Source organism: Medicago sativa, chromosome 8 (assembly GCF_051527215.1).
Source record: "Medicago sativa cultivar Bolivia chromosome 8, Bolivia_mono, whole genome shotgun sequence".
In the NCBI taxonomy this organism is placed as follows: Eukaryota; Viridiplantae; Streptophyta; class Magnoliopsida; order Fabales; family Fabaceae; genus Medicago; species Medicago sativa.
Window position 1 is genome coordinate 25,503,053 of NC_140756.1, and position 57,965 is coordinate 25,561,017.

Below are 57,965 nucleotides of genomic sequence, written 5' to 3' on the forward strand. Positions count from 1 at the left end.
TTGACTTAGTTCGGCATGGTCATGCAGTTTTACAGTCGTATTTCATCAAGAGGCCTAAAGATATATCTCCCGTTTATGAGGAGGGACAAATCCCATCTAGGACACTCATGTCCCTCAGCATGCTTCATCAAGTACCCATCAACCAACGTTATGGTTATCCTTTTACAGACAACGTTAGAATGGCAACAAAGCACTTGAGTTCACATCTAGGGATCATAGTGGTTTCAGGTCTAAGAGCGATATACACTATTATCATTGTGAGTATATCTTATGACAATTGCATAACTTACTATGTAGTATTCTCACGGTGGGTCAATCCAATATAAATATTACTCCTAATATTTATATCTATGTGAAGACTTGATAACTCTTTTATCCATGATATGTGAGATGTGATCATCAGTCTACCCACATAATAGTCTCTATGCTTTAATGATATCCCACTTCTCAATAAAGTTCGACTACGGATACTTTAAGAATAGTTTCCTTATGTTTAACGGGGTCTCACAACTAAGTTATACTTAATCTTCCATCAAACGGACTAACTATTCTAGGGACTTTATTATTTTGAAACAAAACAAAATCAATAAAGAAATGCCTTATTATTATATATTCACAATATATACTTATATCAATATCATGATACAAAGCCAAACCCAATCAACATAGATTGGCTATTAGGGCTTACTCCAACAATCTCCCACTAGCACTAAAAGCCAATCAAATATTAACTCAATATCTATTGGTCAAGTGTTAGCATCAAGCACACTATGGGCAAGATACTCTACTAGCAGATAAGGAACTCTTTCGTATGTTGGTAGTTCATACTTCTTTCAATTTTCACTTTCGATCTTCTATCGAAAAGAAATCGAAGTGTCAAAGTATACATTTGGATCATTGGTGAGATCAAGTTTTCATTGCTCGCAAGATTTAAACCATTTTTACCTCAGACGAGATCAATGGAATCCGCAATGCATGAAACACATGCTTTCACTCAATTATGAGCTAAACAATCCAAATCATATATATTTGACTTCTATAATAGAAACAACAGCTATCTGAAGCTTGTACTTTTACAAATTTCATAGGTTATATCCTAGCATATACTGTACACTGATATGAAAGTCAACAACATTGTAACTCATTTACAACGTTTCTTTCATCCGTGTTCAAGAAACAATCCAATATCCTTTAAGACATCCAAGGATATTCTTGAAGGTATTCTAGTGTCGAACACTATAATCAATTTTGGTACATATTAGAAATAATTTTCTAACCATGTTTTACATGTGTAGATGAATTGTTTTGGTGACTAGTATGTCATCTACATACTCCACCAAACTAATATAAATGCTCCCACTAATTTACTTGTGTGCGCAAGATTTCTTTATTAATCATAGTTTTCATAAAACTTCATTAATAAAATAAACAATTCAACTTCGAGAAGTTTTCTCTAATTCATAAATGAATTTGATAATACATCTACCTTTCTAGTATCCTTTGGATTAACGAAATCCTACATATGTCAAATACATATATAAGGTTATTCCAATTAAGGAATACAACCTCGTTATCCATCTTCTAGAACATGTATTATACAACAACGGGAATTTGGGATCGATAGATTTAAGCATTACAATGATGTAATAGTTTCGTCATGATTTGCATCACGAGTTGCAAGAAACCTTCTACAATCAATCACATCTTAAAGGTATTCATAATACCATCCATGTCAGTTTTCTAAAAGAAAACTCACATTCCAATATCCATATATGGTCTGTGTACATAGATTCTTTATAAGATCCCATGGCATATAGCCACTTCTCAAAGTTCAAGCCATTTAGATCTTGTGCTACTCAAACTGGTGATTTAACAACAACCCTTTGTTGAATCAACTCGTGTTCCATTCTTAGAGATATGTGTATTTTGTGTTACTTGACTTAATTCAAGTTCTACATCACTCCCACTGGCTCTTGCAAAGCTATATTCCTTGAAAAAGAAAACTTCAGTTCTAGCGACAAACAACTTTTGTCAAGGGAGAAGATGTAGAAATAGTATCCTCTAGTTTCCTAAGAGAACCTCCACAAGTATACATTCATTTAATTTTAAGTTTAGTTTATCTAGTAAACCATATAACCTCAAATTATCATAAAGTCAAGAATAGGTACTCTTACCTCCATATCTAATATGGTGCCTTTATGATTACTCAATTAGAACTAGTTGTGGGTGAAGAATAACTATAATTTAATTAATTTCAAGAGTCTTTGAGCTATAATCTAACTATTTTAGATCAAGTCATGTCAAACATGAAACGATATAAATAATTATACTCATTAATCAAGCATTTACCATCACGACTTACTCGTATAGTCTTTATACTTTTCAAACTTATTTCTTTTACTTCATTGTTAAAATCTTTGAACAATTTCAAAGTCTTCTTGAATCGTGTCAAATACACTTTTCTTCTCTACACTTTTAACAATATTTAGTTTATATCGTGTTGTCATAGATATTGCGTGAATTATTAATCTCTTCAAATACTGCTGTTAAATATATATGACCCGTGCGGTAGCACGGGTGGAAGATCTAGTTATAAAATAGTCTATGACTTTATTAATATTAGTTTATAGAAAAGAAATTAATTAAGTGTTTGTCATATGATAAAAACATAAAAATAATTATCTAATTGAATTTTTTTTGATTAAGATTGAAATTAGTTTGAAATATTGATAAAGATATGAATTAATTTGAAAATGACTTATAAAGACAAAGACTGACCAATTTGATACTCCTAATTTTTTATTTGTCTAGTGGCTAGAGCTCACACAATTAAATGTAGAGAAGTAGGGTATTCGGGGTTCGAACCCCAGCTCTGCATAAATTATCCAATATCCGTACCAACTAAGCTAAGCTCACGGGGACAACTTACCACTAATTTAAATTATTTTAATTTCACTTAACATTTTTTTTATATCTCAAAATAAATATCACTTTTAAATATTAATACAATATTTATTATTTGAAAATTCCTTTAAAAATCAAGCTTCTTTTCTCCATGTCACTGGAGAGAATACCCCCTAAGCAATTGATTTAGTCACTTATAGACATTAATGTTACATTTGAAAATTGAAATTAAGATTTATTTTAGAACAATTTTCTCTCCAATTGTGTCCTTATTGTGAGATGGATGAATTATTAAGTTGGGGTAAACAAACACTTTGATTCATAAATGTGTGAGACGTCGTCGCAATAATTCTGAAACATATCAAAATCACAAAAAATATATTTAAATATGCCTGTTATTAGTTATTTTGGTCATTAAACGTGTCTTTAATTGATTAATTTACTCCTAAGGTGTTTTTTTTTGTTACAAAGCAAAATAGACAACAAAAAGAAACAAAAAGAGACTAAGGCCTAGAGAAAAAGGTTCCTGACACGTCGATCTTAAGCTGTGAGAGGAGGTCGACTGGAGGAGAAGAGTGAATGATTAAATCAGCATCTGAAGTAGCTACTAACTTTACCAAGAAATCAACACACTGGTTACCTTCTCTAATAGTATGGTAGAGAGAAAAATTGTGGTTTGCCACAAGGTCCTTTATATCCTGAATAAGGACAACATATATGTGGAATTGCGGGGTGTCTCCCGAGATGAAATTGATGGAGAGGAGAGAGTCTGAATAGCATACCAGGTCAGCAATACCCTTGTCAATAGCCAATTGCAAACCCTGGCGAATTGTTGTGAGCTCGGCCAGAAGGATGTCATCTATGTTAGGGATGTAGTCTGCAAATTCTGAGAGATAAAAACATGTGTTGTTGAGAAGGACACCACCAAAACTGGCACGGATAGGAGTTCCATGCAGCTCCCATCAACGTTCAGAAAAGAACATGAATGTTTGTGTTGTTCCATTTAACAAAAAGGTGTTTTTTTTTGTCAATTTAGTCTATAAATTAGTAGCAAAAAAGATATATGTAAATGTGTTTGCAATTTTGAATGAGTAGAAGTTAATGAAAGAATGTTATGACGCTGAGATTAACGAATGAATGTTAAGACACTTGGATTTGCTGTGTACACTAGTAGTTTGTTATGTGCAATTTTTTGTCAAGTAATATTGTAAGATATTCGGAGTTCGAACCCCGTCTTTTGCATATATTATGCAAAGTCCCAACGAGCTAAGCTCACAGTGTAATTTTATTTTATGCTCTCTGTAGTTGTTTGATCTTTGTCTTTTTACTAAAGTGTGCTTAAACTAAGTAATAATCAATATTATATTATATTATATCAGAAAATGAAGTTAGTGATAAGTGAAGGTTTTACGTTTTTTGAACCATCGCTTCCGCTAACAACACAAATATTGCAACTGAAAATTTCATCCAAACTACGCTAACAAGATCAATGTAGAAAGAAATTGGTTGTTCACATGAATAAATAATAATTCTTAAAAAGGTGACTTAAAAATTATTAATATTTTTCGAATGTTTAGTTAGAACACTAAATAGGGCCGAGAAACAAGCAGAAATGATTAAACTAAAGAACTCACATGATGTACTTGAGTCTTGAATGGTACCAATATCTGAAAATCGAAAAATAAAAGTATTTCAATGCTAAGGAGGAGATACCGACTAGTAGTGCATTGGATTAACAATTTTCCAAAAAATAGTATTTTGTTACAATTTAAGACTCTTGTATCATTGATTAGTTTCTATCAAATCCTTCACCATCAATTACAATAACATTATCACATATAACTTGAAGCTCAGTACATATTGAAAACTCGAATCAAGTGTTGTAAATGATAATCCATGTAAGGCTTAAATAATAGGCCTAATACAATTACTTGAAAAAATCTAGCAAGTCTAATTCTAGGTGGCATCTCAACCCAGATGCAAGAGAAAAAGACACAAATGTGAAACAAGTAGAATAAGTGTTGCAGTTTATCTAGTCTAAAACCGTGTTCTCTCATAGGCTCTCGTTCACTTTTGACTTGTTGGATAGTGTTCGGGATAGAAGTAATAATCCTATTTGAATTCACATGATTAATCAAGGAAATTACACAGTCGGAAACAACAAGACGATATTATCCTTACAAAGACAATCTTGTCACCATTTACGCAAAAGGCCAACAAAGTGACTATGATTGAAGCTGAACTAATGATGGCTGATGGCTTTAGTAACAACTGGAATTGGTGCTGAAAGGGACAGCGGATCGGTGCATATTGAAGTGAGTTTGATGGGTTTGCTGTTGAGGGATTGTGTGTGAAAATCCATGAGATGTGATATTGATCCGGTTGACTTTAAGTCCCCACATGGTAGCAACAACGATAGTTGGACTTCCGATGATGTTAAGTATACATAAATTTTTAAACTCACAAGATTAATCAGAGAAATCACACTCGATAGAATGAAAAGAATATCATCACTGGCGAATGGCGAAACAATGCACATCATAGAAGATGGTGAAGAAATATAAACCATCTTCAACTAGACCGCATCTAAGGTGTTCCCTGGTGGTGGAGATAGATTGAACAAAGATTAGAAATATATAAAAAAATGAAATTAAATGTAATCAGGTCTAATATTGAAGAACGAAAGATGAATACATACCTGTGATTAAACAAAACCACTCATGGCAGCGGCGGTGGCTAGGGTTTTAGCAGGAACATTTCATCTTCTCACAAGCATCTCATGAAAAAAAAAAAACATAATTTATAACGAAACGTAATTTATTATATTATTACTATTATTAAAAAAATTACGTTTTTTATACATAAAATAATGAAACATAATCTAAAAATTTAATTGAGTTTATCTAGAACTAAACTAAATTGAAATGTGGGGTTAGGTCCGGTGAGTGAATGTTACTTTTTATGTTTAATAATAATTATAATCAACTTTTTTTTTAAAAAAAAAATTATTATTATTTTTTTATCAATAAATAAAATCTCCCTTTGCTTACATACCCTATCCGTATTCTTTTTAATTAGTATTGTTTGTTTTTCCCTGCTTCTTCTTATTCACCTTCTTACTCTCTCATTATGGTAATCATCTTCTTCTCTTCAGCTCTATTGACGAAAAAATTTGAAAAAGGTCAAAATTTTGTGGAAGAAAAGAAGTATTTGAAACAGAGAACAAATCAAAAAAAAATATTATCTACTATATACGTTTTAATTTTGCTTGAAATATCTTTTATATTTCTCATGTGTTTCCTTTTTCATGTTTTTGAAGAGAGAAAGAAAGACCGACCATGTTATTATTTTCTTTAATATGTGATTTTCATCATAATGTTTCCATGAATTCCCGTCAAAAAATGAAAAGAACTTAGTAACTAAATAAAAAGTAGAACACGAAATACATATATCATTTCTTATCATATGTCTTTCTTCATACTGTCATATTTCATTCTACAACAATCACAAAATTGAGGTTAACGGTACAAGCATATTTTCAAGTAATCCAAACTGAAATTAAAACATCATTTCAAACAATGTCGAAAGAACTTACAAAATCAGTCATCTTATAAGTCAAATAACGCGAAACATAAAGCTTCGTTCAAGTCATTAGCAAAAGACTTGAGCTGATGCCTGATTGCATCATTAACCAAATATATCTATCTGCTCTAAGAAAATAATTCCGCTAATATACATTGCAGAATTTTACACTTATGTTTCCAGTAATTTTTTCCCTACATCCGTGCAATCTTAATCCCACTCACACAGCATTGAACATTCATCTTCAGGAACAGTTTCTAACATCACATAGACCAGCAAAAACATCCTTAAAAGCTTCATCCCTAATATGTTCTCCCTATAAATAAAAAAAAACATGCTAATAAATAATTAGTTGATATCACTACAAGTTAAAAAAAAATAATAATAATAATAAACCAAATTATGAATGTATTTAAGCTTCTTTTTTCTTTCAATATCATACATACAAATTTTTGTCTTAGCAGATATGAAAATAGAGAGATAACTCAGGATCCTATCATGACACTAATACTTAGTTTTCTTTATTAAAAATGAACAATTATAGGGAAATTTTGCCATCATATAAAGAACTGTGGTTTTTAGCAATGAAACTGCAGCTACCTAATTTACCCTACATTCTAATAAGTATATTTCATAATCATCAAAAAAACCTAAATGAACCGTTGATGCAATAGAGATGGTTAATTTTCAATTTTATTTGAAAAAGGTCAATCGGGAATTTCATTTGAAATGGCATCCTCAACTTTTGTGAGTGATTATTGTGTTGGATTAGTATAGAAATAAGAAGAGTGTTGCACGTGGAGGTTGGAAGAGATATATAGGTTGATTTCGTGCAAAACCAGCTGCTATGTGTGAAACCAATTAATCTTTAATTTTTATGTAAGTCCATTTGGACTTCGAAGACATATCATTCAGGTGTTGTTGAAAATGATGGTACACACATAAAGGATCAGAGGTGATATGCAATATAGATTCAGAGTATGATGAACTTGCACTTGAACTCTTTCTGCTTATTACTCAGTTGACATAAAGTAAATACTGTATTGACACATTTTACACTCAAAGGGGATCCATTCAAATGTATGTGAGTTATCATTACCTGTTCAGCGCGATGAGATGAAGATTGGGAGGTGCAGCATAGGCCAACACAACACAGAAGCAGGCGCATCAGAGGTGGATGCAGGCGCAGAGAGTTGCAAACTATAGCTAGTGTTATTACTGCCCTTTTTAGATTCTTCAACCTATTTAGTATGCTTGGCTGACAAAGGTAAAAAAAAAGCAAACACTTCCCTAAGTTTGAAAGATTGCAAAATAGAAACAGTAAATTACAATTGGTGTCTAAAATCCCTAAGCATATTCCACGCTTCAGATTGCAGGTTTAGTTTGTGATCCACAATTTTTTGTTGTTTTAAATTTTTAAGCATATTGGCATATTTTAGCCCTTCTCTTTTCAAACCGTCGAAGAATTCGACATCTATCTTGAAGTTTTACTGCAACATCAGCAATATCATCTTGGATTTCTGCATTCTGTTTTGTAAGACTGCAAAGTTTCTTTATTTCACCCTCTATTTCTTCATCGAGAACCATCTCCTCTTCGGAGACGTTTCTCATGCATCTATTTCTGAATAATTTGTTTCCCAGGAACATCTATAGATTGATCTAGAGAACACAACTTTTCGGGTTGAATTTCCAATGTAGTCTCAAGCTATTACATTCTCTCGGGCATAAGATGCTTGTTCAGTTAAAGCAAGCATATCGTCTTTACCTTCTTCTATTGCAGCCAAAGTAAATTCAAAGAGAGGTTGATCAGAAATCACAAGACTATGGAACATTTCAGCCATTTGGAAGAAAGTTGTTAGATGTGTAGATTGGTCAGAAAGTTGTTTAAGTCATGAATTAAAGTGTGGAAGTGATCAAAACAAACAAAATCAACATATTTTTCCAGCAATTGTTTCATGGATTCTAATGGTGAAAGAGTTTCAGAATCAGAAGAACAGTGAGAAGCACAACCGGCCATGAGAATAATGTATGAAAGAATACAAAGAAAGAAGTTTTTTGACGTAAACAATAGAAAGCGAAATTATCTTGAAGTATAAAAATAGACGCCAGAGATCAGATATAGGATAGGGAACATATTTTTTTTTTCCACTAACCGCTTGGTTTATTCCCATTCACCTAGTAACCAGTAATAATAATTTACCACTAACTTACCTAGTAACTAGTAATAGTAACTTTACTAGTCACTAGATATGTTAGTGGAAAGTTATTATTACTAGTTACTAGGTTAATGAGAATAAACCAAGCGGTTAGTGAAAGGTTATATATGTTCCCTTTCATATATCTGTTCTCCGGCGTCTATTTAAGTACTTCAAGATCATTTGGCTTTCTATTGTTTACGTCAAAAATCTTCTTTCTTTGTATTCTTTCATACATTATTCTCATGCCCGGTTGTGCTTCTCCCTGTTCTTCTGATTCTGAAACTCTTTCACCATTAGAATCCATGAAACAATTGCTGAAAAAGATGTTGATTTTGTTTGTTTTGATCACTTCCACACTTTAATTCATGAACTTAAACAACTTTATGACCAATCTACACATCTAACAATCTTCCTACAAATTGCTGAAATGTTCCATAGTCTTGTGGTTTCTGATCAACCTCTCTTTGAATCTACTTCGGCTGCAATAGAAGAGGGTAAAGACGATATGCTTGCTTTAACTGAACAAGCATCTTATGCCTGAGAGAATGTAATAGCTGTTGAGACTATATTGGAAATTCAATCTGAATAGTTGCGTTCTCTAAATCAATCTATAGATGGATGTTCTTGGAAAACAAATTATTCAGAAAAGGAAGAGAGACATCTCCGAAAAGGAGATGGTTCTCGATGAAGAAAAGGAGGGTGAAATGAAGAAACTTTGGAGTCTTAAGAAACAGAAGACAAAAATCCAAGATGATATTGCTGATGTTGTAGTAAAACTTCAAGATAGGTGTCGAATTCTTCGACGGTTTCAAAAGGGCTGAGTTGAATGCCAAAATGCTTAAAAATTTAAAACAACAAAAAACTATGGATCACAAACTAAACCTGCAATCTGAAGCGTGGAATAAGCTTAGGGCTTTTAGACACCGATCGTAAGTTGATGAGCTCTGTTCCCTGCCACTCTTCTACAACCAACATATATCATGTATCATTCACGTGATGGTAAATAATATAGCATTTCAATACCAATATTAAATATTGAATTTAAAACTGTGAGCAAATATATTCAATAAATTCCTTCACCTTAGTGAGTGCAAATTACCATAGACAATCCAACATTTGAACATTATCATAAATGTGCTCATGCAAAAGGACTTCAAGGTGCTTATTGTCATAGTTGCGCTTAAATGTCTCTTCAAGTCTTCTTTTACTAGAAGTGAAAATAAGGACTGTTTAGAGCAAAAAAGTGTTAAAATAAAAGAGGGACCAAAGGAAAAACAAGGTTAACAATAACAATGAAAAATAATCCACACTACCATGACACTCACATTGTATCAAATACAATTGGTTGGCATAAAATAACCAACTTCCAATAAAACATTAGACAAGTGACTATGAAGCATTGCATTGAAACCAAAGAACTTCACCTCAAGCATACCATCAACAAATCCAGTGTAATTTCACACATGACCATTTGAGCCTGCATATATAAAGAACAATTATACCATAACTCAAGCTTATATATAGAATGATTTTGTGGAAAAAGACAAAAAATTGCTCATAAACAGGAATTCGATCTCCATTCATGCGCGAAAAGACAAAGTGGATATTATACAATGTTTTCATGCTTATATATATATACAATGTCTTCATGTTTTTTGAGCATGTACCATGAAGTCATGGCAACATTTATTTGTTTACTTTGTTCATTTGGTATGAATTCTAGATTGGAGCTGCTATCGGGAAGAAATCCCAGAGGGGGTTTTGAATGATCTGGCATAGAACTTTGTAATAGAATTCTGATATTATCGTCATTACTGGATCCCTTAGACAGCTCATTCTGATTGAGCATTGTCCTCTTATATAGTGAGGACACATCCAAGTTCACAATTATTTATGTTTTTGTTGAAAGAACGGAGTTAGAGAGTAGAAAAAAATTGGGATATGACATACAAAAGGGTCACATTTCCCTATTAACTGAAGGGTTAACACAAAAAGGTTAAACAAGGGGAAGAATCATGTATGCTACTAGCTTAAAATTGTTCATCCATTATACATAGATGTCACACCTCACTCAAATATAATTAATCAGTCAAATTAAATAATTTAGTACTCTCACATTATACTCACAAAATAACGTTTTCCTATACATTGCTAAAATAAAATAAAAGAAGTCATCAATTAAATAATTAAAAAATGAAAATTCACTATAACGAAAAAGACACTAATATAATACCCATCACTCAATAAATGAAGATTTTTAACATGAAGAAACTGGGTGCTCAAACCAATGGGCACGGCGTTTGTAACCACATTTACGTGCTGATATTCCGGGAATTCCTCGTCAAGTGCTGATATTCCGGGAATTCCTGTTGAACACATTTACGTGAATTTCATGACTTTAAAATAAACAAAATACATAATATTAAAAATAAAAATATTAGGTAAAACAAAACAAGAAAGATATTTGAAAAACTACCTTTTTCTTCTAACGAATTCCCTAGCTAGAAGATTAATCAAGGAAATTACGGTCGGTGAAGAAATAAAAATAATCATCAAAGATAGCATCATCGTATCTTCAATGAAACGAGAGAAGAGGAAAGTGTGATCAGATCTAATGAAGAAGAAGTGATGTATCATCAAATTCATCTTAGGGTTGAGTTGAAGCAGCGGCTGATGATAGTGAGATGCAGTCAGCTGAAGTAGGTTTTTACAACTTATAAGAGAGGGTTCATGTGTTGGATATTTTTGATTATATAATTTATTTTAAAGTTGCAATATTATTTTAAATACTTTTTAAAAGAATTAATCGCATTATTAGTATTAAGAGTCTGTTGCACGGTTTCTTGCTTGGTCAATTAGAACGTTGCCATTTAATTAGTTATTGCTAATTAATAGGAATTTCGGTTTCTATCTCCATTAACTGATGGCAGTTTCTTTGGCAAAAGTTATGGTGCATAAGGAAATCCTTATGCACCATGCATAAGGACTTCTCAACCATTAGATTTAATTTACACTTGTTATAATCCTACGGTCCTCAGCTCACACCCCACAATCTGATCCTACGGTTCTCAACTCACACACCAGAATCTGATCCTACGGTTCTAATCACACCCAACAACCCCAACCCATTTCTTTCACCAACCAAGTTTCACTCACTCTCCGTTTCTTTCACCGCTGATCACCGTCAAGTTCCAGATCCACCGCCGATCACCATCAAGTTCACCGGTACGAACGCTTCACAACTCCAATTGCATTCTCATTCTGTTAATTAAACCGATTCTCCAACTTTAGGTTCTCCAATTGCATTCTCGTATGAGAGTTTGCCCGAATTTCGTTGTTCTGATTATTGAATGTTTGAATTTGTAGATTCAAATCTTCAGAAATTTCCTCCATCGCAAGCTTAGGGGAAGATTACCGGTGGTTCTAGGGCACCTCGAGATGTAGATGGATTTTACCACTCTTTCAATCATATTAATAACTAATCCAATTTTGATATTTGATCTGTACTATGTGTTTGTAAGAATGTGCTTTCACTTCTCCATCATTGCTAGTCATCGTGAAATTAATTTTCTCAATGGGGGTAATAGTTGTTATGCCTGAGGTTTTTAGTTGAATGGATTGTTAGAGATAACAACATGTGTCATGTTTGCCAAATTGTTTTCATATAAGCCATAAACCGTTTTCATAAGCTATCTTGGAGAGCTTATGAAAAATAAGCTAAAAAACAACTCGTGGACATGTCATAAGTTGTTCCCATAATCTCTCCCAAATAAGCTATTTTTTAATGAACAATTACTCTATCAATGATTATTGTTTGGCTGTCCCTTTAGGAGTATTTATCAAGTTTCAATGTCAGACAGACCGGATGTAAACGACAATGTAAACTGATAAAGGTTATAGAAGGGGAGGCATGGTGCTGCTAGTAGAAAGTGACTATAGTATACTGGAATTAGATCCTCGATGAAAACTCACAATAATGTGAATGCAAATAGGTTTAATTTGTTATGTAACTAGAGGACATTTTTACTCCATTCATCCATAATTTTGTTATGTATTGATGCAATTTTTTTTAGAACACCTACTTAGTTATATAGTTAGTTGATACAGTATTTTTGCGAGCTTTCAGAAATATACATACAATTTGTAGTAAGTAGTAAACTATTATGTGAGAAATGTTGTTGTGGCTTGGAATAATTCTGTGAGAATTTTTGCTGAAAGTGAGGGTAGTAGTCCTGGTGTTAGTGCGAGTGCCTACCATAGTGAAACCAAAACCATATAAATACTTCTACAGATGGTGATCAATGTGTCCCATGACATCACTCAATTTCTAGAGAAGATAAATGTCTTGATTTATACCGTACTGTGCGTAAAAATGAAACTCTATGGTGAGCTGTTAGTGAAAGCTAATGTCATTTCGTTGTTAATTGTGTTTATGGTACTAAATGATCACCATCATTTCTTTGTTAATTGTGTTTATGGTACTAAGTGATCACCACACTTGTGAAGTTCTTGGTAATACTCAATTCAATTACCCCAAGTTGTTGGCTTGTCAAATCAGAGCATTGATAGCATCATTTCATTTTTAACTGTTTTATGGGACTATAGGGTGATCCCCTTACTTGTTAAGTTCTTTGTAATTGTCTTTCTCCAACATCACTACAAGTAATGTACTGCTGAATGTTTGTTTCTTTATCATGGTTTAGGGTGATTATTATGCAAGATCAGTTACATTCATGACCGGGGCCATCGCTGGAAGCACTGAAGTTTGCAGATACCAAGAAGAATCAAATCAACAGTTCAAAAGAAAAAGAGAAGAGGGTGAGTTATCTCGAAATGGAAACTTTAAAGCGGATAGTTTTTCAGTTTATGGAAATGCTGGTTTGGATCCATAAAGAAAAGGATGGTGATGTGAATCGGCAATATCAAAATAAACCTGGGGAAGACGTTTGCGGTGAAGCCAGAGGAGAAAACTTTATGGATGCTGATGATGAAGAGGAAGAAAGTCCTCAGAGGTCATTGGAGGACAGCAAAAATACTTGTGATAATGCTGATGTTTCTGGAAGCGAATCTATTGATGACGCGAGGATGTAGAGCATGATAATAAGGCTGAAAGTGAAGGTGAAGCTGATGGAAATGGATGATGCGCATGAAGTTGAAGGAGATGGAACGTCATTGCCATTTTCTAAACGTGAAGCCCAATTCGGCAAAGCATGTACCCCTTTTATGTTCTTGCTAGACATTCACTCCCTTCTGGTGTTCAAAACCTTAAATGGTTTTCTCTTTGTGTAAATAGCACAGTTACATTTTATTTAGCTTGATTGTACTCTGTTAAAATTATAATGTCTAAACTGCCCTTATATAAACTTTGGGCAAACTTATAAACTTGTTAAACAGGTTAAATTGATAAAGCCATAAATTCCTCTTTCTATGACTTTGGTACCATTCATTCTTTCTGACACTTTATGTATGTACTTCTACTTCAGCTTCAAGATGCTGTGACTGATGAGATGGATAATAAGCTTCTTCAACTATATGCATACTAATATGAAGAAATCATTAACCATAATATGAAGAAGCAGTACGCTTCAATTCTTCTGTCTTTCCTGGCTTGCTTTTCCAGAACTCCTGAATAATTTTCCAGAGCTTCAAAAGCTAGCACAATAATATGAAGAAATCATTAACCATTACTATGAAGAAATGCTTCAAAAGTTAGCACGTCCAACATGATATGTAACCTCCGATTAAGGACTGGATTAGTTTTAATGTTTTTTTTTTATTGATTTTTATGTTTGAAACCTATGATAAAAATAATATTCACATTGATTTGTATGTTATTATATTTGAAACAATGAGTACCCTGAACAAAATTTTGTTAAACCAGTCACATTAAAATTTAATTAATTCTTTTTTGAATCGGACTTTTTGCATCTAAGAAGTTTTGGAATTTGAAGAACAAATTTCCGTTTGTTGATGGTTCGATTCGAAAGATCAACAACTTCAATTCACACGATGGCGAGAGATTCATACAGCTTCAATTCATTTCTTGAATTATTCAATTGCTGTGAATTGATGAAAAAGAAAATTCAAAACCATTAAGTACATCTAATGGTTTTGGAGTACAACTCACAGAAACCATTTCTACAGCAAAATGGTTTTGGAGTACAACTCGCAGAAACCATTTCCACACAGCAAAATGGTTTTGGAGTACAACTCGCAGAAACCATTTCCACACAGCAAAATGGTTTTGGAGTACAACTCACAGAAACCATACCCATAGCAAAACCATTAGACAATTATTTTGGTTTCTCATAGAAGACTATCAAAACCATTAAACCATAATTATGGTTTCAATAATAATTTCAGTGTATAACATCTTAATCATTATTCAAAATCATCTAACAATAATAATTTCATTAAAAACCATTACACACTTATTTTGGTTTCACATACATGACTATCAAAACCATTAAACCATACTTATGGTTTCCTAGAATCGAGCCACTGGTGATAACTAAAACCATTAGACAATTAGTTTGGTTTCGCAATTAAACTGATTCATATCAAGTCTTAGATTCTAAACCAAACAAAGAAATTGTTAAAAACAGTTCCAAAGCAAATCAACGCTCTGAAACCATTTCCACAGCAAAATGGTTTCAGAGTAAAACTTGCTAAAACCATTTACACAGCATATTGGTTTTCAGAGTAAAATGGTTTTCTATATGATTTTTAAACAAAACATACTATAATAAGAAACAAATCAACCTTATGAAACCATTTCCTGAGACAACTAAGATTAAGTCTATTTCACATACAAGTCTATCAAAACCATTAGCCAATTAGTTTGGTTTCGCAATTAAACTGATTCATATCAAGTCTTATCATCTGATGGATTACATGTAAACCATTTCAAATTCAGAGCAAAATAACACATTTTACAACTTAGATTCTAAACCAAATAAAGAAATTCATTCACTCTTTTCTTCAAACTTACACAGCATCTAAAATGAACCAAATATAAAATCCCAAATCTCACAAAAACCCCTCTTTCTCTTTCTCCACCCCCAACAATGGCGCTTCTTCTCCGTCTCAAATCCACAAAACCCACACCCTACTCTCCGCCACTCCACCACCTCTTCTCCACCTCCAACTCCGACGACAATGATGGCGGCGACGGTGACAAAAAACCCTCCTTCTCTGAATCCTTACGACAAGTCAGAAGCTCATTCAAACAACAACCAACCTCAAACTCAACACCTTCTCCTCTCTCTCCACCGCAACAAAGCGAATCCGCTGATGATATCGTGAATAAAATCCAAAGCTTCCGTTACAAAACCACCGTACCTGATTCCGATGATCTGTTAACTCAGAAGAAGCCAATCTCGTTTCAGGATAAGCTCAGATGAAAGCAATTTTGTTTTTTCTGCATAATCTCATATTTCGTTTCAGGATATTCTCAGATGAAAGCAATTTTGTTTTTTTTCTGGGGTGTAGAAAACAATTTTGTTGGGCTAGGTCTTAATGGGCTGGACTTATGCATGGTGCATAAGTTATGGCTTATGCACCATAACCACACCCAGTTTCTTTTACTGACCTATATAATTTGGAGTACGTGGGTTGGTGAATGAACATAGAATACATAAACTTCTCTCAAAAAAAAAATAGAATACATAAACTCAAAGCTTCTTCCTTCTCTTATTTTCACTATCTATATATAACGTGTCTTTTAGCAAAACATATATATATATATATATATATATATATATATATATATATATATATATATATATAGGGCATATCAAGTGAGAGCACTTTTATTGTGAGAGATGAGAGGGTTAAATCTTGACCCTTAGATTAATCTTTATGGTACTACTTAATTTTGGTAAGCGCATCCTATTTTGTCATTCACCTCTCGTCTCCTTTGCATCTTTCATGCTAGTTGATTGTGAAGTTTTGTTTTTTTGTTTTTTACCAAATGGTGAAATTGAAACTGTGAAAATAAGAAGAGACACCGAATAAAACCCAGGAGAGATTACCCAAAGAGAGAGAACGATGAAGTGGAGAAGAAGGGTATAGGTTGCAGTATTTGATCCTTTTTGAAGAGCATTTTAATCTTAGCCATTGATTTAGATCCAACAGTCCAAATTAATTCCTCTCATCTCTCATTTTAGTTACTCCTCTCACTTGATATGCCCTCTGTATATATGAAGGTGTCTTTTAGAAAAGTTATAACTAAAAAGTGGATATCACACCTTGAGGTGTGGCTTGCTAAAAGACACCTCTAAAGGGTGTCTTCTAGCAAAACCCTATATATGGGTTTTGCTAGAAGACACATTTTATGAAAGTGTCTTTTAGCAAGTTATCCTATTGACATTTGTTAAAAGACACCAACTAATTTTTATGAAAGTGTCTTTTAGCAAAGTTATAACTAAAAAGTGGATATCACACCTTGAGGTGTGGCTTGCTAAAAGACACCTCTAAAGGGTGTCTTCTAGCAAAACCCTATATATGGGTTTTGCTAGAAGACACCTTTTATGAAGGTGTCTTTTAGCAAGTTATCCTATTGACATTTGTTAAAAGACACCAACTAATTTTTATGAAGGTGTCTTCTAGCAAGTTATCCTATATATATAGACACACACATGTATTCTAAACTACACTTTGCTTATGTGTCAACTCACTAATGCTCCCTTTTTAAGTTAACTTTATTTTCATGCATTCTCCTACTTTGCTTATGTGTCGTTCCCTCAAACTATTGCCTCATTTTTTTTTAATCCTAACTTTTAAATCACTATATTTCTACTGATTGAATGTAAATCACTCTTTTATAACTCTTTTAATTGCAGTGGCTGGTTTCATTACCTAGACTCTATGAATTCTAACGCACATAACATAATTCATGCAATCAATTGTTTTTCTTCTATTTACTGTTGAATTGTAACGCACGTAATAATTCATGCAATCAAAAAGTTTTTATATTTCCTATGACATAAATCATTGCTTATGGACTTCATAATATATATTGTACCTTCTCCAAGAGTATTTTGGTGGTTCTTAATTCTGGGTTTTGCTTGGTGTGTTTGGCAATTATCATTATATTGTTTGAGTTTACTCTACAATATAACCATACGATTAAAAAGATAAATTTTAAAAGTTGTTCTTTTAATATTTTTCTTTTGCTGCCCATACATAGACTAAGAATATTGAATTCTTCTTGGAGATTTCTCATGCAAAGACTAGAATAAGGAAAAGCTAGCAACTTCATCATGCATGCATCTCAAACAACAATGTAAGACGGCCACATAATTTCTTTTTTCATCTCCCATTTATTTAATACCTCATGGATAATTTCAATAATAATAACTTTTGAGCTTTGGATCTCATTCTTGAATCGGCAAAATTGGATTTGGGACTGTGAAAATCTCTTAGTCATGAGATTACCAACCCTTGATCACCGCACAATCATCCTATCTTATATGCAGATTTTTGATTTTATATAGTACCACATTTTACTATATTAATTTTATCTGTGATAATTTTATGAAACTTATGTTTAACTTGAATTTTTTATTGTTAAAGATGTTGGATTAATTATTTAATTAATAAATTATGGATTGACAATAATCAATTATTATAAGTTGATGTCATAATATAAATTATGGTCTATTGTGTTAAGCACTAATTATATGATGAATTTGAGTGATTGGGCTTTTGTTACTAAATGGACCGTGATGGGTTGGACCATTTAGATAAGCCCAATGAGAGGTCCCTGCCCTCAGCCGTTTAGCTATTTAAACGTCATCCCATTAGACGGTTAATTATTCTGAAGATTGGTGAGAAAACCTAGAGCTAGATGGAATGAGGGTAGTTACCCCTCTCATAGTTGTCGGCGTTCTTTACAGTTGTCCTTCATCAACCTAATTCAAAGGTACACAATTTCTTGTTCTTTCTTTGTTATTGATGATATGCTATAATTTGTATCTATTGATCTATGGCTAAACACTAAAACTTTCATCAATTGGTATCAGAGCCAGAATAGATGCAATTTATGGCTATTATTTGTTTGAATGGCATGAACCCTAAATATGATATTTTTCTTTCATTCGTATGACATCAGAATTGATGTATTGGGTTTCATTGTTTTATTATATTTAATCCAAATATTGTTAATCATGAATTCTGGAAACTGCTTTTCCCTAACACGTATTTGGGTTATCACGTTTGCCATTCTTGAAATTGTTTTGGGTTTACACTTAGATATTGCATCGTGATCTCATACCCATTTTTATTTTATTTTTCTTTAATTGTTGCGATGAAAAAACCCTTAATATTTCCGTTCTTTCGGGTTCGGTTAACAACCCATTTTCGATCTTTGATCTCCCTTAATGGATCAATTCCGAACCGAACCTGTATCAAATTGAAATTGAAATCAGTCTAGTTTCAAATTTTGGGATGAACCCTAATTTCTTAGATATGTCAATTGAGTCGATAATCCTCAATTAATATATGGGTTCTTTTCTTCTCTCAAAATCGATGAGATCCGTACCGAAATTGCCGCTTTTCAATGCGAAAATCGCCAGAAACAGCTGGGTTGCACCCACGGGTCAATATCGACCTGCTTAACCTATCCGGGCAAAGAAGATGCAACGCGCGTGAATTCCACGCGCTAAATTAATAAAATAAAATAAAAACACTCGCAGCTGTAGCGCGTGGGGGCGCGTGTTCAATATTTAAAATTCCAATTTTTTTTTATTTTCTTTTGCCAAATAATAATATTCTGAATATTTTGGCAAAATTTTTGGAATTTGTTTTGACACTCGGAGATATGTTATGTTATTATTTTATATGGGGAAAATTAAACTATATTTTAAGATAATTTATTCTCACATTTATTGTGAAAATTTTATGGACATTCCTTACCCTTATATGACACTTGAGAAATAATCCCACTCTCTTATTTGAGATTAATGTGTCATTGACAAATTTTACATCCCCAATTAATTAGTAAATATTATATTATTTTGGGATAAAAATATATTCTTTTCTTGCACCCAAAATATTCTTAAGAAGATTTGATTTATTTTGTACCCATAAAAATTGGGATCTAAATTAGTTTATGAGATCTCTAAATATTTGATGTGTACTAATATGAGAATAATATGTTCTTTTTTAAATCATGCATTCTTTAGATTTGAGTCTAAAATATAACACTTATGTAAATTATTCTTTTAAAGTGTTAGTATTGTGAAGAATCTTTAGACTCAGTCTTATATTCTTGTCTCAAATATCTTGTATAAACTAATATATTTTGAGAATTGTTGATATTGTATTTTGATGCGTGGATTTCAAAATTTTGTCAAATCTTGAAAAGATCATATATCAATTAAATTGAGAATAATTTATTTCAAATCATGTATTCTCAATATTTGAGCCTAAACTGTTTTGAAAATTCTCTCTTATATTTACTATTGTGAATTTATAGAAGGCTCAATTTTGTTAATTTTAATGCCAAGTATAATTAATTTATATTTTTCGATTTTAAATATTCTTGGCATTATAAATATTCTAATGTAAGATATTCTTGAATTCATATTGTCTTAGCATAAAGATCCAAAGTTCACTAATTGATCATTCTTTTGGCAACATATTTAAACTAAGACACTTGTCTTTGATTCTTGTCACAAATTGTTTTGAAGGGTCCTCATAATATTTTGTTTTCAAAATGAGTATAGTGAGTTGTATATATATGTCATTTATATTAATTGAATCTAAAATTGGCATTTTTCTCTTTAATATACATTATGCTTTCTGCTATACTCTCTAATCTAGACCCGTAATTTATTACTCTAAATTTTGTGATAAATACTATTAGTGTGTCTTGTCGCAATTAAGTATTTGGATCACAATTATGTTAAACTATGTATTTTTGTATATAGTAAATAATGCATTATTGCATTTTTTATGCTAAAATTATAATGATGAATTAAAATTTGTAAGCCTCTTTGTTGTTTATCTGTTAACTATTATCAAAACAACTTATGAAGAATGGAGGCAATTTTTGAAATATGTATCATCCTTACATCTGAATTCTTATATAAATCATATTGGTTTATAATTAGAGTCTCACATATGCTTATTTATAATTGCTTATTCTCTATTGATGAATATTTTTGAGATGACTATATTATAGGATATTCTCGTTAAGTCATCAAAATTCAGTGGCTCCAAGTATAAGGATGAATGTCACACTCTGCGAGGTAAGTTGTTATTTAATTATTTTATCCTCTTGTGACTTATTGCTTATTATTGCACATATGAAGAAATTTAGTTCTTCTTCTCTTTTGTTGTGCAATTATGATATCCTATATAGAAGTGAAATTCTTTTTCAGAATATTCTAAACAGAACTCTGTTGTTATATACTATTTTCTTACTATAATGCTCCATTTTGTATTTGTGTTTTTTTTTCTAATTTATAGTGGGAGTATTGAAAAATTTTATTCTAAGAGTTCTTTTCTGGATAAATTAGAAAACTATTTGACACACTTCTATTCCAAATAACAACTTTTGTTATTATACTACTTCATATAAAAGAAATTCTAAAGTCATATTTATGATGTGCTAATTTAAAATATTGTTAAGCACATTTTTCTATCATTTGAATATGACCGAAGTTGAGTAAATTTAAGTATAATTGTTTATGCATGATATTATTGTATCATATTCTCTCAAGCATAAACATTATTTATTTGTATAATTGTAATCTCACCTATCGTGGGTACAATTATGCAAATTTTGTTAAATAGATTAGCATTATATTGGTAACAGTCATACCCTATCGGTGTGTTGTTATTAATATAATTGTTATTATTCAATGTACCTAAAATGTTTATACTTATGTCAATTATAATTAGAATACTCTATCAATGTTTAAATTTTGTAAGACATAAGAATGGTACATTGTGATGATATAGTTCTTACTTATTATCGTTAAGATCCTTGAATGAGATTAATATAAGTAAGTTACTTTGTTAAAAGACATGTAGAAAATTGTATAAACTTTGCAATCCAATATTATTACATTTTGAATTAAATTTCTACCTAAATGTGATTTTTTATATATATAAATATTTTGGATTGCTACTATCCCTTTGTTATGTGAGTGACGGACATACCCTATCGGTGTGACGTTACTTAACATATCATTTTGTGATAGAGAAATAGTTGAATATTTTAAATAAAATATCTTTCAAACCTTTTTAATTCAACTATCATTGTCTATTCTCTATCAAGTGGGAGAATCATTGCTATGTATTGTGTAACGTGATGGACATACCCTATCGGTATGACATTACTTAACATAATCATCCTTTTGTGGGTAAGATAGTTTAACTATCATTCTTCAACAAGTGAGAAAAATTCTACATGTCAACTAACTATATCTCATAAACAAATATATTTATTTGTTTTCATATTTTAGATATGAAATAGAGACTTATATTGAGGATATTAATTATGTTATTGCTATTCTTTAATACTTTTGGAAGCTTATGACTATTTTCTCTTATATCCTCAATAATAATAAAATATAAGTCTTGTGTATTTCCGCTGCTTGTAACCTAATTGTTTCTCAAATTTGTGTAAGTATAATTGTAGCGTTTGAGTTTTGAGTGAGTTATTAAAATTGTGAACAGAGTCTTATATCCTATTTTTAGAGACTCATCTCACTCATATGATGATAAATTTTTTATATAATCATCATACTCTGTCATATAACGGTTACTACGTTTATAAAATTCTGTGGAATTTTAATTGTGAAAAGGAGATCTTGTGTTATAAAATTCTTAAATGAAAATTTACGTTCTCCTTAATTGTAAATGCAGAATATGTGGTTAACTACGAAACTCAATTCTTGATAATATCTGTCATTGATAAAATATGTATTTATGGGGTTTCATATTATCTTTGAGTTACCACTTGTGTTAATAATTCTGCTATGCTCATGTGCAAAATATGTGGTTGAGTTCATGAAACTCTATTGGCTAAAATTATATAACCACTTATGTTGATGATCTTGCACTAGTAATTGAGTATCCCACTGTTGAATATTACATTATTATAATATTTTGTATCAGTGATCACTTACTCTTGTTTATATATATGTGGGATCAGTGGGAGTGTGTACACAATATTATATATTATGAGCTCAAATGAGAAATCTCACTCTTGTTTATATATATATATATATATGTGAGATAAAGAGAAATGTATACACAATATTATTGTATGTGTACACAATATTATTGTCGTTATCGCCATATACTCTTGCACACTATAAAATATGGCATAGCTTAAGAGACTTTAAACTTTGGTCTCATTCTATTATATTGAGATATATGTTAAAATTCTATCGATCTCAATGAGCATCGTAATTGGATGCTTAAGTCAATTTTGTTGGAATATGCACAATAACTTCTTGGCATGCAAATATACATTGTGTTTCTGTTTTACCAACATTCCACATTTTTGAGGTCATAAATAGTAAGTACAATGTATAATATCAATACTCCTATCGAGTATGATATTGTGTTCTTGTGGTACTTATAATTTGAGATAATCATAAATGTTCTTTTGTTATTGACATTCTAGTGGCCACATTAATCCACATATTTTTCTTTAAACTACGTGTCTATGTTAATCCAATTTGGGAATTATTGAATTTCCTATTTTGCTTTTATGGATTTTCATAGTCACATTTTTTATAAAACTTGGATTAATTGAATGTCATAGAACATTTATCGACTTTGACTAAATGTAATTACTATCTCTTTATAGGCTATCCCTATAAGTAATTACTACTCTTATACCTATGTGGATATATGACTTTTATGAATTGAAAACTCATTGGCAGAACCACTAACCACATACTTATATATGAGTATTGTAACTCATAATGATTTGATTAAGTTTATGTTATTTTGGGTTAGTGGGAGTTTGTTATAGCATTTTTAAAATGCTTGGGCTATTCTTTAGTGACATATTCTTTTTAATTCAAACGTGTCATTATAGATTCATCATTTGTTAGAAAAGTGAGTCTTTGATCTGTATGATTTGTTTTCCCTATCGGATTCAATTTCTGCAGCATTAAAGCTTACTTCTCTTTTGAATGATTAGTGCTTTGACCATACATGTAATTTTAAATTTTTAAATTCTTTATGACAAGTGAATTTTTTTTTATTTTTTCAGTAATTGAGTATTGTCATCCAAGTGGGAGATTGTTGGATTAATTATTTAATTAATAAATTATGGATTGACAATAATCAATTATTATAAGTTGATGTCATAATATAAATTATGGTCTATTGTGTTAAGCACTAATTATATGATGAATTTGAGTGATTGGGCTTTTGTTACTAAATGGACCGTGATGGGTTGGACCATTTAGATAAGCCCAATGAGAGGTCCCTGCCCTCAGCCGTTTAGCTATTTAAACGTCATCCCATTAGACGGTTAATTATTCTGAAGATTGGTGAGAAAACCTAGAGCTAGACGGAATGAGGGTAGTTACCCCTCTCATAGTTGTCGGCGTTCTTTACAGTTGTCCTTCATCAACCTAATTCAAAGGTACACAATTTCTTGTTCTTTCTTTGTTATTGATGATATGCTATAATTTGTATCTATTGATCTATGGCTAAACACTAAAACTTTCATCAAAAGAAACTAAAACTGATGTTTAACTTTATCATGGGCACGACATCTCATGGGATACTCTTTATACGTAATGTTCATGGGATACTCATTATACGTAATGTTTGTTAGTGTATACTGTACCCAAAGAAAGTGTTATAAAAAGGGAATCCTACATCAACAATGAATTAGATCAAGTTGTAAATGACTTCGACCCCTTAAACAATTTAACGATATGTTTTTGTTATAGAATCATTAATTGGTTCTGAAAAATAAAAATGGATTGTGATTGCTAAATAAACAGTTCAATTTCTAATCACAAATAAAATCCAATATTAAGTACTAATTAACCTTCCAAATTCTCTAATTGGTTAAGGATAGACATTTCACTTACATGTTATACTTGAGTTCATTCATGTATGAATTTCTCTAATTTGTAGCTAAACCCCTTCTTGCTTATGTGTCATCTTTATAAAACTCTATTGCTTTTCTTTTTTAGAGATAAAACTCTATTACTTATATGTCAACTCTATAAAACTTCGTATTTTTATTGTAAATTATAAATCTCTATGTTTACTTCATAATAATAAAATAACTTCCTAATAAACTTCTCATTAAAAATCTCAAATAATTTTTAATAATCAAGTAAACGTAAAGATGTAATTGAGGTTACGTTTCAAAAACTTACATAAAAAAATGCAAAATAATAAACAAATTGATTATAGTGTTGTGTGGATATGAGTTAAAGTCCACAACTCTATAACTTCGAAAGTATATGGTTCAAACACAACTGAAGATATAATCAATCATTAACTCTTTTTATTCTAACTCTTTATACTTCTATTCATTCAACTATGAATTCTATAGGTCTTTGATAAGACAGAGAGTGGAAAGATCGAAAATATGATATAAAGAAGGGTGAAGGATATTGTCTTACATGTGGTAGTAGTTTTCATATATAGATCTTAAAAAGATAGTTTGCTTAGACAAAAGCACTAAATGAATTATATAATAAAATATGAAGCAGTATCCATTAAAAAGAAGATCAGAAGCAATATGTAAATAGTTTTGAAAAAAATATTGTTTAAGAACAACAAATCCGAAGTTATGCTTACCTTACGATCGAACTTTAGATTATAAGAGGATTAACACACAAATCTAAGGCGGTCTAATAAGATATAGAGGGGATTTCACAAACGGGAGAGATGATTAATGTAGGGTGTGCTAACTTCTTTAAGTTTTGATCGCTGTCGTGCGCGGTCAAAAATAGGTATTTTAAAACAAGTAGTACAAGACAGTTAATCTTGGTCGTCTCTCGAAGATTTCTGATTTAACAATTATCAATAACAAGAATAACAACTACGAATTCAAAAATATAAATTATTGAGGTGTTTTTGTTTGCCTCACAGAACAATTTGCAAATTAATAAAAAGCAATAAATCCATTAGTTTTAGGCATACTACGTTTATTCTTTCTATCATGGGTTCTTGATAAACATTCATTCACATTTCTAAGGCCTGATTGACTATAAAACTAACTAATCAAGCGATAATTAGTTTTATACCAATTCCATTCCATTAATAATCAGAACATGTTCAATTAACCTTGACAGTGAACACAGTTAATATCATAACAATATTCAATCAATCTTATTGCTTAGCGCCATAACTTATATCAATTTCTATTCAAACTGATTTAAACAAGCGATAAAGCAACTTGAATAATCTCAATGGTGCAAAACTGAAACAAATTGAGTAAGCATAAACAAAATTGAATTTGAATCAACGGGATCGAAATTAAGCAAGCATCAAATCGAATTAAAGAGACATGAAATTGATACAGAAAACAATTGACATGTTAACGAAATTAACATTAGTTTCAAACCTAAGAATTCATAAACGAAACACCCTTACACCAATGGATCAATTTAGGGTTTAGGTTTCCATCACATTAAGTTTGCACAAAATTGAATAATTGAATGAAGAAGAAGAGAGTTTTTTTGCTGTTTTCAGCTTTATTTATATGTATAGACATTAACCTAAAGTTGTAAAACGAGCTACGGCAATTATGTTGACCAGAAATTTGGGTCAATTGTTTTTACCTTAAATGGGTCGATTAGATTTGGTGTTCGCCAAAATACAAGATAAGTTAACATAATTTTTAATAAATTTGAGAGCAAAAAACAAATTGACGTAATTTTGAAAATCGGAAAAAAAAGTGATTAAACTTGATAAAAATATATTTTTGCCATTTGTACAAAAATTATAGATATATCTATCCTAATAAAACCCGTGCAACACACGGGTTATATACCTAGTCATCTCTAATAACAAATATAAAATAAATAGTAAGTTCCCTTGAATGCTTTACACACGCCTCAGTCAATAATCAATAAGTTTCTATATTCTATATTTTATTTTATTATGAGTTAAATTATTTGTACTATTATTTCTCTTTGATTATTAATTTATAATAATTCTATGTCTAATTTTTCCTACATCATGTAACACGTCATTTTCTTTTGTTTGAAAAAGAAAAGTTTAAGTGAATTGAGTTAGATTATGGAGATTGTCGCGAGGAAGGGTGTTTGTGGTGAAAATCGGTTGGTTTCGAGGTTAAAAATGATTTATGGTCCTTATTATAAAAATTAATTGATTTTTTAGGTTCATTGTATAAATAATGTATTTTATTAAAAATAAATGATGTATCTATTTTTTTTTTTGGTAGTATATCTATTCTATATTTATAATAAAATACATCAATTAATTAATGAATTTAAAAAGTCAATTGTTTCTTGTAAGAAAGACGAAAGACCGGGTGGAGTAATAAATATGGGATTTGATTTGGTTGGATTGACTTTTAAAATAAATAAGAATCAAACAAATTGCTGTTTTTTGGGAAATAATACAATTTTACTTCCTCCTATCCTTATTATAAGAAATAATTGAATTTTTAGATTCATTGAATAATTAATGTATCTCATTATAAATATAGACTAGATACATCATCATTTACACAATGAATCTAAAAAGACAATTATTTCTTATAATAAGGATCGGAGGGAGTATGATTTCAAAGTTATAATTAAGTTAATTAAAAGGTTTATTTAAAATAAAAAACATACCAATGCAGTTTGAGTTAGTTAAGTTGTTGCGTTTTTTTTCAACACGATACAATTTTTTGTTTCTAATAATATAGTCTAGTTAATAAGTTAAAAGCAACTTATATTCAACAATATTTTAAATTTCTTCAAACATTATAATTTCATCTTCGTACAATAATGTTTTTATCAAGATAGATTAAATTAAAAACATAGACCAAAACTCGTTAGAAAAAAAAACATACAAAAAAATAAAACTTTCTTAAGTATGAAATGAAAAAGACTAGATGTTATCATTCTCTTAAAGTTCTCACTTACTTTCTATGATATATCTAACATAAAGAAATATGTAAAAGTCCAAGTAGCATCCAATTAAAGTACATTATACATTAATTTGAAATAAGAAGCAAAGAAGAAACTTAACAAAAGAAAAGGGAAAAATAGTCATTTTGGTCTCTGAATATGTAACGAGTATCCAAAAACAATAATATTTTACACCTCCGGTCATTAAATTTATATTTTATATTCATTTAATAGACGATGTATGTGGTCTATATTAAAGATCATATACATCATTTAGTAAATGACTGGAGGCGTGTGTAATTAAATTGAGTAAAAAAATGTACTAGGAAATTAAGTAACTGATAACGCACATTAGAGATCCAATTAACTCATTAAAAATACATGACAAAATAAATAATATAATGATCAATATGATTAAAAATTGAATGGATGTCCTATACAAATGGAACAAGGAAATTGTGAAAACTTATTAAAAAGTACATGACAAAATAAGTAAAAAAAGTATCAATATGATTAAAACTGAATGGAGGTCCTATACAAATGGAACAATAGTATTGCTTAAAAATAGGCAATAAAAAATAGACCAAAGCCTAATTTAGTTTATTTTCATATCAAGATGAAATAATATTAGACAAACATATGTCTTGGAATAAATATAAATGTTCACTTTGTCAAAAAAAATATATATATGAAAGTTCACAATAATCTTTCTAGGATATTAAAAACTTAATAGAAGAATCCCCGTGAACTTAGCTCAGTTGGTAGGGATATTGCATATTATATGTAGGGGCAGGGTTTGAATCCCGGACACCCCACTTCTCCACAATTAAATTGTGTGAGCTCTAACCACTAGGCTACTTGACAAAAACAAAAAAAAATTACTCGGAGAAAATTTATGAGTAAAAAAAGTCTTAGTTTAGAAAAGAAAAGAATATGCAATATCATCTTCTAAACTTCTTGGATGATCTTTTACTTATGAGACCCAAGTACTTGTCAATCTCCTCCTCTTCCTCACCATAATCTCTTCCTCCTTTCCGTTTCTTCACCCCACCAGATTCCTTTATTTTCTACACAAATAAAAAATACAAACAGTTAAGTATGTAGAAAAGTAATTAAATTAAATAAATCAAATAAAAATATTCAATAATAATCACAGTTCATGCATATTTTCATACATTCCTTTGATCCTTTATATCTAGCCATTGGAAACATTAATTTTACCAATGAAGAAAACTCAGCAAGGGCATGCAAATAAAAGGATACCACAGTTTCAACTTCACACAAATTTACCTTTTCTGCCAATCTTTTCGCATCATTAACACGCTCTTTCAAAAGCAAAACTTCATTTTCATCTGCAGGATACACAGGTAGTTTCTTGTCTGAAAAAAATAATACTTGTATTAGATTTTTTAGTACTTGTTCCTTAAAATGTCAAAGCAAAGGTAGAGTATATACTCCTCACCTATAAGATCCTCTATGTGGTTGTACCACTCGATTGTATATTGGTTCACAAGGGAAATGGCAACACCAGAGCGCCCTGCACGAGCGGTCCTTCCCACACGATGTATATAATTCTGTAGTTCAAAAGGTTGTGAATCCAGTCAATGTAAAAATTTATCTCTTTCCATGATTTTTGCATTTGCGTTAGTATAGATGTATTGTAAATTTGTAATATTGTTTATAAATACAGCCATGAAATTACAAACAAAACAATAGTTAATGTTTTATTGAACTTTGGAAACGAAAAATCAATGGAAACACAATTTTTATACAAAAGCGACAATTAAAAAGAAACGGAAAGAGTATTAGTGCAATACATGTCAACAAAAGTATGAAAGCGTAACATAGCACATCTTACTTTGGGGTTTTGGGGAATGTCATAGTTAATCACCATATCTACTGCCGGTATATCGAGTCCCCTACTAGCTACGTCAGTACAAAGGAGAATATTGCATTCCCCAGACTTGAATTTCTTCAAGGCTCCAAGTCTCTTTGGCTGTCGAAAAGATATTATAGTAAAACTAGCATATTTGTTTGCAGTTTAGAACAAATTACAATTTGTGTATAGACTATAGTATACTTGTAGTACAATTACCTGACTCATACGACCGTTAATTGGGATGGCTTTCAAACCAAGATTCCTAAGCATCAAAGCTAGAAGCCGTGTTGACTCAGTTCTTTCAGTGAATACCATTGATGTACTTCCGGCCATTTCAGTGAGAATGTACACAAGGTAGCAATCCTATGAATGAGCATGATCAACACAAGTATGTTAAGATTAAAGAAATTTTGTTATTTGCTTACTTTCACTCCAAATAGCCAATTTATAAGAAGTGTTCAATACAAACGAGTGCTCTCTCATATGAGATTTCTGCATAGGTGGCATTTGGCATGCAAACAAAATTGAACTAGATGTCCTAAACCAAAATTTACCACTTTTTAAGTCCTCTGTTTTTCGACTTCTAATATAAACCAAAAATAAACAAAACTCATCATAATTTGACTTCTTCTAACATCTGTACCAAATGCCACCATAGTGGCCATTCATTCGTGAAACCTTTTTTAGTATCACATCTTTGACAACTTTGTCAAGACACATTTATCAAGTATAACTCACTTTAGGGAAAACAATAATAATAGAAGACTTCATTTGAAGCGGGGTTCTGATACATATGTTTGAAAAACACGAATAAAAGTGGCTTGACATTTCAAAGAATTTACCCCTTGACATATTGGTTTAAGAATCCAGTAGTAAGAAACTCAACATAGCCCAAATATTTGAGATACACAAATTTTTTGACAAGGAAGAAGAAAAACCTGATGATCTTTTGGCACAAAGAGAAGCTCCTGCTTCAGTGTGTCCACAGTAGAATTTTCGGTTGAAACTTGAATCTACTAAATAGAATAGAAAAATTGTGAATAACATGTTTGTACATCCTGGTAAAAAACAACTTCTGTTGCTGAAAGATGCTTAAAATTACACCGCCCAAATTTAAATAACTACATTTTCCTCCAGGTAAAATAATATGTTACGCTACAATCCATTTTAAGGTTTGTAAAACAATTAATGATGGTGTTGGTGATCAAACCACCTAAGGGAATTTTTCCTCTCTTTACAATTTTCAATGTCATCACGAGCGCACTTTGAAAACCCTATTATTAATTTCAAGACTTTAAAAGATGAAATGAGTTTTAAATACCAGCTTTAAAATTTCACCCAAAACCATCATTTCATTTTCTACATCCCCAAATTGAGGTTCAAAACTAACTGCGATTTATCTTTGCTAAAAATTGTCCCTAAGAAAGCATTAAAACTAACTAAAGTGTAACAAATATTAATCTTTCAGGGGATAAAGTGTAATTTTTCTTCTGAATAAGATATTTGTAAATAGTATGCTGTACCTTCACAGGGTTCCTTAAATGAACCTTTCCAAGCCTCTTGACCTGAAATAGAAAATCTCTCTATTATTACAACTGCAAAGTTAAAAATGAATAAATTACACAATCAAGCATTGGTAGCAAGGTTGTTACAATCACATTTTAACTATTCCACGTGTACGATTCCACATTTATCGGTTTTAAATTCAAGTAAAATGACATGTAAACTAGGACCTTGAACCGATTTGACTTGGATGGAATCACAATTAACTTTCTAAACTCGCGATGCTTCTTCTACACCTCATGAACAAAAGCGACCAAACAAGAAACGTTGAAACAGAGCACAAAAATTCTGACTTTAGGACCATATGTTTTAATGATTTGGTGCGATAACTTACAACTCTATGAGTATGACACGTTATTATAGTGATTTGCTATTTTGCTTTGTATAATTGGGTTGAAATTTTGAATAACAATTGTATTAATGGTATTATGAGCCATCGAGTCGAGTTTACAAATCGAATTCACGTAGGCAAAATGAGTTTCCTTAAACTCAACATTATTTTGACAAACATGATTTGTAGTATATAAGTAGTACATAAGTTCTATATCATATGCACCATAAGTCACTCTGTTGCCAATACGGCGCGGCAGACCCAAAAATTAGCGCGGCACGGGAGCGGGGTGCATAGCGGCCGCCATTTCGGTGGTGCGGCCAGTAATAAATTTAATACTAAATACCATACTAATCAAAAAGAAATACTAAAATACCTTAAACATCACTCAAAATTTCATGAAGTATTCATAACATGAAATAAAAGGGATAGCAAAATCGAAACTCGCTAATACCAATCATATACAACTAGTACAAGTTATTGTTTTACTATTGATAGGTTCGCTTTGACCGCTTTCTACTTTTGACACATGCCGACGCGGCTTGATGCAGAGGTCCTGATTTTTCCGCTATAGCGGCCGGCGCGGCTACTTTTGACAACATAGAATCCGTAACAGAGAAAAAATGATTTATCATAAGCAGATATATGAGAATTGACCTAAAACATTATGATTGACTAATTTGAAGCAATCAAAGATGATGAAAAGCAAATATCTAATTAGAGAGAAGAATGATAATTATGCCGTTAGTGTTTGGTGGATATGAAAGAGAAAGCTTGATTGGTTTAGTCCATGTAGTACATGAATATTCATATAATGAGAGCTTCAGAGGCTTTATCAGATTCAGTTATAATAGAATATGATGATTCAACAACTATAAGAATAATATTTATAACTAACTACGCAGCTACGTACACATAAACTACTATACAAAAGGTGTTAACTTCAATAATGTTCGATACTAAAACGCTTTCCGAAAGGGTCCATATTTAAAGGGTTCAATATCTCACAATATTTAAAGAAAAAGGTTTCATTTGGATATTAAGATATCATACCTGACTAATGCTAAGGGAAAAACGAGTTAACAATAAATAATATATTAAGTGACTCATAATCAATAAACCTACATATTTACCTCCTCTGTCTCTGTCGTCGTGGCCGAGAAAAGAAATGTTCTCCGCTCATGAGGAATTAATCCTAAAAACTCAGTAAGTGATTTCTCAAAGTCCTCACTCAACAGCCTGTCTGCCTCATCTAAGACCTGCTCAAAATACAAAACAATCAAACAAGTCCAAACTAAACATTTGATATATCGAAACGAGGACTAGATATGGTAAAAAACAAACTATATCACTTAAATATTTCATTTTGTAAATTTGCAAACAGGATCATGCTGCAACTATATGTGAAACATAAAACACCATACATCTATATGATATGTTTGCAAATAATGAAAAGTACTATTAAAAAGTACTTGTATTTTTCTGATTGTCTTATTAACCTAGTAGACCAAACCTAGTCAAAATAAGAGACACAACATATCCAGATTCTACAGAGCTATAAATTGTCATAGTATGTCCCTATCCACTATGTTGTAGCCAATCAAACAGAAAAAACATATTTCTGTTGGAGACGTTTAGATACCAAAATTATAGGTAGTCCAAAAGGGGTTCAATCGGGTGGATAGTAAGTTATTCAGGTTCCTTTAAAAGCCACTCATTTTGCTTGGAGACTCCTAAACAATAGACTTCCCAGGAGGGATAACCTTGTCAATCATGGTCTTTTACAGAAGCGATGTCAACTTTGTGTGTGATGGTGCAGAAAAATGGAAACTTTTCAGCATCTGTTCTTTGAATGTGAACTTTTTTGGGAGTGTGTGGCAATCAATATTGGGGTGGTTGAGCATTGATATTTGATAGTGTCTTCAGTAACGATGGCCTAATTCATGCTTGACAATTTGGTGGGTTGATGAATGGTGGTCGAGCGATACGGGAGAGGCTAGTACTGATTTGGATGGCTCGTATTTAGTCTGTTTGGAGTTAAGGAACGGTGTGATCTTTAATCAAAAGTTTTTCGGCATCTGATAAGATGCAAATATCATGCACTACATTTTAAATATGATTCTCTAAAGCAAAATAACTTTCCTATGTTTCCATTGCAAGCTTGATTCTTAGATAACTGGTCGATTTTTCTTTTCAGTATTAGCTTGTTGGCCTACAGTCCTCTGGCAATGGGTCCAGCAAACGCTCGGTTAAATCTTTTTAAAGGTTTGTCGACATATTGTGAGATATATTTTTCTTTTGTGTATTTTCACCCTTACCCTCCTTCCTACCATAAAAGGCGAAAATGTAAAATATGTTCCTAATAGATCTAAATTTATCTAAATATGCCTTCATGAATGTAATTTAAGTATAGTCCATCAAGCAACATCCCTTTCATTTCACAAGAAAATTATTAATGAAGGAAAATCAGGGTCATGAGAATTTTCTAGCTTGACATGCAAAACAATAGTACCTATAACCACCAAAAAGGTTCACCTAAATTCATCAAGGGAAAAATCACTGTATCTAATAATATCAACATACATGAACATTAAATTTAGTTTACACTAGACATGTACTCACTGGTACTCAACCATTGGATGTCAAAAATAAAACTCGAGTTGAATCAAAATAACGTAGAAATCATACCAAGTATTTTAATCTATCAAGAGAAAATCCTTTGGTGTTTTTTAGGTGATCCAAGACTCGTCCAGGCGTCCCAACCTTCAGGAATAAGAATTCATCATAAATAGAAAAAACAAAATACAGACATCAGATTTTGTATCATTCATGTCTAACCGGTAAACAATTAAGACATCAAAGACAACAAAAATAGAGTGCACTCATCCAGTAAAACAGGAGTTAAATTTTCAATCAACACAAACACTACTGTGTTTTTGATATCACTCACCTATAACCTTAATGCTCTTGATATACAAATAAACTAATGAAATCAAAGCAAGTGTACGGAAACAGTAAAACTTACAATAATATCAGGTCTTTTTCCAATCTCGATAGATTGTTGTACCATGTCCATCTGTCCAACAAGCTATAGAAAAAGGAAACAATACCAATCAAAATAGATTGTTTTGATTCACCATATGATTGGACAAAACAAAACAAACATAAGCTCTGAATTGAACAGGACTACAGGAGGATATAAAATTCATGCATAACGAATTATGTTAGAAAATGCATCAGAAGCTGACCACAGCACACTTTACACCAAATTCAGAACCTAGAGCTTCAAACTGTTCAGCAATTTGATACGCAAGCTCCCTATATTAGGAAATAGGTAGGAACATAAGAAATATACTAGTTAAAAAATATGATTCGGTGAGAGTTGTAACGCGCCAAACTGATTTCAAGATCGCCGACGGACCCCACAAACCAAGTATTTTCAACGTGTTTTGCCCTCACTCGCACAACTCGCACCCAAAATTGGGAACTTCCCAGAAGGTCGTCAGTCCAAATACTACTCCAAGTCAAGCACACTTAAGTTTCTTATGTGTTGAGCTACTTAAATGAATAAGAATAAGAACTTCATTGCTAAGTGTGTCTAACTTAGAGTATTATTTGGATGGATGACCTTCTCGGAAGTGGGGTCGGTCGGCAATCCTAAAAGCAGTCTCGACATTACAGATTAATCAGATAAAATTGAATTATATGAATATTAAATCTATGGTCAGGTATCAAACTATCAAACCTTGTGGGAGAGATTACACAAGCAAAGAACCCGCGTCGTGGCTCATCTAAGAGGGCATGCAATATAGGAAGAGCAAAAGCTCCGGTCTTACCGGAACCGGTTTGTGAAAATCCAATCACATCTTTTCCTTGTAGTGCTTGGGGAATTGCTTTTAATTGAATCTCCTTGGGATTCTTCCAACCCATTTTTTCACAAGCCTCCACCAATAACTCATCTAAGCCAAGATCCTTAAATGATTTGATTTCTTTATTCTCTTCCTCCATTCTCACTTTCTAACCTGTGAATGAAAACATTTCTATGTAAAATTCATCAAATTCAATTGAACATTGGATAAACAACCATTTTGGTCATGAATGTGAGTGACATTGATCATTTATAGTCTTTGAATGTATCGAAATTGCAAATACATTCCAAGCGTGCTCATTTGTTTGTAATTTCATAGACTAAATTGAATAATGAAAAACACATTGGAGAACCAAACTGAGTAACACACATTTGATGTCGCAATTTCGATAAATACAAGACTATAATGAAAATATCTCACACATTAGATGTTTGATAAATGCTGAACCATAACCGTATATTAAAAGGATCATGTATATTTGATTGAATTGGGAGAACGGGAGTGAAAACCTGAAAAGAGATCGTTCTTAATGTGTAGGGGAAGTTCACGATGGATTATCAGGGTTTTGATTTTATGACTTTTTTTTTCCTTAACCTCGTGATACTTGGTACCCAAGCTAATCCTATACCCCACAAAGTGTTTTTTCCTTTTTAATTTTTTTTTTTTTTGACGTAATTTTCCTTTTTAATTCTTTTCAATAAAAAAGTAAAAATGATATAGAATACAAATATAACTATGGGCTCTAAAAAAAAAAAAAAAATTACTATGAATCAAAGTGAAGACAAACAAAACTCAGTGCATTTTTTTACGTGTTTTTATATGGTTCTTAACTTTTTTTTTATGGTAAATATGGTTCTTAACTTTTTTTGGTAGTGAAATATGGTTCTTAACTAAAAATACATTTATGGTGGCTATAACAAACTTTAAAAAAAATATATATATATATATATATGGATTTGAGGAATTATGAGTTGTTTAGTTGGGAACCAAACAAGAAAAAGCACATAAAGAAATGCATATGAATTTTTTTTCTTCCTAAAAAGAGTGATCTTAAATCCGAGAGATTTCATTAAATTAAATTAATCCTTTTTAAAATTAGTATTCAATAAAAGAGTGAGTGTTAAACAAAAATGTTCATAATATTTCTCAATGACTAAAATATATTGAAAATGAAATAAATTTTCAATTGAATATAAAGTCACGTAGCGCTCATAAACGGTGTTTACCTGTGGTGTATACGTAAACTAAGTTTACATATTCTTTGTACGTAAACTAAGTTTGTGTGTAGCATGTGAGTTTACATATCATAAGTAAATAGTAAATTCATTTTACGTATTTCAACAGGACGCACCTAAACATAGACTACGTATATGTACAAGGGCAATTTCTATTTTATCATTTAATTTTAATTAACATTGGGTGTAACAGAATTTTTGTGTGACTAGAAATTCTCATAATACTTTTGTTAGCCATATCAGTACAATTTTGATGATGATGTAAATGGTAATTAATTCCTGAACTCAATTCCATTTTCAAAGAAAAATGATGTAGCGACCAATTTTAAATTTAGGGACATTGTTGGGAATTGGGACCTTAGAGTTGAATATCTTACTGAACATTTTCCATATGCATTTTTCTTCAATCTGGACTCTGAAATGTGGAGCCTGTAATGCTGATGGAATTTAGGATATTGAAATATCGGTGCCTGTTATCAGTTTTATAAATAATGCTTATCCTCTATGCATACATTTCATTTATGGTTCATTTCTATACAGATATATGAATAAGAGCATTGATGACACTTCGGAGCCACAATGGAGATTAAAATCATTCTTGAAGCCTAAGTTTTTGCATACAATGATTGGAAGGAGGAGGTTAAAACCATGCTCCTCGAGTCCTTGTACCCTCCCTTGGTACGATATATCGTTTGCTCGCACATGGTAGACTTAGCCAAACAACAATCACATATCAGGCAAAAACTACTCTAATGGTCATCAAAAGATAATCGAGAAACTGATGGCCATGAAATGGAATGACAATATAAAGAATCTTGAATCCTTGATTAATTAATAGCATTGAAGGTTAATTTCACAATTACACAGAGAAATGCAGATAAATGAATGGTAACACATACATATAGATTAAGCAGACTAAAGGTAAGGATTCATGTATCTCAGCATCTATGAAAACTTTACTTGCAACAGAATAGTTGCAGTAACTCTTACGATAATGAGTAAACGAAAATTGTGCACATGAACCAAAGCTACCGAATCATCACACATCAAAGGTAAATAGATAACAGCTACTAACGAGTATAGATCCAAAGTAACCACATTTAACCAAAACATACTTTCTAGTAATCCAAATTGAAATTAAAGCATCATTTGAAACTCTGTAAACAGTCTCAAAATACCTTACAAAGTAGTCATCTTATTAGTCAAAGAACATGAAAAATAAAGCGTTGTTTAACTCATCAGCATCAAATTTGAGCTAATTGCAACATAAACCAAGTCTATTCATCTATCCATCTATCTGCTTTAAGAAAAATCTTCCGCTAATATACATCGCGGAATTTTACACTTACATTTCCTGTCATTTGTTCCCTACATCAGTGCAATCTTTCACGAGATCTTTGCCAGTGATAATCATTCTTTCTCACTTAGCTTTGATCATTCATCTTTAGAAACATTGTTTCCAACATCACCTAAACCAGCCAAAACATCCTTAACAAACTTAATCAAAGAACAAAGACCGCCTAAGAAATTATGATCAATAGCACCTTTAGCATCAACGACGTGAGCAAAATCAACAAGCTTAACAACAGCACGTGCACCCTTTTTCTCATCCTCTTTTTCATCTTTCTCATAAACCACAAGAACAGAACACGAATAAAAATGAAAAATAGTTTGAACCTCAAACCATTTCTTAAGCTCCAACAATTCCTCCAAAACAGGAACAAAAACCCTAGATCCAAAAACTAGATCAGGCTCATCATCATCTCCATTCGACGAAAGAAATTTCCTCAAAACCAACATTACATCATCAGCAGATAGATCCATAAGAAACTTTCTATCAGGCTGCCATAATTTGTTATTGGGACCCACAGACCTCAACCCGGAGACTCTAAACCCTAATTTTATTGTAGAAGATTCTCGATCTTTCTGAAGGCATTTCCGAATGTAGTCTTCGGAAGATTGAGGGTGCCATGTTCGAGAACCAATCTTGATGTCGACGACAGCGGGGTTGGTGTAATTGGATGCGATATCTTCCAAAACAAGGTGAGGGTGTAGACCAGAACCGTCGGAGGCGTCAACGGTTTCAGTGCCGTGAAAAGAAGGGAACAATTTGAGAATATTGGAGGGGATGCGTGGATCGGAATAGAGGGAGGTGTAGAAAGCAAGTTCGTTGGAACCTCGTTCGTCGTCTTGAAGAGGTTTGTAGAATTTTCCAGAATCGTCTATCAGTGGACCTAGGATTCCAGTTTTTGCTTGGTGACCAGCAACTTGGTGGTCTGGGATTTTCAGCTTCACCATTTTGCTACTGAAGCTGTATCCATTGAACACAAATAACAACAACAAAAATTGTCAAAAAAACTATTAAATATATGAAAACAAGAGTTATATGAAAAGGGAAGAGAAAAACCTGAAAATGATGAGCAGGGAGAGGAGAGGGGAAACACGTGAGATAGAGCACAGACTATCAAATTAGAGGGACATAATGAAGAATACTTTAGACAGAATCCATAAAACCAATAACACCGAACTAGAGGGACATAGATTGAACTGAACAATATGTAGGTACAAATAGTAGTATTTTGCAAAACTTTGTCTATGTACAAGTATGAATATTAACACATTCTGATAGAGAGCATAATTGAACTACATTTAAGATTTTTAAGTACCCAAGCCAGCAACAAAATCCTTACCACGACCATCAAGTTCTTAGTCTGTGGCATGCTTACGTATAAATGAAAACCAATGAATAAACCATCACTCAAGTCCATAAACAATAATTATCTCTTCAATTTAATACCTAAACTGTATAAATACCATAAGTAGTCTCTAAAGTATATAAAAATTTGTCAATATTGTCCCTAACATCTTAATAAAAGCGACTAAATTGACAGATTTTATATAGGACTACTTATCATATTTACATAGTTTAGGGACTAAATTGAAGAAAGGGTGATATTTCTTTTTTTTTTTTTTTTAATCGGCAAAATATTATTCATGTCCAGTTGTGTAAGACACACAAAAACTCGCGGACAAAACGGGCATAGAAAAATACAAAGGGACAGTATATATGCGGTTCACCTTCCCAAACCACCCTAACCCCAAAATGCAGCACCACAACCAAAAGAGCTAGCATTAAGGGAAAACAAAACACCTGCACGAGCAACACAGTAGACAAACTAACACCCAAGGCTCATAACGGAATAATGAGGCTAGCATATTCCAAACAGAAAAACACCTAGTTGTCTACCAATCTGCGTTTTATAGCAACAGTAAGAACTCGAACAGCAGCGCAAATCCAACATAGAATATCCCTGCCTCAAAACCTCTTCTACCGCCACCCGCACGCCCATACCCGTTACCTCAAAAAAGAGTCTCTCGGATTGCAACACTAGTCAAAGAACAAACAAGGCGGAATGTTCATTCTACCTGTACTCTACATCCAAGATAAAACCTTGATTTTTTTTGACTAACACGATTAGCCCCATTGTTGAAAATTCTGTCATTCCTAGCTTTCCATAAAACCCATATCGTTGCATGACAAATCAACCTATGACCGTTCCGGATCCTCTTATTCCTCGCCTCTCGACTATAACACTCCCAATGAATAAACAAATTCGAAGGAATGATATAAATGAAACCCAACCAAAACATGACATGTAACCAAAATTCATCGCCACTACACAATGAAGAAAAAGATGGGTGGCTGATTCCACTCTGTTATCACATAAAACGCAATTTGGGGAGGTATCATGGGGTATGAAGCACAGATATGGACACGGACACAGGATACGGCACGGACACTGACACGTCGACACTGCTAATAATTTGAGAAAATTATATAATTCAGTGTGATTATATGTGTCGGTGTCGGACACGACGTGTATCTGACACCAGGATTCTATTGAGAAGTTGTTTCCAAGAAAAAGCTACAACTTTATTGATGGTTTATTCGAAAAACAATAGTATCTTGGATCTAATCTAAAGAATAAAAGGATATCTAATTGTAAGAAGCATGCTTACATTTTCATGCATAGTGTGACGCTGAAAACTTTAAAACATGACTCAATAAAATTCAAATGTGAAGATCCAATTATGACATTCCAAATACTCAATCATGTTTGGTCCTACAAATTTAATAATATCAATACTACTGGAAATTGAAATCATACAAATCATATTTATTGTTTTTATCTTGCAAATGGAGTTACCTTGATGTTGGATGGTGGAGGAGATTGACGGATTGAGGCGAAGCAGAGAGGATTGTGGGTTAGTGCGGCAATGAGGGAGGATATTATGTTTTTGAAGATTGCATGTGAATATACAGCGATATATGTATGTAATGTGATGTGAACTCTACGCTCTACAGGTAGGTAGATGAAGTTGGAATTTTCACTTTTTTTATCATAATTTTAACCACCACACGTTTGTTTCTTCTCATAATTCAGCTTTGGAATTATATGTTTGTATTGTTATGGTGGATGGGGTGTGGTATGATTCTGATTCTTTTCCTGAAAGGGGTTTTTAAGTCGGTGAGCTCTGTCATATGATTCTCTTTCAAAAAGGTGAATTTTGCAAACCGCATATATTTGAGAAAATTACATGTTGGTCTTTAATATTGAATATTCAAGGAGCAGGCACAATATATAATATAGGATAAAATATGGTTTTAACCCCTGCAAATATGCCTCGTTTTGGTTTTAGTTCTTGTAAAAAAAAATTTGTTTTTGGTCCCTGTAAAATTTTTTGTTTTTGAAAATAGTCCCTGTAAAAATTTTGACTTATCTATTTTCAAAAACAAAAAATTTTGCAGGGACCTTTTTCAAAAACAAAATATTTTGCAGGGACCAAAAACTACAAAATTGGTTCAGTTATAATGTGGCACGTATGCAAATCATCACAAAAGTGGGGTCAGAGACTATTTTCAAAAACAAAATATTTGTAGGGACTAAAACGAGGCATGTTTGTAGGGACTAAAATCATATTTTAGCCTATAATATATAATGTTAGTCAAAATAGTCTATTATATTAAAATTCATATTAACCATTCAATATATTTATTTATTGTCATATTAATCTCTATATGTGTTTACTTACCGATCATATCTGTTATTATACGAAAAGAATTAATCTAAACATTGCAGGACTATTTTAACGTTATTGACTATTTTGACTAACAAAGTGTATAGTCAGGCTATTTTGATTAACAAAGTTCAAAGCTATAAACTATTTTAAAATTTTCATACAATTAGAGACTATTGTGACTACTCATTACACAGTAAGAAACAAAAATGACTATTTTCCCAATTATTATTATTTTTTTGGACGAAAATGATAATGCATGTTCCTACCAACTGAGTTATGATCACGAGGACATTACCCCAGTTATTGTATTAAACAAATAAATAATCACTATGGATTTTTAATAAATCAAAATTTTAAAATAATATCTGATTATTAATATATAAAGTTAATCAAAATAATCCTTAACGTCCTTAAAAAAATTCCTTAACATTAAAATAATAGTCCTTGAATAGTGTTAGTAACTCTTCTCACACATGAAAATGATCTTTTATCCTTATTATTTAGATCAGATCTAGTCCGGACTAAGGATAAAGAATACTCCATCGGTTCATTTTAATGCTTACATTTTGCTTAAAGTTATGTTTTGTCAACTCTACCTTTACCTAATCCATTTTGTATAAATAATGTTACTTTTTATTAAAGGGATTTTGATGAGTCTGTCTAAAGTGATCACTAACGATCTGACAAATTTATTTTTAATATACATCGACTCCCCCAAAAAATTCTTTATTCTCAAAGTAAATTCGGTTGTAAACATGTCTTTTTTGAGAATATTTGAAAGAAAAAAAAAAACAAAACTTTTTTGAGAACTTTAGAGAGATTAAATTAATGAAATTGGGGAAGTGAGAGATAAGAGTATGATCGGAACCTGTGAAGCCCAGATACGAGATACGATACGGATACGATACTGCATCGATACGCCGATACGGAAAAATTTCAAAAATCAAGATACGATACGGCTGGGATACGCTAATAAAAAAAATTATATAGTTAAATGTACAATATAATTATAACCATTTTTTTAATATGCAAACATATTAACAAACACAAGAAACCAGGCTCGTAGCACATTAACATAAATATAAAAAATATTGACGATTAAGAGAGTGGTCATTAGTCAATTACATACGCAATATATACAAAAAAGAGCACCATCAGTGCTATACATCAATGCTACACTATATCCAAAAGGAACATTGTTAGTGCTATACTATATCGATCCAAAAAAGAAGCACTATATCCAAAAAAGAACACATCAGTGCTAAGAGTTAACACTAACATGTAACTAACTTTTACATCTCCTCTCCTCCATTCTCATCATCAAGATACAAATCAGCTTCCAAATCTGATTCATCCAAAGACAACTCTGCTAACTTAATTCCAACATCATCAAGCGGTTCATGCGCATCTCTACTAATGTCCCACATTCTTGATTGTCCTTTCTTATATCCATCTTCTTTCCTTGACAAGAAAATGGCTGAGCTGTTCAACGGTGGCCAAAGTGGACGACGACCACTTTGAAAGAAAAAGTTGAAACCCTAATTTTTTAGAAAGGGGAAGATGCAATTGTTTGTGGGTGTGGTGTGGTGTGGGTCGTACTGGCACCAAAGAAAGATAAATGAAATGTGTATATATTATAGTAATATAATGTTTTTATTCTTATTTTAAAAAAAAACAGAAATCAAAATAATATAAAAAAAACACAAGTATCTGTGCGTATCGGGATGTATCGGGAAGTATCGGATAATTATTTTTTTAAAAAAATAAAATTTAATATTTGGATACTCTCCGGATACGTATCGGGAAGTATCGGGCAGGTATCAGTGCAGGATACGCAGGGGATACGGTACGTCATCCATTTTGAAGTATTGGGCCTTCACAGATCGGAACAATATTTTTTTCAAAGAATGATAAGAACAATATTTTATTTTATTTATTTTTTGTCAAGTAGTTTAGTTGCTATAATTTACCTTTTTCAAGATAAATGAGTGGAATGTTTGGGGTTCGAATTCCGACTCCTATATATAACAATGTTTGTTCCTGCCAACCGAGCTATGCTCTGTCACGGGGACGATATTGCTATAGCTGCATTTAGTTCAATGTGATGATTCAAAACATTGTTGGGTCGTTTTGAATAGGACGTTGAATTTCATAGAAGTGTTTGAATATATTAAAGTTATTGTTTAATCCAATACGATGATTCAACTCATTATTGTTGAATATGTTTGCTTCATATAATTATAAATGAATAATTAGATTTTGTCTAAGGTTTAATCCTAAATTTATTTTTTCAATAACTTAATCCTGGAATCTATCTATCAATCTTAAATCAAAATTAATTCGTGTATACCGTGGTAATGTGAAAAACATAACTATATCATTAATCATTCAAAATGATCATATTATTACAATATTTGACTCTTTTTTTTTTCTTGATAAAACAATATTTGACTCTATTGCAATAACTTTGAAAGCAGCACATATCTTTTTACCTTAAATTTTTTTACTTCTAAATAAAAGATCAAAGCAGCAAATGAAATACACAACTAAGATTCAATTGTCAGAAACATGTAGTATGATGCAAAAGTGAACATGTTTTGTTACACAATAACAACAAAGAGAGGAAAACTATGATTTCTTTACAAGAAATGGTTCAAGAACACAAGACTTAGGATTCTTCATAGGAGGACCTTTTTCTCTTCTCTCAAGTTCCTCAAGCCTAAAGGTGATCAACTTATCCCAATTCCCTCCTTCAAACAGTACTCCTGCTTTACCATCAGTGATTCTTTGAACAATACCACAGTACATGTAAAAAGGGTTATTTTGATTCTTCACAATAGCAATCATTCCTGGAAGTAACATAGGAAGTTCTGGTGGTTTTGCCTTCTCCGACGAAGAAAGTTTAAGGCTTTTGTCACCTCTACCAGGTTTTGGAACAGGGTTTTCTTCAATGAATTTTTTCAATCCCTTTTCACCACCAGGAAACCCTCCAGTTAACCCCATCAACTCTTTATCAAACCCTTCTTCTGCAACACTTACAAAGGATTTCGTTGAGCTACTTGTTGAGTCTTCTTGTTCTTTGTTACTTGCTTCTGATGATGTTGGTTGATTCTGATCATCAAGACCAACTTCTCTTTTAAGCTCTTTTTGAAGACCTTCTTCTCCTTTGCAGAGTCCTCTGCCTCCCATGATCTGCAGCAAGTCGAATTTGGCACATGTTTGTACGGTTTTGTAGGTCGGTTTGCTGTGAATGATGGAAGTTTTATTGCTTTGAGGATGAAGATGAGTGAGATTCTCTTGGCCTAAGAATTTGGATCTAAGAAGAGAGCCATGAAGGCTATGAAGAGCAACAAAGGAAGACATTTTTAATTAACTGTTTAGAAAATTGGCTGAAAAACATTAGTGAGAAGAGAAAGAGGGATGGATAGCATAGTTCCATAATCTAATCCTGGCCACAAAATTATTGGATAGGCCTATCTTTTTATGAAATGAAAAACTATCAGAAAATTTTCTTCCAATTTAATCTTGACCACAAAGTATATTCTCTGGACCAAATTTGCCTATATGAGGAAAGAATTCTTTTGCAACATAACCTTATGATTAAATTTAGTTTAGCATCAAAATAAAGTAATCCAAACCAACTTGATGATTTTACTACTTGGCATTTGCTAACTCTACCTGAAGATCCAACAAAATGATTTGACTTGGTTTTTTCAAGAATTTACATAGATTTATTTTACAACAATCTAAATGCAGTAATAACTATTGAGAGCACATTTCATTTTTAATGGTGAACAACAACACTCAAATGCTAAACAAGGAAGCCTTATATGACAAGTTTGTTTCTGCCTCACTGCTGAGCTTCAGTTGTAAGCGTTAATTTAACACCGTCTTTAAATGAGACAGGATTAATGTTTAGAGTTTGAACCAATCTAGTGATATCCATAGATATGTCAGCTGGGGACTTGACACCTCGGTCAACCTGGAAAAACAATAACGAAAACTCAAAAGTGTTGCAATAAAGAACAATCAAAGACGAGAAGATAAATCATATCATGTTACCAAACTGATCAAATTGACATCAAAAGATAAACACACAGCTTTGAATTCCACATCACAAATTTTTTGTGATAAATGAAGCTTAACACGTACCATTGAAGCAGAGACTGGTTTGATTAATGAGGTGTTATACTTTCTGAATTCTGCAACAGCCTCAGCCATTTCCACACGCGATACCCTATCAGGTCCACCAGCATTAAGTAACAGTTGCATTTGCTTTCCCTCTGTGACAAGAATCAGAAATTAAATCATGAAGGCGAATTTCAGATGCCTCAAGTTTAAAGAACACAAGAAAGTGAAAATGCCATACATAATTGTAAAAGTGTTCTAAGATATAAACAATTTTCATAGATAAGGATTGACCATCTACAATAAACGTATTTTCAGACCTTAAAAAAGATCTAACTGAAAATCAGTTTCATTAAGAAACTCTTCTGCAGCGTACCACATGTCTAAACAATATATACGAGTTATTTCACAAAAAGTTTTGTACCTGATAACCATTGGCTTGTTAAAGCTAGTATGATAGTTACAAGATCCTTAACGAAAATTGGACAACGGTACTCGTCGTGAAAGAACTCCGCTTTTTCTCTTTTAGAAAGGGCACTGTCTATCCACTGCAATAATAAGATATTTTCTTAGTTATTTTTATTGCAGACTGAAAAATGGTGAGCGAAGCACTACCACCGTCTTTTAAGAATTCATCATGCATTAAGTAACAGATTTTGCAAGCATCATTCACATTTCAAGTTTCATCGATCCAAATGCTGGAAGCATTAGTTTTCAAATAAAGTATAATTCCATATACTGCACATGCACCTGAATAGGAAGTGATTTTGGAACTGGTGAGACAGTTTGTGGCCCATAGATGATACTGCTTCTCAAAATTGCAAAGTTTGGGAAGTTTTCTGAAATGAACTTCTCTGCTGCCACTTTAGTTTTTCCATAAACATTTACTGGAATAGGAACATCTTCTTCCTTGTAAAAGGACTTCTCCCCTTCGTAAACTAATGAGAAGAAACATAAATTGCAATTTAGCTATCAAAGTGCAAAGGAACATGGTATGGATAACAATGCAATATATTGATTGCAATAAGATTGGTTTACCTTGATCTGTGGAGAGATGAATGAGAAGAGTATTGTTCTGTTTAAAGCTTTGCAGCCATTTTACGAGGGATGACGGCACATTAATAGCATGTGCAGTATCAGGATCGATTTCACAAGCACGAGGCACCGAGATGGCAGCACAATTGACAACCACATCAGGCTGCCATTAACAAACAAACAGACAATTGGCAATCCGATATTAAAAGCTTAAACTGTTATTTGTAAGCAACTGGCATCTATTCAACTTATAGATGTTTGAAAATTTGTTACATAGAAGACCAAACCAAACATGTTTTATCTCTTTATTTCTGTGAGATCCATGTGTTTGCGTATCCCACAGACACATGCGTGATCCATATTCATACTGGTATAGCAAGAATAATGAGTGATTAATAACTATCAAGTTGAGAGGAAAAGAGATGACAACCTTTTTGTTATTTAAAAACGAATCCTGTAACTTCAAAAACATGTGGCGTTTGATTTTTTTTTTAATTAACTTCAACTTTAAGGATCAATTAAAGTAAGGGCTGTGAATGGAGGAAACCACAGAGCCTCAATGTCAATCAAGAAAAGGCATGGTTATCAAAAATGTCCTAAAACTAGTCATGTAACTGAAATCAAATATATTCATTCATGTGTGTAAGAGTTAGTGGTTAGTGCATGTATAGGGTGAAGGCAAAATAAAATGTGTGCATTTTTAACTAGTAAATAAGAAGACATGTTTATTTTAAATTGTTAATAAGAAGATGAGAGACTTTTGAAGTGAGTCATTGCAACGAGGAGAAGATATAAAGCTAGCTAAGAGTGATATGCATTTTTGGAAATAATGAAAATAGTTTTTTGACATTTTCATTCTTTCTAAAAATGCAAGACAATTGGTCACTTTATTAGTCTCTTTTATTATCATTAACAAGTAATACAAACACAACAAGCCTGTCTAGCTCAGTTGGTAGAGCGCAAGGCTCTTAACCTTGTGGTCGTGGGTTCGAGCCCCACGGTGGGCGATTTCTCTTTTTTTTGGGCTGTAATCACAGATAAAAAAGGTAAAACTAACACAAATTTAAGAAATAAAAATATATTTTTTTACAAAGTTAACTGCACTGATTTTATTTTAATATCAATATCAAAGAAAAATATACCTTCAAAACATTGGTTTAATTAAAAAAAAATCTTGGTTAAAAATTTAGGCTAAATTTTATCTCAAACATACTAACATATATATGACTTCAATTTATCTTACAAAAATATTCTAAACACTCATCCATACTATATACAAACACTAACATGTTTGGATAAACAATTTAATTAAGTGCTTATAGTATAATCTCTTATCATATAAGTGATTCTGTATAAAATATCTCTAAAAATTTCATATAAGCTATAATTTATTTTCATAAGCTATCCTGGCTCCAGCTTATGAAAATAAGTTAAAAACGCCTTATGAACATATCATAATCAGTTTCTATAAGCTCTCAAAAACAGTTTCAAAAGTGTTTATTCAGTAAAATAAACTGAAATAACCCACTCTAAACAAAGTATAAATTAGTAACACATATTACAAATTACAATTTGTAATGAATCAGATCAAGCCAGATTGAATTGTAAGTTAGAAATGTTAAAAAAGAACCTGGCCAAAAGCATTGGAAATGGCATCAAATCCAATGCCAGATTTCAAATCGACATGGAAAGATTGAGAATGAGGAAATGCATCCAACAAAGGTTGAAGAAGAGGAGAAGAGTGATATGTGAATGCTACTGTCAGAGATTGATTGGAAGAATAGGATTGTAATAGATGTTGACCCAAGTAACCTGTGCCTCCCACAATCAATATCTTCTTCTTGCTCATCTCTGTTTGTTCTTGTTTCTTTTTGTTTACTTTCGATTGCTTTCACGTTGTAGTAATTGTAATGGTCAATGTTTTGTGTCAGAATTCTTTTTTTTTTTTTTAATTAAGTAAACGGTCTCTATTCAGAATTTTGTTTTTAATCCTTATAAAATAAAACCATATTTTTTAGTCTCTATGAAATTTTCCGTTTGCATTTTTGGTCCTTATAAATTTTTCCATCATCATTTTTAGTCTTTGTAAAAAATTTCTGTCAACATTTTCGGTCCTAAAATACTTAAGAAAAATGTCACAAGGACTAAAAAGTGTGATTTTATTTTATAGGGACAAAAACCAAAATTCTAAATATTTATAGAAACCATTTACTTAATTAACCTTTTTTTTTTACATTTTCGTAGGATTACGCCACTGTTTCTGGGTACATTTTCTTTTTAACCATGTTTTTAGTCTCTACAAAATCATGAACTTTCAAATTTAGTCTTTTTAAAATTTTAATGGTGATTTTAGTCTTCCAAAATATTATAGTTTCTAAGAATAGTTTTTATTTTGAAAACACTTTTAAAAAATTGGATATTTTTAGTTCTTTGAAATAGTCTCTATGAATAAAAATAGAGACTAAAAAAAATCTTTATAAAAAATCTTTTTTTGACAAAAACTCTTTTTGTCAAAACTTAAAATTAAAAAAAATTAAAATTATACATTTTTGACAAAACTAAAAATCTTTTTTTGACAAAACTAAAAAATTAAAATTAAAATTAAAAAAAATTAAAAAAATCTTTTTTTGACAAAACTTAAAATTATTAATTATAAAAAAAATTGTTAATTTTAAATTTTTTGTTTTGTTTTGTTATTTATACATTTTTTTAATACACGTGAAACGAAGAGAGCAATTTGTTTTTGTTTTCTTTTTTAAAATGATTTATGGACATGCACAATAATAAAACTTTAGCTTAAACTTGGAACAGAGCAGAACATGTATGAAACGATCGCAGAATCCTCTCTACACTTCCAAGTTCCACCACGACGAGGGGCAGTCTCTTTCTCCCTGCCACATTTCTCACCACCGCTTCGCCGCCTCACCTTCCTTTCATGGCCAACCCACCAATCCGGCACAGTATGTTTGTTTATTTGTTTCATTTATTCATCTCTTTGTTTCTTTTAGCTAAAATGACTTAATCAAGCAGTTCATAATACAACGTATTAGAAGCAGTTCTTCTGGAAATTATATACTATATTTTTTGTTTAACATTTTTTTTTGGTAGAAAGACGAAATTACAAATAACCATCGAAACTCACATAGTGGAGGGGCCGGGGTTTGAACCCCGACAAAGTGTCCGGCATAGCAATTTCGGTATTTTTATCATTTGAGCTAGGACTGGTGGACTGTGTAGCATTTTTATTACAAGAAGAAAATAGGTGTAGGGATTAACGGTTTTAAGGAGTTAAAAGTCCAAATTCAAATTATATCATGAGAAAAAATACTATCATAAAAAAAAAATAGGTGTATCAAATATAAATCCCATTGTAATGACAGAGTCAACAAGTTAATTATAACTACTCTAATGACGTGTTTGCTTTGGCGGTGGAAATTCCACGTTCAGCCAAAATCACGGTAGCAATCCACGTTTATTGTGAAGCTAGGAATATTAGTTTTTCATGACAAAAACAGCTCCAAACGCATAACAATTGTGACAAAAAGCTAAACCAAACACATGCTAACTCTAATACATGAAAAAACAACAAATTTTAGTTTTTTTTTTTTTTGAATAGGCAAATATTAGTCAATTAATTGTGATGTTAGTATTTTTTCATTCATTGCAAGTTTGAATTCTGGTACTTTAACTACTTCAATTACTTTAACCCTTAGGTCAAACCATCATCACCTGGTTCACAACTTGACTTGGTATGTCGTACGGGTACTAACCTACTCAGTATGCAACTCTTGATGTATTGCCTGCGTAGGGGTATCCATAGTCAATACTCAACCCGGGGTTGGGTAACTCAACTGGTTTGAGCTAAGAGATAAGAAGTTGGAGGTATTGGGTTGAAAGTCGGACAAAGGAGTAAAAACTAATCAAACAACTAATTACTAACATTCACATTAAAAAAAAGTTGATACCCTGGGGATGTTAAACAAGCTGTTAAACCAAACCAAACCACACTGATTTGAGCTAAGGGTCAAAGAAGTTGAAATTGTTGAGTCAACCCCCACAAATTGTTGGTTCTTAGTGCATTTGCGTCTGCATTGTGACAACAACAATGTTTGGAAAAGACCAATAATGTTTGTTTCCACTGGCATGTGTGCATTTGTTGTAATATACTACTTTTAACAATTGGATATATTCATTGTATTTATTCATCTTGTTGTGTTTCAAATTTCCTTGTTGCGTTTGGATAATAAGCAAAAATTAGGGTCGAATCTTCTATTGTGATTAACCTTTTCACCAAGTGTTCTACACATTCAATTCATTGTTAATCAAATTCATGTTTTAAGGGTGAATTCTCTGTTTCATTAGTTGCTAATTGTCATGAAATGGGAAGAGTTCAGATTATCAGTATTTGTTAGCTGGCCTTCGAGTGTATTATATCTCTAAAATAAGCTATAAGCCTATAACTCATCATGCTCTACTTATTCCAAAAGTAAAATGTATTCAGTTTCTTTAGATTTTTTGTCGCAATTTGTTAAATACTAGCCAAAACTGTTGTTTGGTTGAACAAAATGTATGCAGGAGGAATGGATTGTTAACAACGTCCTAGTTTTAGGTTAATATGAAATGGTTTCTTGTGTTGCCTTGAATCTTGATAGTCTCATTTGATGTAACTTGATTTTGATTTTCCTTTGTCATTGTAGCATGTAGCATTGTAAGAGAAGTTTACTAGAATGTCTAAAGAGTTATTGTGGATTATATAGTGTCTACATTATGGTCACATTGAAAATGAGATGACGATCATGTCCATGTCTCTGTAGAGGTTGTGATCACATTTTGTTCAACTAAATGAGATTATACGGCGTCTACGTTGTGATCACATTGAAAATGAGATGACGATCATGTCCATGTCTCTCCAGAGGTAACCTTTTTGATTGCTTATTATTGTGTTGTGTTTTTTAAACGATAAGTGACGAAGCGTTGTAGTATTTAATTTCTAGCAGAATTTCTTTTTAACATTTAATAGCAGTTTTTGTTTGGGAAAAAAAATTGTTATAGTTATTTTAATATATTTAATCATGACATTTGATTTCCTGGACTATTTCCTCCTTCATTATTGTTGACTGTTTTCTTTTAGTCAATGGATAAGGATCATAGGTGAAATCATGGCGATGTTTGGTTCATTTGTCTGTGCTTAAAATTTAAGATTTTTCCCACTCTTTTTTTTACTGTTGTATTGCTACAACTTCTTTCGATTAGTATTAATGATTTCAAGAGTCACTGCCCCTTACTTTTTCTTTTTTGTGTGGGATTGTAAGCGATTTGTTTACAGAAATGGTAACATGGCCTATTTTGGTTATGCATTGCCCTGATTGGTATCCGTTCATAAACCTTCCGAATAATGATAAATATTTTGTTTAGTACAATGAATCTCGACCGTAATCCATAAATGTTAAGGAAAATGTAACGCACGACCATGATTCGATTGTTTACTCTGGCACGTGAGAAAATGGGAACACGTGACTTTGGAGGAGTAGGAGGCACCTTTTTATTTGCATCCGTTCCCCTTTCCCTTTCATCTCCTTCTCACAAACCTAAAAAACATTTCAAACAAAGTTGAGGCGGAAGAGACCTTTCAAAGTTTTATTTCGGGGGAAAAATCTGTTGATTACATGGCACCTAAGAGAAAAAGAAGTCAACCTAATGGAGACGAAAGTCCATCTGAGGGAGAAGAAAGTCCACCTGTGGGAAAAGAAATTCCGACAGGATGGGCTGTTAATTCTGAAGTTCAGAAAGATGGCTCGATTAAAACGGTACAAAAAATCTACTTTAGATTTTCTGTTTATGTTTGGGTGAAATTATCGAATTCTAGTAATGCCATTCAAGATTTTGAAATTTATTGATATTGATCATGCCTATAATTATCTTTTACATGGTTGTTTCAGTTTATTTCATTTTATGAATTTAAGATTATGCTGCTGATATTGTTTTTCTTTTCGAATTGGCTAGTAAATGTCATGTCTGCTAATTAAATGCTGGAAAATCTGATCACCTCGTTTCAATTGACAATACCTAACGCATAAAGATTAGTGTGGTCGGTGCAAAGAATTTTCCCATTTTGAATTTTTAAAAAAATGTGCACTATGTTAAATAGTGGCTATAGTCACCACCAAAAATACAGTGGCTATTGTGGTAGCGGGATCTGAACAAATTGCTATTGTCCCATAATACAGTATTTAGTACAAAATGGTGTAAAAAAGCGGCAGTATAGCACAGTTGCATTGTGGAATTTGAACAAACCACTATTTTACAACAGTGTATACAAATTAAAGTCATTTTAATTAGACATTATTAAAATTATTAGATTTGTGTGTTCTGTAAGCGTCAAGCCATTGAGCGTCGACTAAGTGTCCTAGCCATGTTTGGTGCGTGTTCCAGATACCTGGTGAGGAGTGTCTGGCACATGTCTTAAGAGTGTCGCATAGGTTCCAGTGTTGAAAACATGTGTGACATAAAAAGTGTATGAAAATATTAGATGTATTCAAGATTCGAAATAGCCTTGTTAGAAAATGTGAAAGTTGCTCAAGAAACAAATGTAGTGTATGGAAAGTCATTGTAATTGAGATAATGTTTTGAAATTATACACATCAGCAGACATGAAAATGTGTATTTTGAATTACTATTTATTAGTCTCATCATGGAAATAAAATTTCCATTTATTTCTACGTGCCTACTTAATAGCATCCATTATTCCTATAATCCATAATACTAGATACTGATACATTCACACATTAAACTTTCTTGATCTTGTGTCTTCCAATCTCAGATGAGTAACGATATTTTTGAAACTACATCCAATGATCCAAAAATTACTGCAAACTTGCTTCATTTTGTTTTAGGATAAACATGATATTTTTGGAATCAGTGTGTACTCTTTGTTGATAATTCACAAACGGCATTGGATGGAAGAACTTTTTATATGGCGTTTCTTTGCTTTTACATTGTTTATGGGATATGGTTGTGTCTGTTGCTTATCTTTGATGTTCTGCTCTTAGCTGAACTTTTCTGTATTCGGATGTCAAGAAACTAAATAACTTTGTTGAATTTTCATCCACTATGGTTTGCTTGCTGTTGTTTTCTCTTATCATTCTTTCAAATAGCATTTTTAATTAGCCTCTTGTTGAATTATCGTAGTGGAAATATTTGCGGCAGTTCTACTTTATATCTCTGACATAGAGAGCAAATTAATATTAGTATTCATGTTTCTTTATTTTTTGGTATGAATGTCTATCACTTGACTGTGTTGTATTTCTCTGCTGCAGTCTTACTTTTGTCCAGATACCGAGCAGTACTACAACACATATCGCAGGCTCATACGGTATGTAAACTATGCCAAGAAAAAGCGAGTTGGACCCTACGGACCGGTGAGTTGAATTTCATTTTTCCTGAATCATCACATAAACTGAATGTGAAAGTTTCTTGCATTTTGGACATGTAATATTTTAAATGTGTTTCATGGAAGTATCAAATGGTTTTGTTGACTCCTTTATTAAGTTTCAATGTGGTTATTGACACTGTACTGCTGGAGATGAAGAGTGCGACAAATTCTTGGGACTTTAGATCTCCATAATTTAGTTATGTTATTCCTCTTTTTTGTGTGTCCCTCTCTCGATAGTGACCAATGTAGCAAATATGACAACTACGTTTTCTACTTCGAGTTTAATTTTTTCAGTTGGAGTCTGCAATACCTTACTTTATATAAGTATATTAGATACTTATTGTTTTTCATCTTGTGGAGATGATTGCCATATAGGTTTCTAAATTCCCTTTGTGAAGATTTGTTCCCTACACATGCTACCCTCCTGAAAGTTTCTACTGTTTATATATGATTTTGAGCTAAGCTATCATTGACAACCCGGAACATCAATCTTATGTTTCTTTCTATTTGCAGTTGTTGATATCAACTAAAATAAGAACTCCCACTGTTTCCAGTCCCAGGAAGACATCAGCTGCCTTGTCACTTCCTGGGAGGCCATGCCAATCAAGCTCGGGTTCGTTAGCTGCTGATCAGGGTAAATTTCTGAACAGAACTTTTAAAATGGATAATATTTGTCTACGAATTGCGAAACTGGCAAAAAATTATGAGGGTAGACCGTAGGCTTATGCATGAGCTAATCAATACTCCCTCCATTCCTGTATAGTTGTTGTTTTAAGGTTATTTACACGTACCAAAAAACCCAATGAACTGTTACTTTTAATGAAATTGTCTTTTTTTATTGCACCCTTAAATTGTCGGTTGTTATCTGATTCCACATATTTCTCTATACACTAAATAGTCAAGCATGTTATTGACAAAACAACAGTTATTAATGTCACAATGAACTTTGAAAACGACAAATAAATGTGCACATTTTTTAAATCAAAAGCGACAAGTAAAAAGGAATGGTGGAACATTTAAGATAGTGGCACACAAGGGTTTAAACCGTAGTTGCGGTGACGGTCACGTTGCAATCTTTAATATTGTGGACAACAACGGCCAAACACAGCTAATGCAGATTCAATCATAATCGTAGAGACATCAAAAACCTTGATGCTGCGACTCTGGTCGCGGCAGCGGATCATTTTTTGAAATCTTGGTGGCATGCATCAATTGTTTTTGTTCTTAATTGAAGTCAACAAAACAATTGATTCAATTTGTGTTTCTTTCAGCTTCAGATGATGATTCTAAATCATCCAGCACAGGCAAAAGTGGTGATGCGGAAAAAGACGAGGAATCTGTTCCGAAGAAGGATGCCGCTGTCTTTACTGAGTTGGGAACTGATGCAGCAGGTAAAAGATAAACCATCCTGTTTCCAGTGGATTTATTTTCATATATACTTATTTCACTGTTTTTGGGATGAATTTTTACAAACAGAATGTCATGTGTGCTTGTTCTTAAAATTTAATATGACTTTCTATCACTGTTCTTAATGGATGCTTGAAATTTTTGTCATGTCTTGTCTAACTTCTGTTTTGGTGTACATCTTGATTTTTTCAAGACGAGACTTTTCACATTGCCAAAACTTATAAAAGAAACATTCATTTGCAACTTCAAATTTGGGTTAAGGAATGTAATAATTGACAAATTTTTCATTTTCATATGGTAGTGGATCAAAACACTCAGGAGAGGAGGATGAGTAGAAGGCCGAAGATAGCCAACACAATGTTGACAGGTTTCGTTCTGTCTAAGGAAAAAAAAGGGAGAAGGAAGAAGAAGAAGGATTAGGCAATGATTGGATTCTGACTTATTTCTCCCTCACTACTCTTCTTTAGTATTTCTCACTAAATTCCATTGAGCCTTTTGGCTACTTTATCATAAGATCTCTTTAGTGTACTTGTTGTTTCTGAGTAATTTCACCAATAAAATGAGTTTTTATTTCATCATTCTTCTATGCACCATGCTTGTTGTTTCTGTTGTTGTGAGCTACTGGTTTTGTTAATCATAAAAAATTGGTGCTTCCATGGTTGTCAAAATCGGGATACCACTATAGATCATTAGGGTATAGAAAAAACGTAGATCGTAGGATCGTAACAAGGATCGTAAGATCCCACAAAATTGACAAAATTTTAAAAGTAACTAAGAAAAAAACCTTTCATAAAAAAAAAAAAAAAAAAAAACTTTCATTAATCATCATTCTCATTGTAAAAGATGATAAGTGTCAAGGAATGATAAAATTTTATAGGAAAAATGAAAGAGAGGAAATTGATTCCTATAATTAAGGACAGGGGTGGAGCCAGAAATTAAACAATGGACCGGGGAGACCAAGTTTAAAAAGCATACTCTAGTTAACAAAAAAAAAAAGTTCAAATGTACTGCATATATGAGAAATTTAAGATACATTTGAAGTTAATATTGTGAGAAGATAGAAAAATTAGATTCACTTCTTACTTGATTTATTTTATGAAAGTTACTCCTGACACTTCCAAAATTTCTCATTTTCGCAACTATCGTTGGTCGAGCGACATTAACTATCGTTCGCCTCTTCAACGATGGTTAAATGTGTTTAACAATGAACCTTAAAGGGTTTTGATGATAACAAGGTATTAAAAATTGTAAATTGGACTAGCTAATATTTGTTCAAGTGTACAGGACCATAATTATAAAGTTACATCATCATTGGTTCTGAATGAGCAAATAAAGAGCTATGGAAACAACAAAAATTTGAAGCTTGGACGCTCCTGAAGGCAACTTGCTACTGAAGAGAAAAAGCGCTCCTGAAGTCAAGCTGCTCCTGAAGAAATAGCGCTCCTGAAGTAAGCTGCTCCTGAAGAATAGTGCTTCTGAAGACAAGAGGTCCAGAAGCCACATCATCAGAAGCTGCGTCATCAGAAGCTGCAGAAGTCATATCATCAGAAGCTGCATCATCAGAAGCTGCCTCATCAGAAGCCATTTCACCAGAAGCTGAATATCAACTGGATTTGCAAAGAATCAAGAATTGAAGAATTATCAATGCAAAAGCTGTCTATTGGATTCGAAAACACAAACAAAGGATTAGTGGAGTTTGCAACGGTCATTTCAAAGGTGTTTGAAGGCGTGCGTTTGCAATTTGGACGAAAGCGTTGACATTGTACTTTGTACGAATTGTACAACCACGTTCTCCACTACTCTGTTTTGTGTCCGCGCTACAGGACAAGAAAACAGCTCCAGAATACGGTTTCGCCTGCATAGATGTTCCTTTGGATAAGGAATGGATTTCAAATTTGTTCTTCATAGGACAACAGCCAAATCAGGCAAAAGATTATTGGTGAAAGATCAAGCTTCAACAACGACTCTTTGGTGTGCTGGCAATTTCACAACGTCTCTCTCACACCTCTATATAAAGGAGTGAAGACCTAGAGAATTGGTAATGCATGAACTCTGAACGAAAGACTCACAAAGATTTTCACAAGTACCAAACCTCTGCTGAAATTGTTCTGCATTCACTTAGAATTTCTGTGTCTCAAAGTCATATCTTAGAAATTCTTAAGTCCATTGAGTCTGTATCTGATTTGTATTGTGAGCACCTCTGATTGTATATCAAGTGTTCAACCTTAAACAATT

At 32.2% G+C, this 57,965-nt stretch overlaps 4 protein-coding genes, 1 long non-coding RNA gene, 1 other non-coding gene and 1 pseudogene across 9 annotated transcripts; 3 read left to right on the forward strand and 4 right to left on the reverse strand.

Moving 5' to 3' along the window:
* Window positions 1–11,640: 11,640 nt before the first annotated feature.
* Window positions 11,641–14,112, forward strand: LOC146897886 (uncharacterized). The gene is made up of 2 exons (XR_015023359.1): window positions 11,641–11,909; window positions 12,051–14,112. It is a non-coding gene; the product is annotated as an uncharacterized LOC146897886 (long non-coding RNA).
* Window positions 14,113–28,413: 14,301 nt separating this feature from the next.
* Window positions 28,414–35,550, reverse strand: LOC146897887 (DEAD-box ATP-dependent RNA helicase 10-like). The gene is made up of 12 exons (XM_085738172.1): window positions 35,288–35,550; window positions 34,791–34,860; window positions 34,568–34,630; window positions 34,231–34,305; window positions 32,676–32,801; window positions 31,172–31,213; window positions 30,587–30,661; window positions 29,865–30,011; window positions 29,628–29,765; window positions 29,232–29,343; window positions 29,060–29,148; window positions 28,414–28,836 (listed from the first exon to the last, which is right to left on the reverse strand). Exons 1-12 carry the CDS (start codon window positions 35,548–35,550, stop codon window positions 28,711–28,713), a joined length of 1,326 nt encoding a protein of 441 aa, XP_085594298.1. The 3' UTR covers window positions 28,414–28,710.
* Window positions 35,551–37,761: 2,211 nt separating this feature from the next.
* LOC146897888 (inositol polyphosphate multikinase beta pseudogene) lies at window positions 37,762–41,148 on the reverse strand (annotated as a pseudogene). 3 transcript variants are annotated; one of them, XR_015023753.1, is made up of 3 exons: window positions 40,855–40,960; window positions 39,054–39,107; window positions 37,762–38,957 (listed from the first exon to the last, which is right to left on the reverse strand). The product of XR_015023753.1 is annotated as an inositol polyphosphate multikinase beta pseudogene, transcript variant X2 (transcript). The 3 variants fall into 3 exon arrangements; XR_015023752.1 differs by lacking the exon at window positions 39,054–39,107 and having other exon boundaries at window positions 40,855–41,148; XR_015023754.1 differs by lacking the exon at window positions 40,855–40,960 and having other exon boundaries at window positions 39,054–40,842.
* Window positions 41,149–44,262: 3,114 nt separating this feature from the next.
* On the reverse strand, window positions 44,263–45,600 carry NDHS (NAD(P)H-quinone oxidoreductase subunit S). The gene has a single exon (XM_085738175.1). The coding sequence runs from the start codon at window positions 45,089–45,091 to the stop codon at window positions 44,357–44,359; it is 735 nt and encodes a 244-aa protein (XP_085594301.1). The 5' UTR covers window positions 45,092–45,600; the 3' UTR covers window positions 44,263–44,356.
* On the reverse strand, window positions 44,263–48,838 carry LOC146897889 (NAD(P)-binding Rossmann-fold superfamily protein). The gene is made up of 6 exons (XM_085738173.1): window positions 48,522–48,838; window positions 46,895–47,054; window positions 46,607–46,794; window positions 46,281–46,404; window positions 45,881–46,011; window positions 44,263–45,710 (listed from the first exon to the last, which is right to left on the reverse strand). The coding sequence occupies exons 1-6, from the start codon at window positions 48,738–48,740 to the stop codon at window positions 45,579–45,581; spliced, it is 954 nt and encodes a 317-aa protein (XP_085594299.1). The 5' UTR covers window positions 48,741–48,838; the 3' UTR covers window positions 44,263–45,578.
* TRNAK-CUU (transfer RNA lysine (anticodon CUU)) lies at window positions 47,826–47,898 on the forward strand. The gene has a single exon. It is a non-coding gene; the product is annotated as a tRNA-Lys (tRNA).
* Window positions 48,839–52,171: 3,333 nt separating the features above from the next.
* On the forward strand, window positions 52,172–56,398 carry LOC146897892 (uncharacterized). The gene is made up of 5 exons (XM_085738510.1): window positions 52,172–52,698; window positions 54,208–54,309; window positions 54,837–54,957; window positions 55,595–55,714; window positions 56,032–56,398. Exons 1-5 carry the CDS (start codon window positions 52,558–52,560, stop codon window positions 56,148–56,150), a joined length of 603 nt encoding a protein of 200 aa, XP_085594636.1. The 5' UTR covers window positions 52,172–52,557; the 3' UTR covers window positions 56,151–56,398.
* Window positions 56,399–57,965: the final 1,567 nt, after the last annotated feature.

Excerpts from the sequence above, each read along its gene's own strand:
- NDHS (XM_085738175.1), bottom strand. The coding sequence starts at position 45,091 with ATGTCTTCCTTTGTTGCTCTTCATAGCCTTCATGGCTCTCTTCTTAGA.
- LOC146897889 (XM_085738173.1), bottom strand. The coding sequence starts at position 48,740 with ATGAGCAAGAAGAAGATATTGATTGTGGGAGGCACAGGTTACTTGGGT. Across the intron at positions 46,012-46,280 it reads AACAAGCCAATGGTTATCAG|AGGGAAAGCAAATGCAACTG; the intron begins GTACAAAACTTT and ends TTCTTGTCACAG. Across the intron at positions 45,711-45,880 it reads AACCAGTCTCTGCTTCAATG|GTTGACCGAGGTGTCAAGTC; the intron begins GTACGTGTTAAG and ends TTGTTTTTCCAG.
- LOC146897892 (XM_085738510.1), top strand. The coding sequence starts at position 52,558 with ATGGCACCTAAGAGAAAAAGAAGTCAACCTAATGGAGACGAAAGTCCA. Across the intron at positions 52,699-54,207 it reads AAGATGGCTCGATTAAAACG|TCTTACTTTTGTCCAGATAC; the intron begins GTACAAAAAATC and ends TCTCTGCTGCAG. Across the intron at positions 54,310-54,836 it reads GAGTTGGACCCTACGGACCG|TTGTTGATATCAACTAAAAT; the intron begins GTGAGTTGAATT and ends TTCTATTTGCAG.
- LOC146897887 (XM_085738172.1), bottom strand. The coding sequence starts at position 35,550 with ATGGAGGAAGAGAATAAAGAAATCAAATCATTTAAGGATCTTGGCTTA. Across the intron at positions 34,631-34,790 it reads TTGGTGTAAAGTGTGCTGTG|CTTGTTGGACAGATGGACAT; the intron begins GTCAGCTTCTGA and ends CTTTTTCTATAG. Across the intron at positions 30,012-30,586 it reads TTGTGCCAAAAGATCATCAG|GATTGCTACCTTGTGTACAT; the intron begins GTTTTTCTTCTT and ends GCTCATTCATAG.